General features: G+C 39.5%; 2 protein-coding genes across 5 annotated transcripts in view; one reads left to right on the forward strand and one right to left on the reverse strand.

Moving 5' to 3' along the window:
* Nucleotides 1-21,766, forward strand: part of itga8 (integrin, alpha 8) — a 191,894-nt gene extending 170,128 nt beyond the window's left edge. The window contains exons 24-30 of the mRNA XM_062062941.1: nt 7,369-7,474; nt 9,624-9,782; nt 13,223-13,339; nt 13,416-13,529; nt 13,684-13,785; nt 15,298-15,420; nt 20,653-21,766. Of these exons, the coding sequence (XP_061918925.1) occupies nt 7,369-7,474; nt 9,624-9,782; nt 13,223-13,339; nt 13,416-13,529; nt 13,684-13,785; nt 15,298-15,420; nt 20,653-20,742 (811 nt within the window). The 3' untranslated portion in view covers nt 20,743-21,766. The remainder of the gene's footprint in view (nt 1-7,368; nt 7,475-9,623; nt 9,783-13,222; nt 13,340-13,415; nt 13,530-13,683; nt 13,786-15,297; nt 15,421-20,652) is intronic.
* A 17,746-nt stretch (nt 21,767-39,512) lies between these two features.
* Nucleotides 39,513-60,710, reverse strand: LOC133659980 (ataxin-1-like). 4 transcript variants are annotated; one of them, XM_062062943.1, is made up of 4 exons: nt 60,619-60,710; nt 55,566-55,728; nt 43,196-45,196; nt 39,513-42,397 (listed from the first exon to the last, which is right to left on the reverse strand). In XM_062062943.1, exons 3-4 carry the CDS (start codon nt 44,984-44,986, stop codon nt 41,777-41,779), a joined length of 2,412 nt encoding a protein of 803 aa, XP_061918927.1. In that variant the 5' UTR covers nt 44,987-45,196; nt 55,566-55,728; nt 60,619-60,710; the 3' UTR covers nt 39,513-41,776. The 4 variants fall into 4 exon arrangements, with proteins under 4 accessions (XP_061918927.1, XP_061918926.1, XP_061918929.1 ...); XM_062062942.1 differs by lacking the exon at nt 60,619-60,710 and adding an exon at nt 56,373-56,805; XM_062062945.1 differs by lacking the exon at nt 55,566-55,728 and having other exon boundaries at nt 60,619-60,679.
* Nucleotides 60,711-67,799: the final 7,089 nt, after the last annotated feature.

Consider the following 67,799-nt stretch of genomic DNA (forward strand, 5'->3'; position numbering starts at 1 on the left):
CAAAAGTTTGGGGTCACATTGAAATGTCCTTATTTTTGAAGGAAAAGCACTGTACTTTTCAATGAAGATAACTTTAAACTAGTCTTAACTTTAAAGAAATACACTCTATACATTGCTAATGTGGTAAATGACTATTCTAGCTGCAAATGTCTGGTTTTTGGTGCAATATCTACATAGGTGTATAGAGGCCCATTTCCAGCAACTATCACTCCAGTGTTCTAATGGTACAATGTGTTTGCTCATTGGCTCAGAAGGCTAATTGATGATTAGAAAACCCTTGTGCAATCATGTTCACACATCTGAAAACAGTTTAGCTCGTTACAGAAGCTACAAAACTGACCTTCCTTTGAGCAGATTGACTTTCTGGAGCATCACATTTGTGGGGTCAATTAAACGCTCAAAATGGCCAGAAAAAGAGAACTTTCATCTGAAACTCAACAGTCTATTCTTGTTCTTAGAAATGAAGGCTATTCCACACAATTGTTTGGGTGACCCCAAACTTTTGAACGGTAGTGTATATATATATATATATATATATATATATATATATATATATATATATATATATATATATATATATATATATATATATATATATATATATATACCGTAATTTCCGGACTATAAGCCGCACCTGACTATAAGCCGCACCAGCTAAATTTAGGGGAACATACAGATTGCTCCATATATAAGCCACACCCGACTATAAGCCGCAGGGTTTTGATGTGTAATTACCGTAGTATATAGGGGTTCCTGCTACCACGGAGGGGATTGTCGGGACAGAGATGACTGTTTGGGAACGCAAAGCGTCCCATTTATTAACAATAAATCTTTCAATCATTCAATCAAACTTTCACATCTTTGACATGGCGAACAGCATTCGTGCAGAGTACAAATAATACAACGGTGCAAAGTAATACAAAGTGCTCACCTGTACGTTATCAAAATAACCAGCCTACCGGTATATGAAAAGTCAGTCTTTAATCATTGTGTCATCGTCTTCCTCCTGCGTACTAAAACCACCGAAATCCTCTTCGTCGGTGTCGGAGAAGAACAGGCCGTAAATAAGCCGCACCCTTGTATAAGCCGCAGGGACCAGAACGAGGGGAAAAAGTAGCGGCTTATAGTCCGGAAATTACGGTATATATATATTAAATATATATATATATATATATATATATATATATATATATATATATATACAGTACAGGCCAAAAGTTTGGACACACCTTCTCATTCAATGCGTTTTCTTTATTTTCATGACTATGAGTTGTCACTGAAGGCATCAAAACTATGAATGAACACATGTGGAGTTATGTACTTAACAAAAAAGATGAAATAACTGAAAACATATTTTATATTGTAGTTTCTTCAAAATAGCCACCCTTTGCTCTGATTACTTTTTCGCACTCTCTTGGCATTCTCTCGATGAGCTTCAAGAGGTTGTCACCTGAAATAGTTTTCACTTCACAGGTGTGCTTGAAGCTCATCGAGAGAATGCCAAGACACTAATATACATATATATATATATATATATATATATATATATATATATATATATATATATATATATATATATATATATATATATATATATATATATATATATATATATATACATGTCATCATCAAGCATTTGTTAATACTTGTGCATTGTTACCATTGATTGGTCTTTGCAACGTTTCTGAATATTATTGGCCTATTATGACTATCAGTATTGGTAACTAAATATTCAAAGTTTACTTATATAGCCCTAAATCACGAGTGTCTTAAAGGGCTGCACAAGCCACAACGACATCCTCGGCTCAGATCCCACATCAGGGCTAAGAAAAAACTCAACCCAATGGGATGACAATGAGAAACCTTGAGGTTAAACAAAAGTGAACCGTTGGACCTTTAAGACAGGGGTGTCCAAACTTTACAAACATTTTGGCCATTAAAGTTGCTACAAATCAATCAAATAGGTCAATTTGTATATAGTGTATTTAAACAAAACATTGACATCTTAGCTGTATGTTTTAGTGGCAAAGCAAACGGTTATAACCTGTAATATAATTTCGTTTTTGCAAAATGCTGTGTCACAGTGACGCTTGGTTGCCGTTGTTGTCGTAATCCCAGGATGCAGGGGAGGCAGGCGGTGTGCAAGCAGAAGATCCCTTTACTAGGACCAAGAGGGGTATCAAAAACAAAGAGCACCGATGTGGGACAAGCAGTCAACCACGTGTGAAAATGCAAAAGATGGCAATAAGCAGTAGAAAAAATAGAAAACATGATTTACACAACTATAGTGTGCACTCAACATTGTACAAGCGTTTTCTGACAAGCAGCTCTGGCAAATACATCCCTGATTGTCCACAGGGGAGTCTCTTACTCGCCAAACAGCGACAGGTGTGTTAATCGGAGCTCCAGACAGGCTGTGACGGGACTCAGGATGCAGACAGGAAGTGGGGAAAAGAACAGGGCAGAAGGAGGGCTGACACAGCAAGGGTTGGAATTGGGGGTTAAATCACCAAAAATGATTCCCGGGCGCTGCACCGCTGCTGCCCACTGCTCCCCTCACCTCCCAGGGGGTGAACAAGGGGATGGGTCAAATGCAGAGGACAAATTTCACCACACCTAGTGTGTGTGTGACATTCATTGGTACTTTAACAGAAACAAACACAAAACACAGAAATAATAGTAATAAATAATAATATTAAAAAGTCTGACCTGTCATTGCAGGTCATGGCATGCTTAGGGCTAATAAAAAGCGATTTGCAGGCCAGAATCGGACCTCGGCCTGCACTTTGGTGTAAATAGTCATTAAAATGTCATCTGTAACATAGATCTATTTCTGATATGTTCAAGTTAAAATATATTTTTCCCTACAAAAAAGAATGTACAGTAAATAACAATAAGGAGAATGTGAAAACTTTCCATATCTAAAAGGGGAACTGCATTTTTTTTTAGAATGTTGCCCATCCTTCAAAAATGTATTGTCCTTTTCTGCTCATTTGAATAGTGAAAAACTGCTGGCAAGAGGCCTATATAGCCCTCTAAAAACACCATTTCATACACTTACTGTAGTGTACAGCTCTGGTAATGGGTACATTCGCACCCACCTGCACAAATGTACTTCAAAATGTAACAATCAAAATAAATATGACCTTTTTTTGTTTACTAGGGCATGCATATATAATATGCATTAGTTTGACCATTTAAAATCAACAATAATAAAAAGGAGATGCTTGGAAATAGCATAAAAATGCCCCAAAAACTTGGAAAAACGCGATTCATAGGGTTTTACTTTTTGGTGTAACCATCATGAGCGTTCTGTTCAGGTATTTTTCTTTTATATTTTGATAAATCATCACATTTATGTATTACTAAATTTAAATAGGTATTGATCAATCTTTAAGCTGTGTGTATTTGATTTCAGTTTGCTTTTGACATCTTATTTAGAATTGTAGTTGAAACTTTTACAACCTTGTGTTGCGCTCATGATGGTGTAACCAAACTAGATTTCATTCAATGATCTTATTTTGTATATTTATTCCCTTTTTTACATTAAGTATATTTAAATATTCATTTATAAACATTGAATACATTTCAAATATCAATAAAATGCAATTGCCTTCATCTTATAGGGCAGGGGTCGGCAACCCGCGGCTCCGGAGCCGCATGCGGCTCTTTGACCACTCTGATGCGGCTCAGCTACATGCACGCCGACCCCTTCGATTTTCCCAGGAGACTTATGGATCTCAGTGTCTCTCATAGATTACTCCCAGGGAAAAATAATCCCTTTTAACACTCTAATTACTATATAAAGGGCGTGCCCTAATTGCACTGCAGTAATTGTCCTCTATAGCATTTACTTACAGCGTGCCAGGCCAGCCACATGTTGTATGTTGTTATTACTTGCTCACACAGGAGACAGCAAAGCATAGTTACTCATCAGCCACACAGCTTACACTGACGGTAGCCGTATCAAACAACTTTAACATTGTTACGTTACAAATATGCGCCACACTGTGAACCCACACCAAAAAAGAATGAAAAACACATTTCTGGAGAACATCCCACTGTAACACAACATAAACACAACACAACCATTACCCAGAATCCCATGCAGTCCTAACTCTTCCGGTCTACATTATACACCCCGCTACCACCAAATCCCCCCACACATCAACCCCCCCCCCCCCCCCCCCCTCTTCGTGGTTGGTTGAGCGGAAGAGTTAGGGCTGCATGGGATTCTGGGTATTGGTACCGTCAGTGTAAGATGTGTGGCTGCTGAGTTAGTAGCCTTGCTGTCTCTTACGTGAGCAAGCTAAAGCTGCATTCCACTTGTGGCCGAGCAGGTACACTGATTGGGCAGACTGTAGAGGGCGCCAAATGCAGTGTCATCACACTCTGATATTCGGGAGTCTCCCGGGAAAAATGAGAGGGTTGGCAAGTGTGACGCAAGCGACATTCATCCAAAACTCGCGGGCTGCACTAACATCAAATTCCCACATTAAAGTGCGTGCCGGTGCGTGTGTCTGAGACCCCTGGTTAACATAGCACAAAGCATGTAAGCTTTGTATGCGGTGTTTTTCATTTTAAATTTTAAAAACATTTTTGTGGCTCCCATTACTTTCTTTAATGTGTGAAACTTGCCAAAATGGCTCTTTGAGTGGTAAAGGTTGCCGACCCCTGTTATAGGGTAATGTTTAGTTACACCAAGTCATGAGCGTAACACTAAGCTTCATCACTTTGACTTGTAATATATCTAATTCTGGTGGTGTTTTATGCTTTTTGCTTTTTTGGAACATGTACTATACATATAATACAATAAAGTCCCATATGAAATTATGTTTCTAGCAATACTTTAATTTTGCCTTAGAAAGTAACACTCCAATGTCCATTAGTGGAGCTGTACACTGTAAGCATGTATGTAATGTAGTAACATGCACATTTATGATAACATGTAATAGTCAGTGTTTTACTCATTTTAAGCATTACCAAAACATTTTCCTGGTTACAAGGATTTTCTCAGAGCACCTCACAACAGTAGCGTTCATCACTATGTGCTAAACGTTACAAATAAGAACCTAAAACAGTCGCTTACAGTGTCCGCTCTCACTGGGATACCTACGACCAATATAATGTTTTATCTTTCTAGTTGGCTACTGGCCAGTGTTGATAGGAGCAATGTGAACAAGGCGATGTGTCACGACACTAGCAAAGTAGTTCCTACAATAACAAAGTCACCATAGCTTGGTTAATACGCAGGTCACGGTATGTAAATGGAGCGATGTTGGATGTTTTTTAGTGCGCTTTATAAGCAGAGTAGATGAACCTATTAGCTGTGTTGTTAGCCGCCTCTTACTAGCAGTTTTTTTTTACTATTTAGAAAAACAGGAAAGGGAAAGACATGTGTTCTAACATAGGGATTGTGAATGATGGGCAAAATTACAAAAACAATGCAGTTCTCCTTCGACACATTTACTAAATAGGCTGTAGGGATGAGAAGTATATTTGGTTTGCGTTGAATCCCAGACGTGCGCATGTGAAATAAGAATACATTGGAAGAGCAGCTTTAGATCACTGTGGTTTAGAGGGGAAATTCGTATGGATTTAAATTTGATATGAACAAAAAATACCTTGTTTGCATTTTGAACTTCCTTTTTTGTTGATGCGACAGCAATTGTGGGTACAATCAACAAAAAGGCAAGCATGGTTCAGATTGTAGGCTTATTAACATTAAAAGAAACAACACTTCCACGATGGTTACAGTGAAGCCAAGTGCTACATACGCTTCATTATAGTCGGGTACAGTAAAAAAAGCATGTTCCCCGAGGTCACACACTGACATCGCACCCCTGTGCTATAGATTAACTTCAGGGATATCTGTTATCATTTTTTTCGTTGAGGTTTTTTAATGCCTTTTTTGTCAAATGCCTGTTTTTAATGGCAAAAACACAAAATATGCAATATTTTACCCCCCCCCCCAAAATTGAAAGTGGAATATTTGATGTAAAGTAATTGAAGCCTTACATATGTCAATAAGTCATAACATTGATTTATAATAACAGTAACAGTTTAAAAAAAACATTATAGGGGATCCAAAATGGCCCCACTCATAAAAGTGTTAAAAATGAGTCATACATTTTTCTTTAATTACTTACAGCCCTTAATTCTGTCCATCAACTTCAGATTTATCTGTCAATTGTTTTTTTCTTTATTTAATTTTTTGTTGTTGTTGTAGATAACTTTGTTTTTCCAAGGCAAATACACAAAATATGCAATATTTAACCCCCCCAAAATTCAAAGTGGATGAGGTGGCGGCTTGTCCAGGGTGTTCCCCGCCTTCCGCCCGATTGTAGCTGGGATGGGCTCCAGCGCCCCCCGCGGCCCCGAGGGGAATAAGCGGTGGAGAATGGATGGATGGATGGAATATTTGATGTGAAGTAATTGAAGCCTTACATATGTCAATAAGTCATAACATTGATTTATAATAACAATAACAGTTTTCAAAATGTTTTATTGGGGATCCAATACAGTTTCACTCATAAAAGTGTTAAAAATTAGTCATACATTTTTCTTTAATTACTTACAGCCCTTAATTCTGTCCATCAACTTCAGATTTATCTGTCAATTGTCAATTGTTTTTTTCTTTATTTTATTTTTTGTTGTTGTAGATAACTTGGTTTTTCCAAGGCAAATACACAAAATATGCAATATTTAACCCCCCCAAAATTCAAGGTGGAATATTTGATGTGAAGTAATTGAAGCCTTACATATGTTAATAAGTCATAACATTGATTTATAATAACAATAACAGTTTTCAAAATGTTTTATTGGGGATCCAATACGGTTTCACTCATAAAAGTGTTAAAAATAAGACATACATTTTTCTTAATTTACTTACAGCCCTTAATTCTGTCAATCAACTTCAGATTTATCCCTCAATTGTTTTTTTGTTTTTGTTTTGTTTCTTTGTTTTATTTGTTGTTGTTGTAGAAAATGTTGTTTTTCCAAGGCAACCACACAAAATATGCAATATTTCCCCGCTAAATTATTTCAAAGTAGAATTTTTCATGTGAGGTATTTGGAACCTTGAATAGCTCAGTAATTAATTGCAACATTTTGGTTCATTATTATTTTTTGAGCAACGACAGCTTTGAGAAAAAAAAACAGCCTGCATGGGTAGCCTTTTGTTAATAGTTTCAAAATTGCAAGTTTTTCTTGTTACATTTCAGCTGATTGCTTTTTTATTCCACTTCTTTATGTTTTTTTTTCCACTTTTTAATAGTATTAAATAGGCTGTACAAAACTTAGCTGCTAGCTGGAATGATGCTGCCTTCATAAACCTTCACTGAGTTGTGTGTGTCCTTGTGTCTACAGGGTGTCTCATCCCTCTCAGGTGGTGCTGCCGTTCCCACGGTGGGAGCCCAAAGAGAAACCTGTCAAGGAAGATGATGTGGGTCCGCAGGTGACGCACATCTATGAGGTAAACATCTGCAACCACAAAAAGGAGGGGGAAAGCTTGGAAAGTGGGGCTGTAACAAGGACGGAGCTCATTATCTTGCGTCAACATTACAAATATATAAAAAGCTATGGGATAATAATAGGAACTGACTGATCGGTGGCCTCCAGGTGAGGTGAGGCAATAAAGATGGAGTCAGACTAACGTGATGTCGCTTGGACTGTGTCCAACTTGGTGTAATTAGTGGGGGGAAAAACAAGATGAAAACGAGAGCAACAGAAAGATGCAGGAAGGATGGCAGACACTCTGGCGACAGTTTACAGCAAGGGTGTGTGTGTGTGTGTGTGTGTGTGTGTGTGTGTGTGTGTGTGTGTGTGTGTGTGTGTGTGTGTGTGTGTGTGTGTGTGTGTGTGTGTGTGTGTGTGTGTGTGTGTGTGTGTGTGTGTGTGTGTGTGTGTGTGTGTGTGTGTGTGTGTGTGTGTGTGTGTGTTCTTGTATTTCTACCCTTCTGGAGACATCAAGAAGGAAAAGTACCTTCCATATGAGGACCGGTGAACAAGTTAGGACAGAAATCATGGTCCCAATACGGAAAACCATTGCATCTAATAGAGAGCCAAATACTAAAGTCTGTGAACATTGCTCCAAAGTCAGGATGTTTTGTTGATTTAATGTGCTTACAAAAGTAAACACTGATAGGTGCAAAGGCAGCAATAAATGATAAAACAAGACGGCAGCTAAAGAAGGACTTCCCTATTCATCCCCAAAAAAACCCGCCAGGTGAACAACTGATTTTATGACTTCCGGTGCTGACGTAAGACAACTCACGTCCCATATGTGACTATAGGATGAACAAATACACTACGGTACTAAGACTATAGTGGCCATTAACAGTTAACTTCTACAGATGGCTTGCCCAAAGTGCGGCAAAGGGGCCATCTGAGGTCCGTGACTCGTTTGTCATAGGCCTTAAGCACAATACAACATATGAAATAACAAGTGTGTGTAAAAATTTGAAGTGCTCCCCCTCTGGCCAACATATGTAATAACAAATGTGTGTAATAAATTGAAATGCGCCTCCTTTGGCCAAAATTAATAAAAATAAAAAAAATACAAATGTAAATAGAGACATACTGTAATAACTTGAAATAAATATTAAAGATTAAAAACCAATTACAAACAAAAAATTCCCTCCCCAAAATGTTTTTAAAAACCTTATCTTCTTTATATTTGCAGAGTCTGTATATATTATTAATGTTGTAAATACAAATCTTTATATATCTAGAAAGGGTGGTCCCAAAGAGGTAAGAAATACACGAGAGTGTGTGTGTGTGTGTGTGTGTGTGTGTGTGTGTGTGTGTGTGTGTGTGTGTGTGTGTGTGTGTGTGTGTGTGTGTGTGTGTGTGTGTGCGTGTGCGTGTGCGTGTGCGTGTGCGTGTGCGCGTGCGTGCGTGCGTGCGTGCGTGCGTGCGTGCGTGCGTGCGTGCGTGTGTGTGTTCATGTGCTGTACATGTGATGCCGTCGTGATTTAAAGGGGCCGCTGCGTCATTGAACTAGAGCGCTGCGGCGTCTGGCCTGTCCTGCAGCTGATAATGATTTTCATTGGCGGAACTTTTCCCACTTGGCAGCTGCTTCTACTTAGAGAGGACAGTTGTTTTTTTTCTTGAATTCCTGCCCTGCAGCGCCAAGGATCAAGTCCTGTTTGCCGACTTGCTTCACCGTTAATGACCTTGTGTGTGTGTGTGTGTGTGTCTGTGTGTCTGTGTGTGTGTGTGTGTGTGTGTGTGTGAGTGTGTGTGTGTGTGTGTGTGTGTGTGTGTGTGTGTGTGTGTGTGTGTGTGTGTGTGTGTGTGTGTGTGTGTGTGTGTGTGTGTGTGTGTGTGTGTGTGTGTGTGTGTGTGTGTGTGATTGGAAAGGTGGATTTATTGAATTGATGGTTCATTTAAGCTCCCAATTAATTCCCTACTCGTCTTGAAGTCAAATTAAAGCTGTAGATTCGTCTTGTCTTCTCCCTCAATCCCCACTAAGTGACGGCTTTATTAGCCTCGTCGGCGGCCAAAAGCCAGGTGGTCGGCGTCGTCACGTCACAGTTATGATAACCCAATTACATCCTATAGTCACTTGAAGCCCACGGCAGAAAGACAACTAACTCCTCCACCACTTCTAACGTTCTCAGCTCCACAACTCGGGTCCCAGTAGTATTCGGCAAGCCGAGATTGAGGTGGGCTGGCCTGCCCGTTTCCGTAACGAGAACCTGCTGTATGCCATGGAGATTAGGACTGATGGACCAATTAGCTGCCGGACGAATAGCAGTCTCAACCCACTCGGCCTTCAGGTAAGACGTGAGCCAGCTGCTACATGCATTGTATATTAGTAGTAAATGATGCATAGGAAATATAAATAATAGCGTAATACAGTAGTGCCTCCACTTCCGAGCTCCAATAGTTCTGTGACGGAGCTCTTAACTCAAAACACTTGTATCTCAACTCAGCGTATTTCATCGAATTTTATGCAAGTCAATTTAATCAGTACTTGCCCCCCAAAACCTGCCTTGTAAAAAGAAAAAAAAATACTTTTAGATAAGACGTATTGTATAAAAACAATACAATAGAGCAGTCATTTCCCATCAAACACACCATCAGCAGCTTTTCCATTGTGTTAATGAGTAGATGTCCGCCGTTTGGCTGACGTTGGACTCATTCTGCCTCAGTATGGCGCAGACTAGCAGTGATACGCTCGGTCATGTTTTTAATGATTTATTTATTTAATTCAATGAATAGCATCTGCTCATTCCTCTCAGCACTGTCCTTCACATTCACTTTCTTGCTTCCTTCCCATTGTTAGAAAAGGAAGTTACGTCGATTTCTAGATATAAACTAGTGCTAGTGAGTAAAATCGGATGTATTGGTTGGACCTTACGGCAAGGGTGGGCAAACTTTTTGGCTCAGGGGCCACATTGGCTTTTGAAATTTGACAGTATCTAGTATCAGTTTTGTTGAGGCAATTCTCAAAACAGATCTTTGCTCAATTCTGTTTTAATATTTGGCGGGCCGGATTTAAAGGACCAACGGGCTGGATGTGGCCCGCGGGCCGTAGTTTGCCTATCCCTGTCTTATGCGGTTCACTGTGACATTTGCTACACCAACTAATGGCAAGGATGTAGAAAAGCAGTCAGTATCTGGTGTGACCACCATTTGCCTCAACAGAGCAACACATATCCTTTGCATATAGATCAGGTTGTTGATTGTGGTCTGTGGAATGTTGGTCCACTCCTCTTCAATGGCCGTGCAAAGTTGCTGGATATTGGCAGGAACTGGAACACGCTGTCGTATACACCGATCCACAGCATCCCATGGGTGGCATGTCCAGTGAGTATGCTGGCCATGCAAGAACTGGGATGTTTTCAGCTTCCAGGAATTGGGTACAGATCCTTGCAACATGGGGCCGTGCATTGTCATGTTGCAACATGAGGCGATGGTCTCTGGTGAATGGCACATGAATGGGCCTCAGGATCTGTGCATTCAAAATGCCATCAATAAAATGCACTTGCGTTCGTTGTCCATACCATATGCCTGCCATTCCATAACCCCACCCTCACCACGGGCCACTCCATTCCCAATGTTGACATCAGCAAACTGCTCTCCCACATGACGGCACACATGCCTTCTGCCATCTGCCTTGAACAGTAAAAATTGGGATTCATCTCTGAAGAGAACACCTCTCCAACGTGCTAGACGCCATCAAATGTGAGCATATGGCCACTCAAGTCGGTTACAACGACGAACTGCGGTCAGGTCGAAACTCCGTTGAGGACGACGTACATGCAGATGAGCTTTCGTGAGACTGTTTCTCACAATTTGTGCAGAATTTCTTTGGTTATGCAAACCAATTGTTGCAGCAGCTGTCCGGGTGGCTGGTCTCAGACGATAATGGAGGGGCATCTTCAAGATGTGGAGGTCCTGGGCTGGTGTGGTTACACTTAGTCTGCGGTTGTGAGGCCAAATGATCTAAAACAACTTTGGAGACGGCTTATGGTAGAGAAATTAACATTCAATTCACAGGCAACAGCACTGGTGGACATTCCTGCAGTCAGCATGCCCACTGCGCGCTCCCTCAAAACTTGCCACATCTGTAGCATTGATAAAACTGCACATTTCAGAGGGTCCTTTTATTGTGGGCAGCCTAAGGCACACCTGTGCAATAATCATGCTGTTTAATCAGCATCTTGATAGGCCACACCTCTGAGGTAAGATTGATTGAATGAGTGATTGAAACTTTTATTAGTAGATTGCAAAGGAAGAGAATACATTTTATGAAACACTACAGTTTCCACAGTACAGTACATATTCCGTACAATTGACCACTAAATGGTAACACCCGAATAAGTCTTTCAACTTGTTTAAGTTGGGGTCCACGTTAATCAATTCATGGTACAAATATATACTGTCAGCATAATACAGTCATCATACAAGTTAATCATCAGAACAAGGACACCATAGAAGTGTAGCTCTCAGCTTCTTATGGTATGTACATCAAGCTGTAAACATTGAGAAAGAAGCAAAGAAAGAAAGAGTATATACATTGAATTATTTACAATCCGGGGGGTGGGATGTTGAGGAGGTTGGGGAGCGTATAGCAGTCATCATACAAGTTTATCATCTTGATGGATTATTTTGGCAAAAAATAAATGCTCATTAACACAGATTTGTGAACAATATTGGTTTTTGTGTGTATAGTAAAAGTTTTAGATCTTTGAGTCCAACTCATGAAAAATGATAGCAAAAACAAAAGTGTTGCATTAATATTTTTGTTCACTGTAACCTGAATATGCCATGTGGTGTCACAAGGTGGCTATGCTCTACTAAAACCACGAAAAGCACTAATTCCATATAATTGAATTTTGTTCACAAATACATCAAATTGATGTTGGATCAACTCATATAAGTTTATTTTAAGTTTTTTTGTCTTTATATTTTTGTTCTGTAGTAGCTGCACCTGCACAACTAATTCAATCCACAATATACAGCAAATAGTCTCCCTTCAAAAAGATAATAATGCTAAATTTTGATGGATGCAGAGGTGGTACTGTAAATGTTTATTATTGTTGGTGTACAGCTGTGTGTACAACTCTGATGCATCAAATTGAGAGGGCTTCTTTAACAAAGTAAATCAAAACGCAGCGTCATCGTCTTCGTGGTGCATTAGAAAAATGCCCATTATAAATGATAATAATCACTTAGTATTCATGAAAATGCGTACAATCAAACCTCTAGGCACGAGTACTGGAGAGTATCTGTGCTTCTATTGCTGCAGGATTTTTAGCCGCTCATTTGAGCCCAGGAAAAAAAAGTAGTTGTTTGCCAGCTGGCAAAAAAAGAGATGATTTTGCTTATAAACAGAAATTACCTCTGGGGGTTATTTTCCAATGTGTGATGATAGCATCTGCAATGTTACTCAAAAAGAAAATGTGGATTTATTTGTCTTGTGGTGAAAGGTAATGCCATCTTGTACAGTGGAACATACTTTCTTAACATAGTGTCATTAATATCTACTTACAGATTTACAGTATTGCACAACACATTTCTCAAGAGACGATATTATATAAATGCCACTTTAGAGTAGTCAGTGTGCAGCTTGTATAGCAGTATGGGTTCATTCTGCAAAATGAGTCCACACACATCTATGACTATAACCATAATGATTCAACTATATCCAATGCTATTTTGTAATAATAATGGTGACTGAAATGTAAGAAAGTCTCCTCTTCCTGTTTAGATATCATCCCTCCAAGACACTCCTGAACTTCTGGGCTTTTTGAGGAACACCAGCGCCCCTCCACGCCGCCACAAGCGAGCCGCCAACGCCCCCCACAGTCACAGCGGCAAAACCCTGGTGAGAATAACGCATCCTCATCATATCCAGAACCCTAAACCAGAGAGATTCACAGTTGCGTTTTTTTTTTTTCCAGAACTGCACTAACATCTCCTGTCTGAGGATCACGTGCGTGGTGGGCCGCTTAGATCGGGGCCAGAGCGCGGTGCTTAAGGTCCGCTCCAGACTGTGGGCGCACACATTCCTGCAGGTTAGTATCTGGGTGCACATCTTTTTAGCAGCTGGTTGTGTAACTAAACTACACCTTCATGACCTTTGACATACAAGTGACACTTTAATAAGCTGAGGGTCACTGGATGTTCCTCAGCATAGTTGGTTAAATAACTTGCACATTTGTCCTGCAGCGGCGTAATGACCCCTACATTCTCAACTCCACTGTGTCCTTCATGGTCCTAGCCGTGCCTTATCGGGTGCAGCCCCCCACCCTGCTGCAACGAACCATCTCGGTAAGCAGATGTTGTCTCACGTCAACAAGAAGGTTCCAGGCTGGCATGTTCTCCTTGTGTGGGATCTCCATTATAGCTTCCTGCAACGTGCATGTTAGGTAGAGATGGCTACCCAATTCAGCACTTTTATCGGCCCTAACCGAATTCAGCATTTAGTATTATCGGATATCGATTCACGTAAAATCAAAACGGTTTTTTTATACCTTTGCTGCACATGACCTCACATTGCAGACTAGAGATGTCCGATAATATCGGCCGATAAATGCTTTAAAATGTAATATCGGAAATTATCGGTATCGTTTTTTTAAATGTATTTATTAAATCAACATAAAAAACACAAGATACACTTACAATTAGTGCACCAACCCAAAAAACCTCCCTCCCCCATTTACACTCATTCACACAAAAGGGTTGTTTCTTTCTGTTATTAATATTCTGGTTCCTACATTATATATCAATATATATCAATACAGTCTGCAAGGGATACAGTCCGTAAGCACACATGATTGTGCTTGCTGCTGGTCCACTAATAGTACTAACATTTAAAAGTTAATTTTACTCATTTTCATTAATTACTAGTTTCTATGTAACTGTTTTTGTATTGTTCTACTTTCTTTTTTATTCAAGAAAATGTTTTTAATTTATTTATCTCATTTTATTTTATCCATTTTTTAAAAAAAGGACCTTATCTTCACCATACCTGGTTTTCCAAATTAGGCATAATAATGTGTTAATTCCACGACTGTATATATCGGTATCGGTTGATATCGGGAATCGGTAATTAAGAGTTGGACAATATCGGAATATCGGATATCGGCAAAAAAGCCATTATCGGACATCCCTAGTTCAAACACTTGGCGGAGAAAGACCTCGCCAAACTGACGATTTTCAATGCTAACAAAGAAAACGTGCCTGATAGACAACACTCCAACATACAGTAAGGCTTCACTTTTCAAAACACGCTAACTCAATGCTAATTTACATTGGATTTGCCTAAGACATGCTACTTATTAGCATTAGCAATTTTACATGGCAATTTTAACTCCTCTGAAATTGGTAACGAAAACTACACCAAACAAACAGCTGGTTTGTAATACAGTACAAACGTGTTTTAGGTCTCAACAAAAGACTAGTTGTATCTTATTGGCAAAGACTACTCCCTGACTAGGCAACGCGGTAGCCTATACATTACTGCCATCTAACATCTTGGAAATGCAACTGCATGCAAAGTCTCCTATATAATACTTGCAAATGAGGCTCAGAAGTGTATGAAATCCAGATATAACAACTGGACAGCACATTATCAGAATCAGCTCATTGGTAAATTTGAAATTAAAAAATAAAGGATTTTATTTTTAAACAAATTAACATTTATTAAGACATGAACACACACAGGCGTGCTGAGAATTGGTACCGTATTGATTCCAATGTGACCGGTAACCATCCCTATTGTTAGGTGTGTGGAATATGTCTGTGTGTGGAGCCCCTTTCACACTACATGTGTTCTTACAGATGGGGACACCAGTGATATGGGGGACACCGGATGTGTCCTTTGCCGTGCCACTGTGGGTCATCATCCTGGCTATACTGCTGGGGCTGCTGGTGCTCGCCATGTTGACGCTCGCCATGTGGAAGGTACACTTTGACTTATCCTCAAGTATTTCTCTGGAGCACAGTGGCCATTCTACCTCTCTCAAAATATGCATGTTGTTTTTCAACTTTAAATCTGATAATGCACATATCAAAATGTGTATTGGCCCATTGCAGGTGACTTTATTTTATTTTTGTACAATGGTCCTACAGCGAAAATGACCACCGTAATTTAAGTAGCAGGACTGAAATTAACAGAAGTGAGTTTTTGCATAGATTTAGCAAATACATGAAATATAGCCACGTGGCATGTTGACACTACGCCAGGGGTGTCAAACTCATTTTAAATCAGGGGCCACATGGAGAAAAATCTACTCCCAAGTCGGCCGGACTGGTAAAATCACGGCACTATAACTTAAAATTAAAGACAACTTCAGATTGTTTTCTTTGTTTAAAAATACAACAAGCACATTCTGAAAATGTACAAATCATAATGTTGTTGGGGGGGTTTTTACACTTATATGTTGCGGTTAATAGTATTTTATCTTTATTTGTCGTTATTTATATTTTCTGAATAAATTATGTGATAATGTTCATCAGTCAACTCATTGGTGTTAATTTTCAATCTATCATGATAAAAAAATTACATCACTATCAAATTACAGGATGTTATTTATGTAGTTTGATCATTTTCCTCAACATACATATGTAGCATCATCTACAAAGATATAAAGAATTGCTATTGCGACATCCAGTGGACACATTTAGAACAGCAGTTTCTTTCATTAAAAAATTTCAGGTTAATTTCTATACTTTGCAAACCCATCCATAAAACCTGTTCGCGGGCCTGATCCGGCCCTCGGGCCGTACGTTTGACACCTCTGCACGACGCACATTGCTGTGATTTAAAAAAATTAAACAATTAACACAAAACAAAACATTAGGTAACAGGACTTTGAAGCATGTGACCTGTAGAATATTCTACATTTGTCATAGATTGCAATGTGAGTGTGAATGTTGTCTGTGTATCTGTGTTGGCCCTGTGATGAGGTGGCGACTTGTCCAGGGTGTACCCCGCCTTCCGCCCGAAAGCAGCTGGGATAGGCTCTAGCGCGTGCCCCCCCCCCCCGACCCCGAAAGGGACAAACGGTAGAAATGGATGGATGGATGGATGGATGGATGGGTTATGATTTAGGGCAGGGGTCGGCAACCCAAAAATGTTGAAAGAGCCATATTGGACCAAAAATACAAAAAAAATCTGTCTGGAGCCGCAAAAAATTAAAAGCCATATTATATACAGATAGTGTGTCATGAGATATACATTGAATTAAGATGACTTAAAGGAAACTAAATGACCTCAAATATACCTACAGATGAGGCATAATGATGCAATATGTACATATAGCTAGCCTAAATAGCATGTTAGCATCGATTAGCTTGCAGTCATGCAGTGACCAAATATGTCTGATTAGCACTACACACAAGTCAATAACATCAACAAAACTCACCTTTGTGCATTAATGCACAACGTTAAAAGTCTGGTGGACAAAATGAGACAGAAAAAGAAGTGGCATAAAACACGTCCTAGAAAGTCGGAGAAAGTTATACATGTAAACAAACTACGGTGAGTTTAAGGACCGCCTAAATTAGTAGGACAAAACGGCGGTCGCCAAATACTCGAATCAGTGAAGCATGTTTAATATAAACAGTGTGCTTTATAACAATTAGGGAGGTTTGTGTCATGTTTGTCCTCCTACAGAAACCATATTAAAACAAAAAATATATTTTTTTCCCCTCATCTTTTTCCATTTTTCATACATTTTTGAAAAAGCTCCACAGAGCCACTAGGGCGGTGCTAAAGAGCCGCATGCGGCTCTAGAGCCGCGGGTTGCCGACACCTGATTTAGGGTAACATTACTGAGTGAAAACCCAGGAACACCACTAAAGTGTGAGTTTTTTTTGTGTGTTTTTTTATTTATTTATAAACTTAGTTATAATACATATGACAATCATTGGTACTTTAACTTTAACTTAAGATATACAATATACAGTATATACTGTGTGTATACTGTATATATATACACACAGTGTATATGTGTATATATATATATATATATATATATATATATATATATACAGTATACTGTATATATACAGTATATGCTGTGTATATATATATAAATACAGTATATACTGTATAAATACAGTATACACTGTGTGTGTGTATATATATATATATATATATATGTATATATATATATATATATATATATATATATATATATATATATATATAATTTTTTTATTTTATTTTTTATTTTTTAGGAAACAGGGACAGGCTAAAATTGCTATTTTTCCAGTGTTCAAGGTAGTTTGAATTATGTAGAATAAATAACCAACAAGAGCAATGTGTAGAATAGGACACGTGGTTATGGTTATGGTACAGTCTAGTACATCACGTATTTACAGTTTCGCAATTCAGAATGTCCAAAAAGGAGTAGGAAGAACCAGAGCTTATTTAATCCTACCCCTTTACCATTTTGAAGTGATTGCTAATATATTTATTCACAAGCAAACCTCAATGAAGTTCATATAAATAAATATACTGTACATTAACATTTGTGATTCACATAATTAGCTTGATCAGTTTTGTCTAATTTGTTAATAAGGTTCAAGATGTTTGTCAGGATTCTTCTACTTAGTACTTTGTAAACATTTTTAATTTGAACAGTTTCTTAAAACAGGATCAAATTAGTAGTTTGTTTGACTTTTAAACTAATCCATTCTGTAATTGAACACCGTATTCTAAAGGGTTTTACTTTGCTAGATAAACAAAATGTACAGTTCATTTTATTGTGCTTTTATAGATTTTATTTCCTGGTGACGCAAATGACGCCAATTTGGTGTATTGATCTTTGTCAGGGTGCAACTTAAAATATCAAATACTTATTTTAAAGTACATATTTTTAAACCATTAAGCCCCCCAAGGGTTACTACTCGTACCACCATTAGAGAACCATTGTTCTAATGCAGGGGTGTCAAACTCGTTTTAGCTCAGGCGCCGCATGGAGGAAAATCTATTCCCAAGTGGGCCGGAATGGTAAAATCATGGCATGATAACTTAAAAATAAAGGCAACTTCAGGTTGTTGTTTTTTTGTTTTACTTTGGCCAAAAATAGAACAAGCACATTCTGAAAACGTACAAATCACAAATAATCCTCCGGACACATCCTCCCCAACACTTCAAATTTGTAGTGGGGGGTGTACCGGTATATATTTTCAAGTATTTCTTATACATACATATATATATATATATATATATATATATATATATATATATATATATATATATATATATATATATATATATATATATATATATATATATATATATATATATATATATATATATATATATATATATATATATATATAAATAATCCGATCATGAATGAGTATATCCGTTCGGCCACCGTGTTCAATGGAGAAGTCTGATCTACAAAATGTGCAGGCAGCATACCCCTTCCCCTTCGAGCTGTCCTGGATGAACTGAAATTATTTTTTCCAATCATTTTGGAACTTGCAAGCGTACTTCTTCTTCTTACTCGTCGTCGCCATGTCTCTTCTTCGTTCTTCTGCTTCGTCTCTGTTATGTTTTTGGACATTACTACTTGCCGTGGTTTTGAAGCAATGCATGATGGGAATCCGGATGTTGTGTGTCAGTGTATTAACGTGCCGGCTGGAATAAACACACGCTGAGAAATAGCTCCGTGCCTGCCTACTTTATGGGTTATAGATAAACCTATGGATAACGGAGACATATATAATAGTCTCCTTTTCAGGTGAGAGGCGACGCTAAAGGCAGTGCCTTTAAGGCACGCCCCCAATATTGTAGTCCGGGTGGAAATCGGGAGAAATTCGGGAGAATGGTTGCCCCGGGAGATTTTCGGGAGGGGCACTGAAATTCGGGAGTCTCCGGGGAAAATCGTGAGGGTTGGCAACAACGTTCCCTCTAAGGTGCGCGCCTGCGCAATTGCGCACTGCTCACGCGTCCTCTGCGCACAGCAAATTAATGCCGCACAGAAAATCAAAAATCCCATCTGAACTTTAAACAAAATAAACACATTACAATTTATTCTGTATGATTTTGCAATGCAACTCTGTGAGTGACAGGTGACAACAAGAGTGGCCCCAATGAACAAAACAATCTTTGTCAACACAGTTCAATTATCGTTTGTCGAGACACTTTACGGACAGGAATTCCATCAATCACTTTATTAAGCAAAACTGTTTGTAACCACACCAAAAACATGAGTAAAAAAACCTTTTATCTATAAAAACTGGTAATTTTCTGCCATACAAACCAGGCTTAAACCAACTTTGTCATCTGTCGTATCAACAGAAGCCGCTCGCTCTGTCTCACCTGCACCAACACACCCACTCATGGCACTTAGCCAGTGCTGCGTTTATGGCCACACAAAAAGTCGGACAACCCCAACGCCACACAACGTGTAAATGCCAGGTTGTAATACTCTGACTCCTCAATCAGATGTGTGCTTATTTTACTGCCATTTATTAAGAATGTTAATCTAAAGATATTATTCATGAAATATTGTCACTAGATTTCATAAATGCTAATAAAAAGATGTATTTTACAGACAGAAAGTTACAGAAACTAAATGTAATCTCTGAAAGGGGTAACATTTCTTTTAAAGGCAGGTCCCACAGCCAGACATACAATACTAGCACATAGGTCATGAAAAACATGTTTTTTTGTTATTGTCATTATAAGAGGGCAAAATCACTTATATCAGAAAATTATTTTAATAAAACATTTAAATTGTTATGATGTCAGGTTTGGGACAGGTGTGACGCTGGTGTGGCGACAGTGTGCACGTGTCGGATATTGCTCACATGTGCTTCACTGAATGTTCAGGGAGTTTGTGCGTTTGCTCACACACATGAAAAATTAGAGGGAACATTGGTTGGCAAGTATGGTTCGAAGCAGAAGACATAAAACGGCAGGTTTTAAGTTTCATGTGGGTCGAGGAGGAGGAGCCACAGTCCCCCTTTACTGTGTACCGCTTGCTTGGCCCCGGTATAAACTGTTTGCTTGCCTAACAGAATTGCTATTGTGACATCCAGTGGACACATTTAGAACATCAGTTTCTTTGGTTCCAAAAAAAAAGCAGCTCATTTTTATACTTGGCAAACTCATCATGCGGGCCTGATCCCATTTGACACCCCTGTTCTAATGCCTTCCTCTTTTTGTCCCAGTGTGGTTTCTTCGACCGGGCGAGACCACCAGCCGATGACAACATCTCCGACCAAGAGCAGCTGACGTCTGATCGAACGGGGGACGCCTAAAAAAACCAAAAAAAGACACTAATGACAAATCCTGATAGAAGGACTGGGATTTTGGAGGAACGTGCACCTTCTGACTGAAATAATCAGATCTGAGATCTGGAGTCGTTGGACCTGACATTTTTCCCCTCTTGCCAACAAACTGACCAGGAAAAAGGGCGCCGTAATTCTCTGGATCAGGCGGACGTGAGGCCTCCAAAGACCGATGTTGACCACAGCACACTTTGATGTTTGTCTGTGGGATGAAGGAGCTCACTCCAGTTCTTCACACTTTGCTTGTTGGAGGCTCACAGATTTGAGGGTGAGGTTGAAGCAGCCACAGTATTAGGTACACCTGCACCATACTATCCCAATGCAAAAGCACACAGGAGGATGTTTGTGTCCTGCAGTTACCTTTTTTCAGTTTTTACCCTTACTGGAGCTTTTCTTCCTGTCACTCACACACATACCAGCGACCTGGTGACGCAGAGGTTTGGCAAATTAACAAACAACAAAAAATGGGTTTAGGTATTTAAACGGCTTCTACCAAAGCCAGTCAGAGCTTTTCTTCCTGCCACTTACACACACTAGTGACCGGAGGACGCATAGGTTGGGCAATGAGCAAACAGAAAAGGGGTTTAGAGATTTAAACAGCTTCTCCCAAAGCCAGTCGGCGCTTTTCTTCCTGGCGACACAGAGGTTGAGCAAGTTAGCAAACAACGGAGAAGAGGTGTAAACGACGTTTCCCAAAGCCAGTTGGAACTTTTCTTACTGTCACTCACATACCAGATACCTGCCAATGTAAAGGTTGGACGAGTTAGCAAACAACAGAGATGGGGTCTGGACATTTATATGGTGTCTCCCAAAGCCAGGTGGAGCTTTTCTTCCTCTTACTCACACAAACCGGTGACCTTGCGACACAGAGGTTGGGCGAGTTTGCAAACAACAGAGGATGTTGAGATATTTTAAATAACTATTTCCAAAACCAGTCAGAGTTTTTCTTCCTGTCACACATACCAGTGACCTGGATAGGTTGCTCAAGTTGAAACAACAGATATATATATATATATATACATATATATATATATATATATATATATATATATATATATATATATATATATATATATATATATATATATATATATATATATATATACACATAACAAATACTTGAAAATATATACAACCCCCGCTACTAGGGGTGTGGGAAAAAATCGATTCGAATTCGAATCACGATTCTCACGTTGTGCGATTCAGAATCGATTCTCATTTTTTTAAAATCGATTTTTTTTTTTAATATATATTTTTTTAAATATTTGTATTACCGGTATTATTATTATTATTATTTTTTTTTTTTATTAATCAATCCAACAAAACAATACACAGCAATACCATAACAATGCAATCCAATTCCAAAACCAAACCCGACAAAGCAACACTCAGAACTGCAATAAACAGAGCAATTGAGAGGAGACACAAACACGACACAGAACAAACCAAAATGTCAGCAGACTGGATTATATCCTGCTGAAATCCTATGTATTGAATGAATAGAGAATCGTTTTGAATCGGGAAAAAAATTGTTTTTGAATCGAGAATCATGTTGAATTGAAAAAAAAAATCGATTTTGAATCGAATCGTGACCCCAAGAATCGATATTGAATCGAATCATGAGACACCCAAAGATTCACAGTTTTTATATATATATATATATATATATATATATATATATATATATATATATATATATATATATATATATATATATATATACTGTATGTGTATATATATATACTGTATGTGTATATATACATATGTGTATATATATATATATATATATATATATATATATATATATATATATATATATATATATATATATATATGTATATATATATATATATATATGTATATATATATATATATATATATATATATATATATATATATATATATATATATATATACACATATGTATATATACACATACAGTATATATATATACACATACAGTATATATATATATATATATATGCATGTGTATATATATATATATATATATATATGCACGTGTATATATATACATATATGTATACATATATATATTATATATGTATAACTATACACATTATGCATATACACTACCATTCAAAAGTTTGGGGTCACATTGAAATGTCCTTATTTTTGAAGGAAAAGCACTGTACTTTTCAATGAAGATAACGTTAAACTAGTCTTAACTTTAAAGAAATACACTCTATACATTGCTAATGGGGTAACTGACTATTCTAGCTGCAAATGTCTGGTTTTAGGTGCAATATCTACATAGGTGTATAGAGGCCCATTTCCAGAAATGGAACTTTCATCTGAAACTCGACAGTCTATTCTTGTTCTTAGAAATGAAGGCTATTCCACAAAATTGTTTGGGTGACCCCAAACTTTTGAACGGTAGTGTATGTGTATATATACACATACATATATACATACGTATATATGCATATATACATATATATGCATATATATACATACATATATACTGTATATGTATATACATATATGTATGTATATAAATGTATATATACATATTTATGTATATATATACATATATATATATATATATATATATATATATATATATATATATATATATATATATATATATATATATATATATATATATATATATATATATATGTATATATATATATATATATATATATATATATGATACAGCGCTTTCTGGCAGATAACTAAGGTAACAACACATAAATGTCTATTTATATTTTTGTGAAGACAGACTTTTTAATAGAAGTCAATTATGTTGCCCAGGTGTACCTAATGAAGTGGCTGTTTTGTAAATGTATATACAGTACATAAACGTGTGCAGATACTGTACATACTCTATGTATATATGTGAATGTGTGTCTCACACAAATGGATGCATAACACAAGGCACAAATGTGTATATTTATCAATGTAAGTGCAATATTTGGACATTGCGAGATAACTGAAGCTTGTTTACACTGGCATTATTTTATCAGAGCTTAATTATGTTGATGTATGTACTGTAAGTGATTCATGCGTGTCTGTGATAGTTTTGTTAAACAACAAAAAACTTGTCTGGACTGGTTCATGCTGTACCAAATTACATAAGTTATCAATGCTAACTTCGAGAATTTGCTTTCAATTAGGAACTATTAGAACAGTTAAAATGACAAAGTGTGTCTCATATATGTAAATACTGTATGTCTTAGGAGTTTGAGGCTTGATAGTGTCGTGTGAGAAGCGTCATAGAACCAATCGACAATCTCAGAGGAACGACTTTTGCTCCCTCTGGTGGTGAAAAGAATAAATCATCCTACCATAGCAGTGCAGTATAGCAGCGTCACGCGAGGCTGGATAGCGCCCTCTTGTGTCTACAATCTGAGCCGTAATTCAGAAAGGCATTAAAATTGGAATTATGTTTTGCCTTGATTATTATTTTGCAATTAATCCAACCGCTTTAATTTAGAAAAAAAAAAGATTTGAGACACAAATAATTGTTTTTAATATATTTTAAGGACTTTGAAACATTAGGGGCGGCATGGCGTAGTGGGTAGAGCGCCCGTGTCAGAAACCTGAGGGTTGCAGGTTCGCTCCCTGCCTCTTACCATGCCGCTGTGTCCTTGGGCAGGACACTTCACCCTTGCCCCCGGTGCCACTCACACCAGTGAATGAATGCTGAATGAATGATAGGTGGTGGTCGGAGGGGCCGTAGGCGCAAATTGGCAGCCACGCTTCCGTCAGTCTACCCCAGGGCAGCTGTGGCTACGAAAGTAGCTTACCACCACCAGGTGTGAATGAATGATGGGTTTTTAACATGTAAAGCGACTTTGGGTACTTAGAAAAAAATCCCAGGTATTATTATTATTAGTATTATTATGTATTGGTCGCACTTCATTGGTCAATTTGAATATAATTGTGTTAACTTACATAAAATTTGACTTCTGACTGCAGAACCATGTAAAGAAATTAGTGAAGAAATGAAATTATATTTTTTAGATAATATGAATGTGATAATATAGTAATAATAGTAAAGTAAAAAAAACAATTAAATTAGTAATAAGTAAAGTAATGATTTATTGGTCTATATACAAGTATAATGTGTAAAACCACGTTTATACTTGTGACGCTCGGGTTGCATGACAGCGATTACTGGCATGTTCCCAAGATGCAGAAGGCCAAGGAGGCAACGTGCACGTAGATAACTATTTAATGTAATGACAAAGACAAACAAAATACAGTTAGAAGGGCACTGAAGCATTAACCTGACTCTCGCCAGACCCTTGTAGTTCGCTGAGCTCCACACAAGGATCTGGGATCGAGGGCAATGCAAAGTTCTTCAAGATAGCAAAAAATAATAAACCAATCAGGATCGCCGGGCGGGATTTCATAGATGTGACGAAGTGCCGAAGCGATTGTTTGATTCAAACAACAATGGCGACACGCAGCGAGGAGTCGTGTGCTGACATTGATTCTGCTATTGCAACTGTTTTGTCGATTCTATCGAATATTAATTATTTAAAAGATGAACAGAGAACAGTTTTAAAAGTGAACATAGTGTCTTCGAGTTTCCCTATTAAGCGAAAGCACCGTAAGCATATTCGACACGGTCTCTCCCGAACGTTCAACAATTTCAAACCAAGTTCTGTTGGACGTTCGTTTATGCATTTTTCGTTGGCGACTTTGTGAAATATTTTTTTGCTGTTCCCAATGAAGCCTTTTATTTGCATATTTTCTTTGCACAAATGACATCGATCGTCTACTGACATTGCTGCGTTGTTTCAGTAAAAGTTCTCTAACTTTTCGCTCTGTCGTTATCCAATTTGTCGGCTGTTCTGTTTTGGATTTCCCAGCGTCGCTCTCATCAGCGTCACAAGTTGATTTGGATTTCAGTGGTTGAAGTAGCACGTCATTCAAGATAACGGACAAGTGGTTTATCCAATTACATACATTGATTTTTTTACAAGGCCCCGCCTTCTGAAATACATCTCCTATTGAGAACTCCCAGACCCTTGTGTGGAGCTCAGCAAACTACAAGGATCTGGCGAGAGTCAGGTTACCGAAGCATAGGGAAGGCGATGCAAAAACGAAACTAAAACTGACAGGGGTATAAAAAACAACATAACGGAATGCTGGAACCCAGCAAAAACTCACAGCAGGAGGAAAGAGCGTCCACATGAATGGCTATACATTCTAAACACAGGAAGTAGAAACTAGAAACCCAAACATGACTAAACTGTCAGTAGCAAGACTGACAGTAGCCCCCCTTCCTACAGCGGATACCAGATGTTTTAAGTTTAACAGAAAGTCCAAAACCTAGGATGGGTGGAGGGAGGAATGGCGAAGGGTCGCCAAACTGCGCCCCCGCCTCAAAGGGCCGGCCAACAGTCCAGGCCATGTGCCCCCGCAACCAGCGGGGAAGAGCCAGGTGTCGACGGCTGGTGGAACACCGCCGCATCTGGCGAAAGAGAGAGCACGAGAAGCACACGATGAACACCCCAGCAGTAGCAGTAGTCTATGCCCTGGTCTAGCGTGCTGCTGCTGTCGGCGCAGAGTACATCCATGGACTGGCCACCTTTGCGGCCGACGAGGAGGAGGAAGGTAAACGCCAGACGGTCGCTTCTGCAGCAGGCGAGGACAGTGAGCGCCAGACGGGCGCTTCTGCTGCATGGAAGAGAAAGCTCAGGCGACGACCCCACCGGGAGAGAGTAAGGCGACGGCGGTGTCGCCAGGACAGGACGGAACAGTGGCGGCATCGTGGATGAACTCACTGGAACTGAAGGCCGTGCTGGTAACGATGTCGTTGATGAGGTCATCCCAGCAGGGAGGCATGGGAGACCTCGCTAGAGCAAGAAGTAGCTGTGCAGCTGGGGTTGCACAGCTACTCATAGCCCCCCCTCAAGGGACAGATCCCAGACGTCCCCAGAGAAGCCAACAGACAGGGATGGGTGGGAGGGAGCTTAAAGAGAGGCGGAAGAATGCTTCAAAGTGGCCATCAGTGCCAAAATCTTTTCAAGCCGCTGGGCCATAGAAATCTCTGCAGGGTCACTCACTGGCTGGAATGTTTCTGTCGCAGGACGAGTCGATGGCAGCATAGCCTTTGCAGGAGGAAGCACCGAAAGTGGCGACCTTGATGGACGAAGCTGTGCCTCCCCATTCGCTCAGCTACCAGCACTAGCCCCCCTCTCAGGAAACGGATTCAAGACGTTATCACCCACTGTGGGAGCAACAGTCACGGGTGGGAGGAGGGCTTTTGCTGGTCTAGGCAAGAAAACAGGAACAGGAGGTTGCATAGGAGAGAATGAAGGACATGCAGGAGCCTGAGTCTTAACAAGCTGGGGAGTCAAAGTGGGCGGGGCTTCAGCTTTAGGAAGGTGAAAAGTCCTTGTGAGAGCCAGAGAGGAAAGGTCTGTACAGGGCACATCACCTTGTGGGGGCGTGCCCTGGCTCACAGACCAGGACATGAAAAGTTCAGCGAGGTTGCCATTTGGGCTGCCAAACTCAACCAGTGTAGGGGAGGAGGGCTGCGTGTTTTGACAACCTGATGAAGCCGCAGGGACCAGCTTTCGCATTTGTCGACGATTGGCAGGGGAGGCACTTGGCCAAGACGAGTCTATTGGGACCAGACCACCATCTGGCCCCCACATCAGTGTCTCTAGTACCTCAGGGGGGTACCGCTGAGCCTCTGCCTCCAAATCCACCCAAAAAATCCTCTTAAATTCCTCGTCGGTATGTTGTGACTTTCTGGGGCCTATTGGATCGCATGTCGGCGATTACTGGCGTGTTCCCCAGATGCAAAATAACTATTTAATGTAATGACAAAGACAAACAAAAGACGTTCAGAAGGGCACCGAAGCATATAGGAAGGCAGTACATAAACGTGTGCAGATACTGTACATACTCTATGTCAGGGGTCACCAACCTTTTTGAAACCAAGGGCTACTTCTTGGGTAGTGATTAATGCGAAGGGCTACCAGTTAGATACACACTTAAATAAATTGCCAGAAGTAGCCAATTTGCTCAATTTACCTTTAACTCTGTTATTATTAATAATTAATGATATTTATGTTTGTGGAAACACTGATCATCTTAATAATTTCTCACAATAAATATATATAGAAACAGATAAATATCAATATGCAACACTTTATTTTTATATTTTCTCTAAGTGCACATTTTTCAAATTGAACATTTTCAAATGATCACTTCTAAGACAGTCTTGTGAAATCACAATATCCCATTTTAACTAGCTAGCCACTAACATTTTTTAACAAATCATGAATTACTTTGCACCATGTTTGTACAAATAATAACTCATGTAAAATACAAAAGTAAACTCTCAAATTTTTAAATCATGTCACACTTTGAACTGGACACCAAATCTGTTATCTGTTTCTTTGTCAATTAGTGGGAAGCCTGGCATTGCATGCTGTTAACTAGTGTGTTGTACTCTGGTGTGTAACTTGACACTGCAACTCTGAGTGAGTCTTGCAGATGTGCATCAGTGAGGCGTGTTCTGTGTTTGTTCTTGATGAAGTTCATGTCAGAAAAGGCTGATTCACAAAGATAAGATTTTTCCTCATTGTTTGCGGAACCTTCTTAATCTTTTGGACATATTTTCACAGCAATCTGGCCTTAAGCTTAATTATGATAAATGTAAAATGTTAAGGATCGGAAATCTAAAGGGAACGTCCTTTCGAATGGAATGCAAAGTGCCTGTTTTGTGGACAAATGGACCAGTTAACATACTTGGTGTTGTTGTCCCACAAAATCTGGAAGATCTAGGCTCAGTAAATTATGATAATCGACTAAGAAAGCTGGACAAAATTATGCAATTATGGAAAGGGAAATCCCTAACCTTGTATGGTAAAATGTCTATTGCCAACTCGTTAATTATTCCTCAATTTATTTATTTGTTTTTGTCATTACCAGCTTCATCACAAAACTTTTTTAAGATTTATGAGCGGAGGGTCTTCGATTTTGTCTGGAACGGCAAACCAGAAAAGATTAAAAGAAAGGTTTTGTACAAAGAGTATGAATATGGGGGCCTGAAACTTCTCAACCTTGAAGCTATGTGTCTGTCTTTAAAAGCATCAATTGTTCCAAAGATGTATTTAAACATTGAGTGGTACACAAATGTCCTGTTGGACAAAAAACATGTACTGTATCAAAATAAATTGTATCCTTTTTTACAAGTGATCCCCTCCCAGAGAGTCTGCTGGGAAACATGGCGGGGTTCATAAAGGAAACAATCCACTCATAGTGGTGTTTTCAATTTTATGTGCCAGAAAAAAGAGACGATATTTTGCAGCAGTTAATATGGATGAACTCTAATATTGTAATAGATGGAAAGCCTTTCTTTTGGAAAAATATGTTTGAAAGAGGAATCATTTTTGTCAATGATATTATCAATGAGAATGGTAAAATTATGAAGTATGATGAATTTAGAGCTATGTATGGTGATGCTTGCTCAAGCTTTTCATTTTATCAACTAACTGGAGTAATTGGGAAAAGATGGAAACAAATAATTAATTATGGAACTACTAAATTATTAGTTTGTAAACCTCTAATAAGAAATTCTAGTTGGCAAAAAGGAACTAAAATAAATAGAAAAATATATAATTTTTATTTAATAAAGAAATCTTTGAAGGCTGCCTCATACAACACAAATGGAAAATGGGAGGACTTTTTTGACTGCCCGTTGCCATGGGATGCCATATTCAAACTAATCTATAAAACCACTATCTATGTGCAAAATCATTATTTTCAAATTAAAATTATTTATAACTTCTTACCCACAGGGAAAATGTTAAAATTATGGAATATGACAGAGTCAGATGATTGCCGATTTTGTTGTCAGGAGCCTGAATCCACCCTGCATTTGTTTTGGTATTGTCATATTGTGTCTTTGTTTTGGGTGGAAGTTGAAAAAATGTGTTTAAGGATTGGTTTGTTTATGAAGCTTAATGTGGTTTCTGTTATTTTAGGAGAGTTAATTGACAATCATGATTTAGTCAATTTAATTATAGTACTCGGTAAAATGTTTATTTTTAAGGACAAAAACAGATATTCACTTAGTATTACTTTCTTTAAAACATTTATTCAGTATTTTCTAACTTTAGAAAGTTACATGGTTGAAAACGATAATGATGCCAAAAAACATTAAAAAAAAGATGAGAAGTCCTCAAAGGCTTATTTTGAAAGTATAATTATATTTATAGATTATATGATATCTGTTGTTGTGTTCCCTAATTTGAGTGACCTGGACATAATCTGGACTGTACATAAATGCTTATTTTGAAAATGTAATTTTGTTTATAAATTATATGCAATCTGTTGTGTTCCCTAATTTTTTTCTGTGTACATGAATGAAGGTGTGTGTTGCTGAGTCCGACTTGGACATTATCTGGACTGGGCCTGGTTTAAAAAACCCTTTAAACAAATCTAATTTCATTGACAACTTGGTCTGTTGAAGATAAGGCCCTTTTTAAAAAAATAAAATAAAATAAGATACATTTTTATTTGTAATAATTGTAAAAAAAAAAATACTAATAATTAAAAAAAAATTGTCACCGTGCGGTATTGTGTGTAGAATTTGGAGGACGAAAATGAATGTACTCCATTTTGAAGGCTGTAACGTAAAAAAAATTGAAAAAGTGAAGAGCTGTGAATACTTTCTGGCTGCAACTAAATCAGTGGTTCTTAACCTTGTTGAAGGTACCGAACCCCACCAGTTTCATATGCGCAACCCTTCTTTAGTGAAAAATATATATATATTTTTTCAAATTCATGACAAAGGTGCACAAAATGAACCATGCGCAAACATCACCTTGTTCAAAGAACAAAACCAACACAGTGCATGAACTCAAAACAAATTACACACCTGCAAATCAGTGGGACTTCTGCTGTTGCCGTATCCATAATACACCGATAGGGAGAAGTTTTTATTTACACAATGAGTCGGATGTGTCTCGCCCTCCGCGGCGGAGGGTCCGCCGAGCCCCTGAGGCAGACTCACTCACTCACCGTTCGATCGAACCCAGGTTAAGAACCACTGAACTAAATAAACGAGTAAATTTTTAAAAATGTAATTAAAAATGTACTCGTTTATTTGGTTGTTTTTATTTTGTTTTAATTTTACAGCCAGTTGCAGCAATGTGCTTCTGTATGTAAACACTTGAGAAAAAAGTGACACAAATGAATCTATTGGGTGCAAATTTTCCAATTATTAGAATTGTTGCCATTAAAAGCACTTTTTGTCAATTTTGACTTTTTTTTACATGCATTGAATTCAGAGCATTACAGATCAATATAAGGGATACAAAAATGACTACGTTGCATATTAATATGATATATTAGAGGAAAAAAAGACCCACTGTGTTTGTTTAGACTCTTTATTCCTTTGTATATATTGTTCAAATTTGAAATCAAACATTGTTAAGTAAAGATCGAACAGTTTCTGACTAGCAAATCTCAACACCATCAAAAACAAGGGAAGGGGTCAGGGCGTACATTATTGATATACAATAAACTGCACTGTAGTAGTAGTAGGACATTGAATAAGGGATTATAGCTGAAACAGATCCCCAATTAAAAAATACTTTTACAAAGTATGGATTTGTGTTATTGTTTAAGAAAGAAAGTGCTTCACTGGGTGTTTGAGCAGCTGCAAAACAGAAGCTGTTGTTTGTTTCAGGTAAATAAGCCATGATGCAGTTTGGATATTATTTCTCCATATGCTCAACTCATTGGAAGACGTTCGAGAATTACAAACTAAAAGATGTTTGTGTGCACACACACACACATCACAGAGGTCAAAGTGCAACGCAGTAATTATTATTATTGTTGGGAATCATTTTGTAATTTTTTAAAACACTCGATTGTGTCTTTTTTATTTATTCCAAGGCTGCTTTGAAAGTGGGAGAATACAATAGAGATGAGGCTTCCCTACTAACTGACAAATTGAATTTATGGAGCAGATTGTGTTGAAGTTTCTGCTCACCCCAGATTCTGTTTACTTTCTAACTTTAGGAACTAAAAATAAGTTGCTTTTAACTATAAATGTAAAAAAAATAAATCTTTATTTTTGTTAAGCTGCTGCAGCCAATGCTTTGGAAACCCGCCTATATCCAAGATAAACATTGGTATTTGTAATCTTCAAACATTTGGATAAATTACATATTTGTAAAAATATTCTTGATATTATTAAGCCACAAACCAAATGTTGCCAAGCTACAACACTTAGTGTTTTTGTTTAAATTGCACAAATATACAGTATCTACCTGTGCAAAAACTTCATGGTCGGGGCCCGTCTATTTCCTTCCTCCTATAGGCTAAGTGCTAGGCCTTAAGCTCCTGGTGAGCAACTTCTGTATAAAACTTTCTTTTAGATTCGATTGATGGTTAAATCATTCCGTGTGTACACTTTAAAGATCTCCTGGGAGTAAATGTTGTAGATTTGTTTGCATTAGGACTTGAATGCTAAGTTAAACCAGCTAGCGACAATATAGTAGTAGCAGTCATACGCTAGCTAATTTGACCTATACTATGACCAAAGAGCAGATAAAATTGTCCAAAAAATATTTACTTTAGGGGGGGCTACCTCTTAAACAAGCTATTTTAGCCCTAAAAGGTACAATATACTTTGTTCTTTGTGTATGGCTTCCTTTTTACTGTCACCACTATTTGTTTGGGCACCCTTTTGTTGATTTGGCTGCGTATTAGAGCAACACTGAAAAGACAAAAATAATAATTATACTTCTAAAATTAAGTGGGGATGTTAGAAGTTGTCATTGTCTGGAGAGAAAAGTCATAGTTTTGCAATAGAACATGTTTTTTGATCATATTTATTGAAGGTCAAATGGGACAAAATTAAATAAATAAATAAAAACATCTTTAAATTATTGATCAAATATGTCATTAATTGATAATAATTGGAAATAAATACATAAACGTGTTATTAAATGCATCAATAATGTATTTAATGTAAAAGTGCATTTAATTTTTTCATCAATTATTTAAATATTTACTTATTTAAACATTTAATCAATCATGTAAATTATTGATTCGATTATTTATTTACTAAATCAATGGCTCTTCCACTTTTCTGTGGACCTTCGACTGGTCGCAATCATTGAATAACTCCGACATCTTGAAAAAATTCCTCTACTTTATCTATCGTTCGCAATCCTTATGAGAGACAAGACGACAAAAGTTATTTTTTTTTTTTTTTTGCATTCTAACATGTAAAAATGGGCTTGTTCTAGGGCAGGGGTGTCCAAAGTGCGGCCCGCAGCTAATTGTTTACCGGCCCGCCACACATTCTGGAAATACTATTGTAAAAATAAAAAAGAACATTAAAAAAAGTGGAATGAGGTGAAATCTAACGAGAAAAAGTTGCAATATTGACACAAAAGCTGCCATGCGGGCTGTTTTTTTTTCTTTTGTCTTTCTTCATTTTTCTCTTTTTGCCAATGCTCAAAAAAAATAAAATAATGACAAACAATCCATGTTATAATGAATTATTTTCAGGGCTCCAATTACTTCAAATATTTCACTTTAAAATGTTTTATGTGGTAAATATTGCATATATTGTGTAGTAGCCATATAAAAACATCAAAGTTTTCTTTGACAAAAGAGCATAAAACGAACAAAATAATAGTTCCAGCATAAAATCAACAGATATATCTGAAGTTGATCTCGTAACTTAAGTGTTGAAAGTAAAAGAAAAACCTAATAAACATGTATCACTTTATGAGTGGGGAACCTTTTGGATCCCAAATATATTTAGTGATTTTTTATTTATCTTTTCACTGTGATTACTCAAAAATATGAAATAATTCAAATCAATGGTGTCCTGCATTATTGATCTTTTAGGGCTCTAATTACTAAATACTGCATATTTCAGTTGTACTATAAAATAAAACTAAGTTGTTTTTGACAGAAAAGCCATAAAACATTTTTTTAAATTTGTATTACTTTATATCAACTTGAAGTTGATATAGGGATTTACTGTAAGCGCAAAATAATTTAAAAAAAATAATAATCTGACTTATTTTCAACATTTAATGACTGAGACCCTTTATGGTCCCCGGGACCCCTAAAGGTAAAATAAATAAAAAATGCATATATTTTGTTATGGTTTGAAAATGAAAAATATCAAAATGGCCCCCACATGCTTTAATTTTTCCGTGTGCTGCCCTCAGTGGAAAAAGTTTGGACACCCCTGTTCTAGAGGAATCAATTCTACCTCTAAATCACTTTAAAAATGCATTCAAAAACCATCAACAATACTTCATTTATGTTCCGTAACCTGTACAAAAACCAAACTGTAGCAACATTGTTATTGTAAGCGCGAACACTGAGGAAGTCTTTTTCTAGCGTACTAACACATCGGCGTGCTACAGTGTTAGCAGTAAAAGCTAGCCACGAAAAGAGATAAGCTAGCTTCTACGTCAGCACGAAACGCGTTTGAGTTTATAATGCACAACACTGCGATAGGACACCAATCTGCACTGGCTGAAAAACATGAACAATCATATTACAGTATCTGTAAAGTATTAACCCACATTTCATGTTTTGTTTGTACACAGCTAGCCAGACAGCGTAAGTAATGTAGTGTTAATAACGCGCATGACGTTCTGCATGTATCATGATCGATATAAAGTGTGACTCACTCGATGGACAGTTGTCTGTTTGGTCCAGCTGGCCGGGACGTTTTTTCACAAATTATTTGGGGGTAATCGAAATAGCTTGTCCACAAACTCCACATTTGCAGCTTTGCGTCACGCCGACCACACTCTCTCGGCTTCCGTCTGCGCCAACGTTTCACCCTCTTCTCCGTGCTCGCTTCTATAACCAGTAGTTCATCCTCCGTATATTCAGCTTCAAAAAGATAAAGTTGTGAATCCTCATTAGTCCAAAAATAGTCATCTTTGTTGTCTGTTACCAAGTCTACCATGATTAGTACACACTAGTGTTTGTTTCTGGACGTAGGAACACACATTTGTTGCCAAAAGTCAGTTGCTATGGAAACGGAAATAAATGCACCGAAGAATTTGTTCCGGCAATGATTAAAATGACAAAAATACAGTAAATATTAAATGTTGTTATAAACATGTCTGTTATTACATTATATATAGACTTGCAGTGTGTAGATAAAACACTGATGGAGGGTTTTAAAGTTGTTCTAGAGGGCTTTAAAGGTACAGCGGCGACTGCCATCAGCCGTGTCTTCCAAGCGTTTTTTATCATCTTTAAAATCCTAAAAAGAAAAAGCTGTGTGTTCTTGTCTCTCATAAAATTGTGAACGATAAGCAAAAAAAAATGTTTAAGTGCCGTTCCCCGTTAACTTCTACATGCTCTGGATCGGCAGGTTTTGCTTCCACATCTTCCGCAAGGTATCAAATATCTACAGTACCTCCAACTCCCGAAAAAGTATGAGTTTATCCTCCTCAGCCGCAATGTTTGGAAAGACTTCGAAGTTCCAGGCTTCAACAGCTAAAATAGATTCATGAAGCACAGAGGTTCATGAAACATTTTGTATAAATGATTTATTCATAAAATATTTATATCATGAAATACAAAAAATATATAATGATTAAACACACTTTTACATTAAATAGTATTTAATTCCAATTATAATTTTTTAATGACACATGTAAGTCCTTATTCAAAGATATACATTTTTGTTTCTTTTTTTTCCATTTTCATTTGACCCTCCATAATATAGAGCAGGGGTCCCCAAACTTTTCGACTCGGGGGCCGCATTGGGTTAAAACAATTTGGCCGGGGTCTGGGCTGTATATAATATATATATATATATATATATATATATATATATATATATATATATATATATATATATATATATATATATATATATATATATATATATATATATATATATATATATATATATATATATATATAATATAATACTATATATATATATAATATATATATGTATATATATATATATATATATATATATATATATATATATATATATATATATATATATATATATATATATATATATATATATATGTATATATATATATTAGATATACATACTGTATATATATTAGATAAATATATATATATATAAATATACATATATATATATATATATTAGATATATATACAGTATATTATATGTATATTATATATATATATATATATATATATATATATATATTTATTAGATATATATAGCGCACTTTCAGCGCGCGCGATGATGTCACATTATCGATGAGAAAATGCATTTTTAGACAATATGATTTGCCTGAGTGGCTAGGAGACACCGTGAGTAGCAAGCCGTACAAAGTAGATAAGAAAATAAATAATAATAAGAAAATAAATAAATTAAAAATGTTTTTTTTTTTTTTTTATACTTGGGACTTCCCGCGGGCCTGATTTTGGACGCTGCCGGGCCGGATTTGGCCCGCGGGTCGTAGTTTGGGGACCCCTGATATAGAGGTTCATGAAATAATCAAATAAATTATTAAAATAATGAAATAATTAATTAAATATTAAAATCATGAACTCAATAATTAATTAAATGATAAAATAATTAAATGTACTTTTGCATTAAATAAATTAATGACACTTTTATTACGAATTTATGTGTTTAATTCCAAGTATAATTAATTAATGACACATTTAACTCATTTATTTATTTTTTCTTATTTGTTCCTCAATGATTATCATACTTTTCACTCGTAAGACTGTGTCTTTATTGTTTTTTTTTTAAAATAACCATGTTTTCTCATAAAAATCAGACTTTGTCTCGTGAATGTTCTTTTCAGTGTGACCCTAACATCCCTCCCCCTACATTTTCAATTAGGAAGATAAAGTAAACATAGTGGCAGAATAAACGCAAAACAAACCTTCCGTTTTATCCTGTAAATAAATGAAACATGAAAGAAATCCAAGCGGAACCCGTATTGTGTCGGCGTGGCGGTACATTGAGGTGAAGAGCGTGGGTCGGGAGAACAGTCAGCGGGCAGTGTTTAGCCTGAGCAGAACACAAACAGAACAGTCTGGGTTTGTTTGTCTTTTTTTTGGGTTTACAGGGAGAAAAAAACACCTCACAGGAGTTAGAAAAGGTCACCGGCTGTCACGATGAATGGGGATTTGAACGCTGTGCGAGGACAAGGAGGCCATGTTGAAAAGACGGCGTCACATTCATGAGCGGGGGCCACTTGGACAGGTGCGTCAATGGAATGATTGAAGAAAGGGGGCGCCGTGGCACATACAGTACATAGGTTACATAGGGGGTAGAATAGCTATACACACACTGTACACTCGCTAGGATACACTTTACTGTACAAATCAACACTGGCCGGCTCTCAGTACGTCTTTCTCTAAATAGTAGCTCTATCCATCATCAAAAATAAATGTGAGATAGTTTGTCCCGTAAGTGTTTACATTCCCTGCCATCGTTACACGTGTAGGACAGGATGAAAAACAGTCCGCTGATTAACCCCGTGGGGTGTCCTACACCCGCCGGGTGCTTCTCCAAAAGTGCTGCTGCTCAGAATGTACACAAACACATGTGATCGTCCATTTACATTTACACACACACACACACACACACACACCCACACACACACACACACACACACACACACACACACACACACACACACACCCTTCCTGAGTATGAACTGTAGGTTTTGGCTCTATTCTTACAAGGAAATACTAGATAGTAGCAGGTGTAGAAAGAACTTCATAGAGGAAAATAAGTTGGCCTTGTTTTTAATGGTCGGCCAACATGGTTTTGTAACATCTCTAACAACACAATGATTACCTGACATATCAGACACTTTCGGCACTATTGACCGTGCTTTTTTGTCAATGTGGATGTATAGTTTATTTTGTGCTTTACGCCTTCAGCACAGGTAGTTGTTTTTGATATCACATTTTGCTGGACGATACATTGTCACATAAAAGATTTCCTACAGACAATACTATTGTCAGACCAAATGAAAGTACTAATGTAATCATAATATATAACAATGATGAAAGTAACCCTTTCCAACACAATAAACTTTAATTTCTCATTGGTATTTTTCTACCAATGTAATTGGATGGTCAATAACTTTTCATTATCTTAAATAAGTGAACAAACAGAATTATAAAATGGACTCTCAAACTTTTCAATAAACATTGACCATCTTGCATTGCATTTCTTGCATTGCATTCTTTATTTGTTGCCGTCACTTTCCAAAAGATTTTGGCATATTGGTTCGTTCGTTGGAGAGTATGACTTAGAGCAGGGCTACTTCACTCAAGTGTTCTCCCGGGACACGTATTCAGACAGCTAAGGTGCTATCATTTGAAAATCCATCCATCCATCCATTTTCTACCGCTTATTCATTGGAAATTGTCCATTCAAATGTTGACCTCACCAACTGAGGTCACACATACAGTCAGAAATGAAGCCTTAAAATAAAACTGAATGCTGGTCAAAGATCCTCCTCTATGACAGGAACACTGAGCTGTTTTTCAGAAATTTGCTGCCACAATTTTGGTCGCTACAATGTTGTGAACGGAACTGGCGTGCATGTATGATGTCATTTACGGGCTAAATTTGGCCAGTTAAATAGCCCTGACCTAAAACTCCAAAATGACAAAAGAAATAAACAAGCTGAGATGAAAAAAGTATTTGGGGAACATTCGAACTGATTGGGCTCTTAGGGTCACAGAACATTAGGCCCCTTTTCTAGTACCTGGTTAGCCGGAGTTCCTAGTGTGCCAAGACGATACCGTATAGGTCAGGAGTGTCAAACTCTATCGCACAGGGGGCCAAAATTCAAATCACACTTCAGATTGCAGGCCGAAGAGGATTAGTTCCTGCTTGAAGAGTTCTATTACAGCACAGTCTGAGTGTCCGTAAATGCATCATGACTGGTGAGCGGACTAAGCGCGGAGGAAACAGAGGGTGAGATACATATGGGAGAGAACCAATTCCTGTGCATTCTGAGACAGCTGTGGTTGCTTGTTTTAATGAAGTGATTGTTGTTGTCATCATTTTAACATACGGGCAAAAGCTACAGTATTTTATATGTACACAAAAACATCAGAATCCGGGAGGTTTGTGACTTCAGTCGGGAATCGGGATGTCAGTAGACAAGGTCAATTTCCGGTAGTCTTCCGCTCAATCAAGAAGAGTTGGCAAGTCTGAGAAGCAAGTGTTTGCCAGCATACCTTCTTGTTGTTATAATTAGCATTTTCAACTGTGTTTGTAATGTATTATTTTGTACGGACAGGTTAAAGTAAAGTGGTATCGTTTTTAATTGTGTACAATTCAATGATTTTTACCTCTATTGTAATATGACACCGTAAGTGAGAATGGTTAGCACACTTTATCTTCTTAATACCACTGTGGCCCATGAAGGAGTGTCAAGTCTGATTTACTCCGTGGGCCACATCATAGTCATGGCTGCCCTCTATTAGTAACTAGTGATACAACAATGATGTGTAATGGCCAAATGATATTACTATATAATTATTATCTTGTTGTATGCCAACAAAATGATGGAAAACTGTTTTTGCAATCAGTGAAAAGGACAACCACAAATTAAAGTTCAGCTATTGTAGAATTTTAAATAAATGCCTGGAATAGCTTTTTGCATCAAATAATACTGAGTAAGGAAGAATTCTTTTTTTTTTCTGTCAAAATTGAAACATGTTTAGCAAAAATGACGTAATGCCCTATTGACACATGTGTCGATGTTTTTGCAGGCCACATAAAATGATGTGGCGGGCTAGATCTAGCCCCCCTGGCCTTGAGTTTGACACCTGTGGCCAGCGGTGTTATTTATTTGACATAAAATGTATACTGTATGTAGTGGTGACACTGGAGTAAGTTTAAGTTCTTATTTGATGGAATTCGCCATGCAGGCCTTATGTACCGTAATTTCCGGACTATAAGCCGCTACTTTTTCCCCTCGTTCTGGTCCCTGCGGCTTATACAACGGTGCGGCTTATTTACGGCCTGTTCTTCTCCGACACCAACGAAGAGGATTTTGGTGGTTTTAGTACGCAGGAGGAAGACGATGACACAATGATTAAAGACTGACTTTTCATATACCGGTAGGCTGGTTATTTTGATAACATACAGGCGAGCACATTGTATTACTTTGCACCGTTGTATTATTTGTACTCTGCACGAATGCTGTTCGCCATGTCAAAGATGTGAAAGTTTGATTGAATGATTGAAAGATTTATAGTTAATAAATGGGACGCTTTGCGTTCCCAAACAGTCATCTCTGTCCTGACAATCCCCTCCGTGGTAGCAGGAACCCCTATATACTACGGTATTTACACATCAAAACCCTGCGGCTTATAGTCGGGTGCGGCTTATATATGGAGCAATCTGTATTTTCCCCTAAATTTAGCTGGTGCGGCTTATAGTCAGGTGCGGCTTATAGTCCGGAAATTACGGTATATTATTTTGGCCTGTGGGCCAGAAGTTTGACACCTGTGGTATAGGAAATCCATTGCTGGTTGCTCATCAGTCGGGCAGAATTTTTCATTAACATTGTAGTATTTGAGGATTCACAAAGATAAACAAAGGTAATGTTTGCTTGCTGTGCTTTAGATGTGGACACAGTGCAGTATCATACTCCACAGTCTCCACTTTGCTGCAGTTGCCCTCAATCTCCACGTGGCTACTTTTTTTACCGGACACCTAATATACTGATGCGTTCAATGTGGAGAGGTTTTCGCAGTTTGCTTTTTAAAAGTGGAAAACCGACTACTCCGTGGTGAAGTAGAGCCAGTACTGATCAGCGAAGAAGTGGCATTTAGTTTGTCGTTAGGGTGCAAATGGAGAATGCAGATGGTGATGTAGCAAACTGGAAGATCACATATTTTTCTGGCGAACCAGACTGGAGAAAAAAATTCAATCTGGCTGGCTATTTTACGACAAAAGCAGGTTGAGGTTGCGTTCTGTCTGATGCCGATGCATAATAAGGCAATAGTTTGCGGGCACGTCAGCCATGTTTAAAAATTCAGTGCTGCTTTGTTGCTGTGCAGCTTTAAAGTGGCCCAGGATTGATGCAGTGGACTTGCCTGCTCTTGTTCATATTCCAATCTAAATCCATACAATATACACCAATGCACCACACAGCGCCTACAGTATGTAAAGGTATACATGTGTTCTGAAGTTGTAAAAGTCAAGTACCAAAGGTACAAAAGGGCTTCAATGACATGCTTGTTTTGACACTTGCTATGCACATATGAGGATATAGTACATCGCTGGCCGTGTCTCGATTCCCTTTATCATAGAAATGCTGCATAACAGCGAGGTTTGACGACACCTGAACATTGCCGCTGCACAATCTCTTTAGTATAGTTGTATAAGGAATGTGTGTATGTGCGACCACTGTCACACACATATTGCAAACACATCAAATATCAAACTCACGCAACGCTGGTGCAGCAAAGAACACATCTGTGATTTTACAATATGAGGACAAAAAGTGGTTTACATTCAAACCCGACCCCATGTGCTCTGTGTGCCCACGAACACACCAACACACACACTCACTGCGGTGTGAAAGCTTGGACGATAGTAAAGATTCAACAGATGTGTGACGCGTCGAAAAGCTCTGCTATGATTATTACCAAATTAATATTGGCAATTATTAATTCAAAGTGGTCATTTTTCCCTCTTAATTGTACTTGTGACGTAACTACTACCCAAAAAAACTGATGACCCGCCTTCTCCACATGGGCATCTGTTCTGCCATGCTAATAGGAATCTTAGCAACACACGCTCCACATTCACACTGCATTCATTTTTGCTTCCAGCATTGATTGCACTGATTGCACTGAGTGTGCGACCTCTCACTGCACTCGGCGTCCGACAAATGGCAGAAATAAAATGGTGGTCCTGTGTCAACTCTGCAATGTTATTATAGTAGTCTCAGTAGAGAGAACACAACAGGGCGCGAACACAATGCCAATAAATTTCGTTTTTAGCCCCCCCGGCCCCCCAGACAGTCTACGGTTTGTTCAAGCATCTTTCTCTGCCGCTGCTTGAGTGGCCCTCTATGCTGATTTTTACCTCCTGAGGGATGATGGAGGGCAGAGTTGACGGAGGCTCCCCCTCTGCTCTCTCAGTCTGGTCCCGCTCTGGAGCGGACCATCTTCTCTTTCGAACAGAGGTTCTTTCTGGATTTCTGCACTGGATTTTGGACGGTGTGGCCATGTCTATTTTCACATCTGCAATTCCAGAGATCCCTTCCACTGATCTCGGATTTAGTCCCATTTGGGTTGGTTGCCCTCGTCCTGACGCAGGTGCAGATGTCTGCACTCTCTCTACACCAGAGGCCTTCATAAGAAGACCGCTGTTACTGGATGCAGTGTTTGGCCTCTGATTCATCAGCTCTGTGTTGTTACAGGGGTCCGACATTCGGGCCGTCTTCAGCCTGGCCCCCAAAGCTTCGGTGTCTTGTAGCGAACCATTCCTCAGCCCGCGAAGTGTCAGAGACACGCAGACGTCCCCCACGCACAGCTTAGCACAGGACAGCTCAAAGAGCTGAGTGGTCCGGTCAGGACAACAGGAGGACCAGCCCTGACCAAAAACGAAGAAGGGATATTCCACCAGAACCTCCACGCACACCTACAGAAACACATTCGTGGACGGTTAGCCCTCTGCAAAAATGTGGATGTAACTACAAGAGATAGTAAATCATGTCATGATGCAATGGATATTTTAGAAATTTGGGGCAGGTGGAAGTTGCCCCAGCAGATGTAACAGATGCTGCGGTGCTGAAAAAAATGTGTAACCTTTTCTTAAAGAATAGTGACCCTAACTTATACGGTATTGACCCAAAAATAAGACAAAATGTGTTATCCATAAAAAAAAAGTATTGAAAAGGTGTGCTCTCTTATATTCAAGGTGTGAACCTTAATTTTCGTCACACGATTAACACACTATAGCTACAGTATCTATCAAAATGTGGCACCAAACAAGCGATTTAGAGCTTTTCTTTCTGTCACTCACACACACACCAGAAAAAACGTGCCTCAACGGGTCAATATGGTAATTCTGTTAATTGTGTCTTTACAGTAGTATTCTTATTATATGACTGTATGCCCTGTCCTTCATTATTATATTTTACCTACTAAAAAGAACACGAGCTTAATATATCTTACTTTATTTGCACAGCAGAAAGCTCATCAGCTAGAGTGAGGAACCAGCCTGCATATTAAAAATAGCTGCACTGATACATTTTTTTGAATTTTATTATCTCCAAGAAACAATATACCAAAGGTGCTGGCTCCCTATTAATATGTTATGAGTTTTCCGCCATTTTTATTCTACTGCTGGGAACCCGAGAATACATTTTATAGCATGGCTTTTGATATGGATAGTATTGATTTGTCATACAAGAAGAATGAATCATGTTTATCTCACCTGGGCTTTGAGCTCCCCCACAGAAAACTGTATGACCACAGCGTTAGGAGTCTGGCCACAATCGATACGCTCAACGGTACTGGAGTCGATCTTCAGTTCACTGCTGATCTCCGCGCTTTGAATGAAGTCCTCGGTTTTGAGATCCTCCACACGCTTCAGCTCCCCATCGGCAAGCTGAATGATGGAACCTCTCATGAAGAATGGAGGTAGGGCCACGGGGGAGGAAGGAGAGGAGATGGTGGGAGAAGTTTGGATGGAAGTGGAGACTGGAGCATTGACAGAAACAGGGACTGGGGCTGGGACTAGAGAGGGAGCTGTCACCACTGCAGGGGCTGGGTTTGAGGGAAAGGTAGGGTGTGCTGGGGCTACAGCACGGGGTACTTGATTTCCATCTGTGCCAATTGGCTCACATTTGGACAGGGCTGTGGCGAGATAGGCATGAGGCATGGCAGTGGATATCTGGGGTGTTGTGGTAGCAGTCAGGGAGCTAACAGCACGGCTAACCTCTGTTTCTGTGCCATTGTTGGCGCTGCTGACTGGGATGAGCAAGGACTGACCACTAGGAATGACCAAGTGCTGAGGCAGTGCTGTGTGATAACTAACTGCATGCTGGTTGGCGCTGGTGATATAGCCGATGATTGGAGCTTGTGTGGAGGAATAAAGACTGACAGGTATTTCTTCAGGGGGAAGAGTGGCCTGCATGACTGAATGGGGGGCGACAGTTTTCACCACCTCTGACGATGAGAGGGAGGAGAAAGAAGAAGATCTAGACATCGGTTTACCCAAACAGATGCTGCCCTTCTCGGTCTGAAGTAAGGAAATCTTATTGGTGCCCTGTTCCTGATCAGCTCCATGGTTTGGCTGGGCTACAAGTACCAATGAGGTCTGAAGTCCGGATGGGTTCTGGCCATACTCTGCAGGCACAAGAATGTGTCTAGCCTCATAGCTCTGGACTTGATGATGATTTACCATTTGAGTGGGAGCTTTAATCTGTTTGACCACTTCAAGCTCGCCATTCAGCATACCTTTGGCATGCACCTCTGGTTTCTTTCCCACAAAACCATCTGAATACTGAACCAACAGCTGCGAGGGAGCAAGGGTGAGTGTTTGAGGGAGGACAGCAGAGTGAGGGTGGAGCTGGAGGTGGGCTCCAGATGATGAGACGGCGGTTCCACTGACGGTCAGAGGTGTTCTGTTATCGAGATGGATGTACTGGTTGGTTACTTGTGGAGCACTTGGAAGGGTAACCGGGGCAAGCTCTGTTGGAGGGACGCCAATTTGGAACTGCTGCTCTCCTTTGGTGTTAGGTGATATCAGGGCGGTGGTGTAACCATCCAGCTGGGAGCGCTGTCCCACGGAGCTGGTATTTGCAGGGATCACATGAGAAGAGATGTAGCCAGCGTAGGGCCCAGAACTGATGAACTGAACATTAGGTCCTAGCTGTGCAAACTGGATGGTTCCCGTGTGCTGAGGAATGGTTGTCGAGTAGACTGCAGGTAGGGAGCCAAGCGTCACTGCAGACAGAGGAGTAGATGACGTTGGGATGGAAGCGGGAGGAGAAGAGGAGGAAGTGGAGGAGTTGGGACGTCTTGGGCTCTCTGAGTCTCTGGACCTGCAGCGTTCACTGGCTACATTTGCCAGCCATGCTAGGTTCTCAGTGTGAGGAGTGGGATCATGATGGATCACAGGAGGAGTTGCTGCAGCTACTACCACTGGCCTCTGCTCCAGTGCCAGGATCTCTCGCTTTTTAGGCGGCAGGCATCCATTACTCCGCTCCTGATTGGATTTCATTGTGCCTGATATGTTTTGAATGTAGTTGTTGACACTTCCACAGTCTCTCTTTCTGAGTGTTAATGTTTTTCCCCTTTGCTAGGATGGCCACTAGCATACAGCTCCAGGTCTCAATCCAGAGAAGATGCAGCCGCTCCAGCTCATAAATTGAGCTCCATAAACTTCATGTGGTATCATCTCTGATGGATCTTCCACGATGTTGGTGGAAATCTGACAACAGAGAGACAACTTGGGTAAGCACATTTTTGTTTTTTGTTTTTTTCATTAGCTCTGCATGGTTAGCGCAAAACACAGTTTATCTTTACTAAACATGCTAAATGTAAGAATCTGCGAAGATCTGAATGAATGCAAAACATTTTGTCAAGCTGTAGTAGGCTAAGATTAAGAGTTAATTTTGTATCTCCTTTGCCTAAAGGAGCCATATGTAATACCGGTAATTTCATGTCGAGTCATCATTAAATGGCCCTGATATGTCAAAAGACATTAATAAATCATGTTATTTTTCAATACCTCTATAACTAATAACAGTAGTTCAGCCAGGTTATGCTCATTTCAAAATTAGATTTACAGCCCCAAAATCGTTTTATTGTTTTAATTTAGATGTCCCGCCTTCTACCGTTTGACCAATTAGAAAGTCTGTGAGTGTGTCACATCCAGGTTGCCAGTTACGCACCGCCCTCTCCGTCTAACCACTGCCACTGGTAAATTTACTAAACATGTCAGACCTTAGTAAATCTAAAAGGCCTCATTACGATTCTCAACTTATTCATGACAAAGCCAGGAACAAAACGAAGATTTGTATCGGAGACGCCTTTGAAAGATGGAGACGATTGAAGGCGGAGAATATTTTTTCATTTGACGCCACACTTGCTAATTTCCTCCTTGATAGGTAAGTCAGGCATTAACGTTTTTTTATGACTTGTAATAAATGGAAATGGACATGTCGTATGTAAACTATATTGTCAAATACAGTCTATGATCTTGTCTAACAAAGCTAGTATGTTCGTGCAACGAATGCTTAGTGGGATGGTGCTTCGCTCCTAGTGTAATGCTTAGCATGCTAGCCCGGGCAATAACACATCGACATTCAGGGGGAAATATATGGTCGTTAGCCTGTATGTCGATGTGTCATCGAACTGACAGGGCAAAATATATTTTCGACAAATAAAACCTATGTGGATATGGATAGTATCAGTGCCTATTTCCTTCTAAATATGCTGATACGCTGAGGAAATGGGTTCCAACATTAGCACGGGTGTCATCATGGCAATGTGAAACGTATGGAGACAAGCCAAACCACATGATAAAATAATTCCTCATTCGTGTAGCTTATAGGCATACCTTGGTAAAATGTCTCCTCTTTAGTTTTGGGCGTATATTAGGCTGCTAAGCCTGCTCTACTTATTTTCACCAGTATAACCATCTCTAGCGTTGGTTGTAGTTTGTTTTAGTCTTTGTTTTCTGATAGTACTGACAATAACCATATGATTGCCATTTGTTGTAATATTGAACGCAGGCGTGTCGTACTTCTTCCTGAAAATAGCCTAATTCTGTGTAAAATGTGTTGGTTACAGATTTGTTATTGACAAAACGCTGGTCAGTTGAATTTCAAACTTCCAGTGGACGTTTGTAGTACCTTGGAGTAGCCCAGTCGATTGAGCTGGATTCGGCTGCGTATCTGGCAACCAACGTTCCCTCTAAGGTGCGCGCCTGGGCAATTGCGCACTGCTCACAGCAAATTAATGCCGCGCAGAAAATCAAAAATCCCATCTGAACTTTAAACAAAATAAACACATTACAATTTATTCTGTATGATTTTGCAATGCAACTCTGTGAGTGACAGGTGACAACAAGAGTGGCCCCAATGAATAAAACAATCTTTGTCAACACAGTTCAATTATCGTCTGTCGAGACACTTTACGGACAGGAATTCCATCAATCACTTTATTGAGCAAAACTGTTTGTAACCACGCCAAAAACATGAGTAAAAAAAACTTTTATCTATAAAAACTGGTATTTTTCTGCCATACAAACCAGGCTTAAACGGTATAGCGGGGCGGTATAGCTCGGTTGGTAGAGCGGCAGTGCCAGCAATTTCAGGGTTGCAGGTTCAATCCCCACTTCCGCCAACCTAGTCACTGCCGTTGTGTCCTTGGGCAAGACACTTTACCCACCTGCTCCCAGTGCCACCCACACTGGTTTCAAAATGTATCTTAGATATTGGGTTTCACAATGTAAAGCGCTTTGAGTCACTTGAGAAAAGCGCTATATAAATATAATTCACTTCACTTCACTGAAACCAACGTTATCATCCGTCATATCAACAGAAGCCGCTCGCTCTGTCTCACCTGCACCAACACACACACTCATGGCACTTAGCCAGTGCTGCGTTTATGGCCACACAAAAAGTCGGACAACCCCAACGCCAAACAATGTGTAAATGCTAGGTTGTAACACTCTGACTTCTCAATCAGATGTGTGCTTATTTAACTGCCATTTATTAAGAATGTTAATCTAAGGATATTATTCATGAAATATTGTCACTAGATTTCATAAATGCTAATAAAAAGATGTATTTTACAGACAGAAAGTTACAGGAACTAAATGTAATCTCTGAAAGGGGTAACATATCTTTTAAAGGCAGGTCCCACAGCCAGACATACAATACTAGCACGTAGGTCATGAAAAACACGTTTTTTTGTTATTGTCATTGTAAGAGGGCAAAATCACTTATATCAGAAAATTATTTTAATAAAATATTTAAATTGTTATTTAGTCAGGTTTGGGACAGGTGTGCTGCTGGTGTGGCCACTGTGTGTACGTCTGATGTTGCTCACATGTGCTCCACTGAATGCGTTTGCTCACACACATGAAACATTAGAGGGAACTTTGCTGGCAACCTCAGTCAGGGAGAGAGGGAGGGGACTACAGTATTTTGACCATGACTGCAGTTCCATTTCTGACCAAATTATTACATATGGATGCTTTAACTTTTTTTTGTTTTAGTTCTGTTTATATTAAAGATTAAAGATTAAAGTACCAATGATTGTCACACACACACTAGATGTGGTGAAATTTGTCCTCTGCATTTGACCCATCCCCTTGGGGAGCAGTGGGCAGCAGCGGCGCCGCGCCCGGGAATCCTTTTGGTGATTTAACCCCCAACTCCAACCCTTGATGCTGAGTGCCAAGCAGGGAGGTAATGGGTCCCATTTTTATAGTCTTTGGTATGACTCGGCTGGGATTTGAACTTGTATTGGAATATTCCGAATATGCAACATTATTTCATTTGCATTTCTATTGAAAATCCAACTTTGAATTGTTATGAGTGTGCTAGTTATTAAAATCATGTGTTAGCTAAAATAGTTCAAAATTCACTGTGTTACATGTTTGTCATGGTGTTGTGCCCATTTTCGCCACTAGGTGGTATAAATACTTCCACTTGATGGATGTTTTGCAGGGGAAGGCTAGTATGTACATACTTCCTTGAGAGGGGTATTTATTTTTATCATACCAATTTATAGCTATAATTGACGACATTTTCCATGACTATATTGAGAAAGGAGTATAGAGTAGGTTTCCTGGACAACAGTTGGTGGTAATGTGTCTACGTGCATTGCTGCCTGTCTCAAGAATGTACAGTATAGCAAGCAGGCCAGACTGGAAGGACAAAAATACAGAGTAACATTCTCAGAACAGTTTAGTTTTCTTTTCTTTTTTTCCCCCTCAACACTTCAAGACCTTGAGTTGAGTGAGAACAACTGCAAATATAACTTTCACCTCCAGTGAAAGACTCTGGGTAAGGGAGTGCATTCAGGACAAAAGTAGGGCCATTCTACAAGATGTAACAATTACATCGCTGACTTCTAATGCTTTTGTTACATTGAACCGGTTTGTATTGATGGATAAATAAGAAACGTATAAGGTCACTCAAAATATGTGCATGTGCATGATGTGTCCTCAATGTATTTGTGTGTGTAAGCTAACTCTTCTACTTCGGAACCGCTGCAGACAAAAGGGTGAACATTTGGCAGGACGTGCACCCTTACTGTGCTACTTGTGATATGTTTTTTTTATCTGGAAAATAAACAATACGATGGTTGCTATAAAAACCAAAGATTAGGTTGGCTTGGCTAGAAATGTCTCACACATCTCAAAGCACTCTACAAAACACCCACTGTATCTGGTGTAGGGTTGTAGGGTATACCGGTATTAGTATAGTACCGCAAAACTATTGAATCATATTCGGTACTATACCGCCTCTAAAAAGTACCGGTCCCCCACCCTCCGTCGTCGTCACGTCGTGTTGGTTTAACGAGCAGACGAGCATGTTCGGCAGGGCACAATCACAGAGTACTTACAAGCAGACACAGTGTGTAGACAGAAAAGGGAGAACGAACGCATTTTGGCTTAAAAATTAACGATAAAGGTGAAGTTATAACACTGAAATGCCCTCAGGAAGAGGTGCTTTTAGATATGGCTAGCTAGTTAGCGGCTACAGTCCAGCCGCAGTCGGCAGTGTTTTAGCTACTTCTAAATCACTAATCCTCGCCTCCATGGCAACAAATAAAGTACGTGTCTTACAAGTATCATCCCTGCAGGACAAGGAATAGCTAATAATGCTTAACTACACACCGTAGGTCACCGGCGTCACCGCTAATGACACCGTTCTTGAATGTAAACAAACGCCATTGGTGGATCTACACCTAACATCCACTGTAATGATACCAAGTACAGGGGTGTATCTAGTCGATACTACTAGGATTACATCGATATTTTTTAGCATCACAAAATCTTTTCTCGTTTTTTTTATTTATCTATTTATATTATGTTTATAAACTAAGGAAATATGTCTCTGGACACATGAGGACTTTGAATATGACCAATGTATGATCCTGTAACGATTTGATACCTAAATTTGTGGTATCATCCAAAACTAATGTAAAGCATCCAAACAACAGAAGAATAAGTGATTATTACATTTTAACAGAAGTGTAGATAGAACATGTTAAAAGAGAAAGTAAGCAGATATTAACAGTAAATGAACAAGTAGATTAATAATCCATTTTCTACCACTTGTCCCTCATAATCTTGACAAAATAATAGAATGGAAAATGACACAATATGTTACTGCATAGGTCAGCAGCTAAATTAGGAGCCTTTGTTTGTTTACTTACTACTAAAAGACAAGTTGTCTTGTATGTCCACTATTTTATTTAAGGACAAAATTGCAATAACAAACATATGTTTAATGTACCCTAAGATTTTTTGTTAAAATAAAGCCAATAATGCAATTTTTGTGGTCCCCTTTATTTAGAAAAGTATGGAAAAGTATTGAAATACATTTTACCGGTACCAAAATATTGGTAATCTTGACAACACTAATCTGGTGTTTAAGCGAATCAGCTCTTAGGTACTGATAAGCAGTAAAGTTTGAGCAAGATTGTTTGAAAAACATGGCCTCCATCAGTCCAAACATCAATCATCAGGGACATGACTTAGCGACTCATTGTCCAAAAGTCATTGACCGTTTGTCAAATGATTATACGACGTTGAGGATATCTCTATTACATGTATGCATTGCACTGCAAATGTCATTTACAGTTCGGGCACCCCTTTAACACCTCGTTTTCTCATGACTGTACAAAGTTATTCTGTATGTGTAACTATGTCAACAAGCCCATTCAGCACAGGAACACTGTCAATGTTTGACTGCAGGGATAAATCAACATATTCTATAGCTGCATAAAGTAAACTTGTGCACACATAACCTTGTCGCAGTTGTTTACTAAGCAGCCTTGAAGTCTTCATACGACAAGTCCACGTCATTGCACCTTCCTGTACTGTTCTTTCCTGCAGGGTTATTTATGTGTCACTGCACGAGGCACAACTACTATACATTGCCAGAGGCAGTGTAGACATTGACATACACATGTTTATCTATCCGCACGTCACTCTGACAATATTACATATGAGCTTTAACAACTGTCCTACACAAAAAGCTGAGTAGCACAACCAACAGTTTGAAGTGCATGCAAAGCAGATACAGCTACTGGATGCTGAATACTCATCATGACACAACAAGTGCAACTACTGTTTTGGATTCATTTGGGTGTTCAATTCAATTAATTTGAATACATTGAATTTGTTGTGAAGATGTTGTGATGCCAAAATATATCGATCTAATCATAGTAGTATCGACTAGATATGCTCCTGTCCTTGGTATCATTACAGTGGATGTTAGCTGTAGATCCACCAATGGCGTTTGTTTACATTGTTACGCCGGTGAGCTACGGTGTATAGTGAAGAATGTTTAGTAGAGATGTCCGATAATGGCTTTTTTGCCGATATCCGATATTCCGATATTGTCCAACTCTTAATTACCGATTCCGATATCAACCGATACCGATATATACAGTCGTGGAATTAACACATTTTTATGCCTAATTTTGTTGTGATGCCCCGCTGGATGCATTAAACAATGTAACTTTACCATGAATTGATTAACGTGGACCCTGACTTAAACAAGCTGAAACACTTATTCGGGTGTTACCATTTAGTGGTCAATTGTACGGAATATGTACTGTATTGTGCAATCTACTAATATAAGTTTCAATCAATCAATCAAAAACAAGGTTTTCCAAAATAAGAGAACAACTTCAACTCCAGCTATGGAAAAAAATGCCAACATGGCACTGCCATATTTATTATTGAAGTCACAAAGTGCATTATTTTTTTTTAACATGCCTCAAAACAGCAGCTTGGAATTTGGGACATGCTCTCCCTGAGATGATCCTAATACCCACTACAACTATGTGAAATACTATACTTTGACTTTCACATAGTGCATTATTTATTTTAAACATGCCTCAAAACAACAGCTACAAAAACAATGAAGGCACACAGCTTCAGTCCAGAGTATACTAGAGCATACTTGCCAACCTTGAGACCTCCGAATTCGGGGGGGTGTATATTGTAGCGTCCCGGAAGAGTTAGTGCTGCAAGGGGTTCTGGGTATTTGTTCTGTTGTGTTTATGTTGTGTTACGGTGCGAATGTTCTCCCGAAATGTGTTTGTCATTCTTCTTTGGTGTGGGTTCACAGTGTGGCGCATATTTGTAACAGTGTTAAAGTTGTTTATATGGCTACCCTCAGTGTGACCTGTATGGCTGTTGATCAAGTATGCTTGCATTCACTTATGTGTGTGCAAGGATTAGTGATTTAGATCCACTATGGACTGGACTCTCACACTAGTATGCTAGATCCACTCGACGTCCATTGCACCGGTCGCCCAGGGGCGGGGTCCCCACATCTGCGGTCCCCTCCAAGGTTTCTCATTGTCATCCCATTGGGTTGAGTTTTTTCTTGCCCTGATGTGGGATCTGAGCCGAGGATGTCGTTGTGGCTTGTGCAGCCCTTTGAGACACTCGTGATTTAGGGCTGTATAAGTAAACTTTGATTGATGATTGATTTAGAAGTAGCTACAACACTGCAGACTGTGGATGGACTTTAGCCGCTAGCTAGCTAGCCATGTCTTAAAGCCACTCTTCCTGAGGGCGTTTCAGTGTTATAACTTCAACTTTATCGTTAGTTTTTAAGCCAAAATGTGTCCGTTCTCCCTTTTCGGTCTACACACTGTGTCTGCTTGTAAGTACTCCGTGATTGTGCGCCGCCGAACATGCTCGTCTGCTCGTAGACAAGCAATGTCACGACATGACAACGACGGGGGAGCGGGGGGGTGGGGGCCTGTTACTTTTTAGAAGCGGTATGTTACCGAATGTGATTCATTAATGTTGCGGTACTATACTAATAACGGTACACCGTACAACCCTAGTGTCCATACACAGTGTGGAGCCGCACCCCTAAATTAATTATATTCTCTATTACAGCAAAAAAACTAAATTTCCTAGTTTCTTAAGTATCATTATCAAGTCTATATCCCTGAGTGAGCCAGGAGCAGGCATACATATAGCTAAGCTAACCAATCCAATCCAATTCAATCCACTTTATTTATATAGCACATTTAAACAACAAAAAGTTTCCAAAGTGCTGCACAACAATATTAAAAACAATATTAAAATATTGTGTTGTTTATAGTGTTGTTTCAAGCTAAACTAGCTTGAAACAACACTAAGTTTATTAAGTTTAAGAAGTGTAGCTGGAACCGTGTTGCAGAAGAAAATAAGCAGATATTAACAGAAAATTAACAAGTAGATTAATAAGAGCTAGAGAGAGTATAATATATAGCAGTTCTGTTTATGTGTTAGCATTGTCACAGTCAGTAAACAACACGTAAAAGGAGGATCGGATCCATTGGTGGTGTCGCAACAAGAGGTAGTATCAGTATGTGATCAATACAAGAGTAATTAGATAAACACTTTTATCTTCTTGATAATTGTGTTGTCGTCTTTGTTAATGTTTACAAACTCAGGGAATAATTCCTTGGACGCAGGAGGACTAGGAAGACAAAAACGAAATGAGTAATATAGATGGGCTTTTGTTTGTTTATTGAGTAATATTGACTTTGTTTTGCTCAAACAATTGTATGTAATAAAAGAGAAAGATGAATTAGTTGAAATGTTGTGGCGATATTGTTAAACTGTCAATAGCACTCATCAGTCACCATAGATAAATGAAAATGGAAACATTTAAAGTTAACACATGTGATCGGTATTGGTATTGGTATCAGCTGATCACACTCATGAATGATCGGTATCGGAATCGGCAGCATTAAACCCTGATCTAATAAGTAAAACACTCATATATGGCAGTGGTTCTCAAATGGGGGTACGCGTACCCCTGGGGATACTTGAAGGTATGCCAAGGGGTACGTGAGATTTTTTTTAAATATTCTAAAAATAGCAACAATTCAAAAATCCTTTATAAATATATTTATTGAATAATACTTCAACAAAATATGAATGTAAGTTCATAAACTGAACATCAAATCAAGTAGGCTATTCCATTCATTAACATAATCCCTGAATATTGCAACAATGCAATATTCAGTGTTGACAGCTAGATTTTTTGTGGACATGTTCCATAAATATTTAATATTTATATGTTAAAGATTTATTTTTTTGTGAAGAAATGTTTAGAATGAAGTTCATGAATCCAGATGGATCTCTATTACAATCCCCAAAGAGGGCACTTTAAGTTGATGATTACTTCTATGTGTAGAAATCTTTGTTTATAATTGAACCACTTGTTTATTTTTCAACAAGTTTTTAGTTATTTTTACATCTTTTTTTCCAAATAGTTCATGAAAGACCACTACAAATGAGCAATATTTTGCACTGTTATACAATTTAATAAATCAGAAACTGATGACATAGTGCTGAATTTTACTTCTTTATCTCTTTTTTGCAACCAAAAATGATTTGCTCTAATTAGAGGGTACTTGAATTAAAAAAATGTTCACAGGGGGTACATCACTGAAAAAAGGTTGAGAACCACTGATATATGGGATGTACTGAAAAGCAGGAGTCTTCAACATTTCCCAGGTCCAAATGGATGGAGGGATGGAGCATCTTGTATAAAATTGAACTGGTGCTATACTCCATCCATCCATTTTCTACCGCTTGTCCCTTATGGTGTCGCGGGGGGGGTGCTGGAGCCTATCTCCGCTGCATTCGGGCGGTAGGCAGGGTACACCCTGGACAAGTCGCCACCTCATCGCATACTAAGATATAAAATTATCTAGTGTAGTGACGCTAATCGCTAGCTGACAACTGCTGAGCTAATCGCTACCTGACAAATGCCACACTAATTGCTAGCTAGCAGCTGACGCAGTAATCGCTGGCAGGCATTTGCGTACCTCTGCGGACACCCTGAGGGTCAAGGTCCCCCTTTTGAAGACCTTTGCTGTGAAGCGGAATTCTGGAATAGAGCAACTGGAAAATAGTGAAATTTCAAGTCTACTTCCTGTTTGCAACAACATCGCCAATTAAATTGGGAATGGTGTACGAGCCTGCAACAGATGCAACAATGGGGATGCGTATGGAGAAAGAGTGAGGGGGAGGAGAGGGAGGACGGCAAATAAAGCGGTGTGGATGGAAGAAAGGCAGAGGATAGGATACGGAGTAAATTTGCGAGGGGGTGGGGAGGGGGTGGGGGGTGACGACGACATAGTGCCGCTTCTCCTGACCCACATTGAGCAGCGCCTGCAGCATCAGCCCCCGCCTTGTGATGGATGACACCACACACACACATGCAGCATCACTCTGTGGCAGCAACCCTACCTCAGCAACACCTGTAATGACATCATCATCACCCAAGCAAGAAAAGACTGGCAGACACAAATAAGCAGCAAAACAACACTGCGTCCTTCCCGCTAAATGAGCGTGAGCACAACACATGGTCACACATGCAGCGCCTCTCTTGATCCTGCAGCCTATTATTAGATGAGTGACTCCAGCAAACACATGTGTGTTAGTTACTATGGAGAACAAAGGCGCGCTTTCAAGAAACAAATGTCACAGACGCGTGGAAGCTCCGTATCCAGCCCTGCTGCACTGTCACCTCTAAAAAAAAGACACGCATGATGGAGGCATGACATCAGAGGGGAGGGCGCGTACTCACAAAAACCCCCAGAGGGGGGTGGGTTTGTGTGGCCATTGTGTTGACTTCAGGTGAACGGCGCAGATACGCAGCGGCACAATCCCCTCACAGCTTCATAGCACTACCATCTTTCTGCAGCAGGGTGAGGGAGAAGCGATGCCAATACAGTGTCCGGACGATGGAGCTGGAATCCCACAGAGTGGCATATATGTTGTCAATAGTTTGAAACCTCACCTGCTAGACCAGACATAGATGCAGCAGTGGCTATATTTAGATAACAAAAACATCATCGTTATCAATCTGAGCATGCATGAAACAGCGGGGGGGGAACTACTGTGCGAGGCGTGCATGCGGGATTCTCTGCGTATAAATAGACCGTCGTCTAAATCCCTGCACAAAGCAGATCAATACCGTCCAATGCTTTTTTCCCCCCTCCAAATATCCCAAAAGAGACATTTTACTGCCTGCTTTTCTAATGTGTGTGTGTGTGTGTCCCTTTAAGAGGCGGACCGGACCGTGTGCTTGACTACAGACAAAAAAAACAGGCACTGGGTTCAAGCTGTTTGTCTCCATAATGACTCCGGAGTTCTGTATCAGCGCCGGACATGCAGGCACACACACACACACACACACACACACACACACACACACACCCTTGCATAGTGAGCGCCTTGAATGCATCTCCTGGCAGGATGCTGATGGCAGCAGCCTCCCTGTTTTTTTGTCGTAATATAGTAGCAGGACAGAAAATACTACTATGCCACAAATCAAAACGATGCAACCCCTCCCACCCCCTTTCTGCTGATTAGAGTACTAAGAATAGCTCACCGGTCCTTCCACTGCCACTGCTTGCAGAGCTTACAGAGCATGTGCAATGATTCCACTGTGGACCCGCGAGACGTGCTTCCTTGCAGCGTCCTCTTCCCGGTCCTCTCCTTTGTGCTACAGCCCCTCTTGTGAGGACTCTGTTCAGGAGTTACCCCTCCGCTTGCCCCTTGCAATCGGCCCGATGGCAGAGGAGGTCCCCCCCATCCCTCAGGCCGCCCCCCCCCCCTTTTCCTGTGTGCAAAAAAAAACAAAAAAAACAAGCCCACACCAGGTCTTGCGTGCAAGGCTTCTCCGACGCGTGTTATGCAAGGCCACCAGACCGCCTCACTCTCCTCTGTCTGCCTGGCTGCCTCTCTTCCCTCTGTGCTTCTCCCTCCCCTTCCTCCCTGCCTCGCTCCCTCAGTACTCCAACTGACACGGCTCCTCCCCCTCCGCCAGCCCCATCAGCCATCAGGTATTCATTCAAAAAAAAAAAAAATACACACACACACTCTACTTGGCTGGGTGCCCAGACTACGTTCACACAGGAGGGAGGGAGCAACAGTGGGTCGGAGAAGGAGGCAGAACTGGAGAGTCAGTTCTGCACAGACAGACATGGATGTGCACGGATGCAAAGAACTCTCCGTGCGGAAATATTGGCACATATGCATGCGCACTAAACTGACTGTGGATTAAATTGTGGAGTGTGTTAGCACTCATATGCATTTCCCCTCTATCTAATCTGCCCTGCAATGATTGAGCCTCTCTTCAGCTGGAAAATGACTCAGAGTAAGCAACAACCTCCTTGTCCTTCCCCCCAGATATATTTCCCCTCTATAAACACACACACACTACACTGATAAACACCCACGCCGCACCCACACCCACACTTGGCCCTCTTCAGTCCACTTTCCCCCTGCTGGGCCTGTCGCAGAGAAAGAGCCAGGCTGCGGGCAACCAGTTTTGTGCCAGGCCAGCTTGCTATCTGCTCCTCTGCAGGCGCCGCTCGCAAGGTGGCCTGTCTGACATGACAGCACACTGAGGAGGAGGTCGACAGCACAACAGCTGAGCTATAGTAGTCAGGACTTCTATGTGCATTCTCCAGGCAGGTCGAGCGAGTTATGCTACATTCCAGACAGCTGGGCGGTAGGAAATATCCACACTTGGAACTTGTAACGGTCCCAGTAAAAAGTAACATAAATCAACCAGTCTTCTGCAAGTCTATAGTGGGCTACACACGTGCTGGGGTCTCCAATTAGCGCAGGTCAAAAATGATTGTCAGCTGTGGCTGTGGGCAACTACAGGCAATTACAAGACTGCAAAGTGCTACCAGATCTACCACCCGAGCAATGTCAAAAGGCAACTGTTGCGTTCCATTTCGTCGGACATCTTTTGCCCAGACTGCCTTTTCAATAAAAGGACCACAACTATGGAACTCTCTACCTGACACTTTGAAAAGTATACCTGCACTTGTCACTTTCAAAAAACAAACAAAATTATGGCTAGTTGAGCAACAATCGTGTTCCCATGTTTGGTTTTTACTCATTTTTACTAATTGGTTTTTATCTAGTCTGCATTTTGTCTGTGTTATTATTATTGGCTTTTATCTAGTTTGCACTTTGTCTGTATTATTTCTATTATCATTATTATCGACTTTGTTGTTGGGGACAAGTGTTGTAAATTAGCTTTGGCTACAAACACTATGATGCCTACATTGGATAACTGTCTCAGATGTCTATGTTTTTGTATCTGTCCCTATTTCAATAAACCTCTATAATAATAAAAAAAAAAACCTCCTGAAGTAGTTTTTATTAACTCCATAGGAGATGCATTTGAAGCATGATAAGTGGTCAGCTTGTGCAACTGATCATCAGTTTGCACCTTACTTGACTTACTTGACTACTTTTAGATTGTTTTGTGTCATGTTTGTGTGTCCTCTCAATTGCTCTGTTGATTGCTAGTCTGAATGTTGCTAGACCGGGTTTGGTTTTGAAATTGGAATTGTATTATTATGGTATAATTGTATGGCAGCACGATCGGACAGGGGTTAGTGCATGTGCCTCACAATACGAAGGTCCTGAGTAGTCCTGAGTTCAATCCCGAGCTCGGGATCTTTCTGTGTGGAGTTTGCATGTTCTCCCCGTGACTGCGTGGGTTCCCTCCGGGTACTCCGGCTTCCTCCCACCTCCAAAGACATGCACCTGGGGATAGGTTGATTGGCAACACTAAATTGGCCCTAGTGTGTGAATGTGAGTGTGAATGTTGTCTGTCTATCTGTGTTGGCCCTGCGATGATTTGTTGGATTGATTAATTTAAAAAAATACAAAAATCGAAAAAAATCAAATAAAATACAAATAAAATTTTTAAAAAATTTAAAAAAGTTTGCACCTTACTGCAATGTTTCGCAATGTAACAAAAACATGGCTGACAACATTGATTATACATACAAGCCCTTTAAAATTGACTTCCAAACAACTTTGCAAAATAGTTGTATTTGTAAATTGAGACAACGTTGATGTCTAATGTTGTATCCACATTGTTGGTTGGGAAATGACCAATTGTCAAAAGGTCAAATCAAACGTCACAACCTGACATGGGATAAACATTGTCAAAAAGCATGTTGTTTCAACGTTGTATTTGTGTTGTGAAATATTGGTTGGATAATGACCACAATTCAATGGTCAAAGCAACATCAGAACCCCACATTGATTAAATGTCAAAAAGCCAACGTTAGGTTTGAGTTGCTCAACGTCAGCACCTAATTCAACCAGTTCTCAACGTTGTTTCAATGTCTTGTGCCTGCTGGGACAGAGGAGATGTACTATTAAGCTCATCTTTTGAGTTGAATTGAGTTTGTGTTTATTTCGAACATACAACATGATACGTCACAATTTCCAGTTTCTCTATTCAACACGACTTGTGGGTCACATCTTACATTCTACCAAATTACATGTAGCAATACCTCATATTTCATCATCACATCAATCTACCTCTAATGTTCAAATGATTTGTTAATATATTTGATATATTACTTTCAGTGTTAGGAAAAACAGTGTTACACCATAACGGCGTAATAACACATTTATATAATGAGTTACTTTTAAGTACAAAACAACAAAGTCACCGATGTAACGTGGCACACTACAGCGGCAAAAGCACAGCAAGTTCAATGCAGGAAGTCCTTTCTTACTAATGCGAGCAAAACCCAGCGCCACACTAAAATGAACTTGATATCAAATAGAGGCAGGCCACGTGACACAGCCAACAACATGTAGGCTAAGTACACACACACGTACACACACTTCTACTTCTACTACTGCGGAGTAAATCGGTGATTGAAGTGGAAAGCTTGCAATTCTACAATACCCTGTTTATGGACGAGGAGAAAAGACAGCCATCGAAAGCACATTTAATCTCTTTATTATTTTATACTAGCGCTTATATAATCCAGTGAAAAGATTCACTGGAGGCAAACTGCCACTGCTAAGCTAACAAACACAGCTTGGCTAAAATGCTGCTCTGAATGCTCTCTCGCTGACGTCACACATCACATCACACACACACTCTACTCTCATGAAACGTCTCTCAAATGCACAATTGACTGTGTTTTTTTAAGTCACGGACAAATTACTTCAACTAGTAATTAATCACATACCGTTAGTAATTCAATTACTTTTAGGTAAATTAATGAGTACGTTGAGTAACTATAATTCATTACTTTTTAAAAGTAATTTTCCGAACACTGATTACCTTATCCGTGCCTTAAATAGTCAAACTCTACTGAGTACTACAGAATCCAAATAAATGCCAACCACGCTGCAATTTTGTAGTGCAGCATTATAACACAGTAGTAGCAGTAGTAACAGTAGTAACACAGTAGTAACACAGTAACACACAGTAGTAACACAGTAGTAACAGCAGTAGTAACAGCATCGGTAGTAGTAGTACTAGTGCATATTGAGAGTGCTACTACCACCTTAAAACATCTTCTCTTTGCTTTATCTTTACATTCCTGTATTATTAAACACATATATAATACCTCTCTATGCACCACACACCCCTCCATGTACTGTAAGTCTGTAACAGGGCAGCGTACAGCAGAAAATTGCACAAAACCTCAGGCTTCTTCCGGCTATACGATATACCGTTAGCCTGGGGACTTCTCTGCACTTCAAGTTCCAATTCAACTTATGCAAGAAATAACTTTGAACATAACACACACACACACACACCCAAGCCTTGAATGGTCAGAAATTATTCAGGTTACCTTGAAAGTGGGTATGGGTGTCCAAAATAAGTGTCACCCCTGGCCTGTGGCTGCTCTGCTTCCACACCACACTGTGTTCCTATGAGATCCACCTATAGTGTGTAGCAGACATGTCCAGACATGCAGCACTGATCCACACACACACTCAGGCACACACAAGACAAGCATTAAAACATGATGCCAAGAAGAAAAACATGATCAGGATGGGGTTTTTTTTTCTATTGTTATTTTAGCAAATTCATGTAGATGACATCTCAACTCTGACCTCCCACTGCACTCCATGTTGCATATTTCAGTGTGTTGTATGGAGGAGTGACAACAAATCTGCTAGTAGCAGATCTCATTCACACAACCATTAAGTAGGGTGTGTTTATGTTTTCTTGCAGAGGAGCAGTATGTAGGCTATGTTCTCAGTAGACATGTGTGAGTCATGCACGAGTTGTTCAAAGCTCACAAGACTTTCACTGAATCATGGGTACTTATCTCTGTTAAGTAAATGCGGGACAAGAGAGCTGCAGAAAATGTATTGTTGGGACTAGTGCACCTGTGCGCCGCTTTGTAGCGAGTGACTCGAGTACCAGATTCAAAATTCGTGGCACGTGTAATACTTTTTGTGCATACGCTCTGTGACAAGTGACTCAAGTGAATCAAGGACCCGATTCTGTGTGGACAGCTTTGTGACGAGTGAATGGAGTTGGCGATTCACCCAAGTTTTTGCACATAAGCTCAGTGAGGAGTGAATCGAGTACCCGATTCACGCAGGCATCTGCGCATGAGCTCTGTGACAACTGCCCGGATTGATTCGAATACCCGATTCATAACTTGTGGAGCATATGTGAGTTCCTGTGTGTATCATTTTTGACGAGTGATTTGAGTACCCAATTCACTTGAGCGATTGACTCATAAGAACGTGAGTCGGTAAAAGGTATATCGAGTTTCCCATCACTTGGTTCATTAGCTTGTTCAATCAAACTGGGGTTCAGCAACCCGCGGCTCTCTAGTGACGCCCTAGTGGCTCCCTGGAGCATTTTTAAAAAAGGATTGAAAATGGAAAAAGATGGGAGAAATTAATTTTTTTGTTTTAGTATGTTTTTTGTTTGAGGACAAAAATGACACAAACCTTCCTAATTGTTAGAAAGCCCACTGTTTATTATGTTTGTGTTTATGCTTCACTGATGAGAGCATTTGGTAAACATTGTTTTGTCCTACTAATTTCGGCGGCTCTTGAACTCACCATAGTGTGGACTGTGACGCAACAGTTTGCTTACATGTAAAATCTTCCACTCCTTCTTTGTCTCATTTTGTCCACCAAAGGTTTCATGCTGTGTGTGAATGCACAAATGTGTGCTTTGTTGATGTTATTGACTTGTTTGGAGTGCTAATCAGGCATATTTGGTCAGTGCATGACTGCAAGCTAATCAATACTAATATGCTATTTAGGCTAACTGTATGTACATATTTCATCAAAGTGCCTCATTTGTGGGTATATTTGAGCTCATTTAATATCCTTTACTTTCATCCGCTTTGTATATAATTTAGTTTTGCATTATCTGTATGTAATATTGGCTGCATTTCGGATAGTTGTTTGTGTGCCATGTTGTTCCAGACCACAGCAAACATTACCTAGCTTGCCAAAGATTGTAATAAATCTATTAAAAGAATACGCCTGCTGTTTCCTTTAACTTGGACACACACATCTATACCTTTGGCCATTAAAAGCCAGTAATAATCAGGAGTTATCTCACCTTCTGAGTAGCCTCTGATTTACAAATGGTTTCTAATGTTGTAAAAATGTGTAGAATAAATGTTAAATTTCAACATTTCTGTCAACAAAGACTTGCTTCAGCCTGCGACACATAGTCATTTTGATGGTAGGCTATTATAGCTAATATAGACACTTACGTCATGTGTTGCCTTCATTATGACACTTATATACAGCTTTTCAGTTATTGCGGCTCCAGACAGATTTGTGTTTTGTATTTTTGGTCCAATATGGCTCTTTCAACATTTTGGGTTGCCGACCCTTGAATTAAACAAATGTTGCCAGATGGGAAATTACACATTTTCCTCTGACAATATTAAAATTATGGTATTTTGATGGAAATTATCGTACATACCCGATTTGATGTTGCCTATCTTTTACGGAAAACCCTTACTACAGACTGTGTGTAGTATTGTTTATAATGCAGTGTCGCTGGACATCAAGTGCTTGCTATTGTTTGTTATTGATCGTATGTCGCACGGAGTATGCAATTATTGAGGTGTCCCAATCTGATATTGATATCGCATATTTGCATCATTTTTGCCTGCATCAAAAGCGATATAAGCGCTCAGATACGAGCAGTCCTGCAGCATGTTTACTTGTACAAAGTTGGACAACCAGGTACCATCTCCTGTCCTTGTCTTGTATTTTAGTGAAATAATTTACAAACAACAACAGCTAAGCACACAATAGCACACAAGCTGAAAATATGTAATAAGTGTCCTTTATTGAATACTATTGCATCCAAAAACACAACATTTGTTAATATAAACAAGTATCCAATTGATATAGTTGCATATTTGTTGCAAATAGATAGATAGATAGATAGATAGATAGATAGATAGATAGATAGATAGATAGATAGATAGATAGATAGATAGATAGATAGATAGATAGATAGATAGATAGATAGATAGATAGATAGATAGATAGATAGATAGATAGATAGATAGATAGATAGATAGATAGATAGATAGATAGATAGATGGATAGTACTTTATTGATTCCTTCAGTAGAGTTCCCTCAGGAAAATTTTAATATACATACAACACATACAAAGTCTACAAAGAAGAAGTGTATTTGAAAGTATCCAGTAACAAACGTGTCCATATCATTCAACTTACCGCATCCTTTGCTTAGCTAATGAATTAATGTGACCACCAGGTGTCACTAAAGTCAAATTAACACCCCACTTCAAAGCATAAATCTGTCATAAGGTTAATGTTTTTCACATCTACCATTGGCATTTGATCCGACTTTCCTCACACCAAAACTATAAGAGTATACAGTATATCATGATTGGCGCTGATATCGTATCAGATTGATACAGTATCCGCAATACTCAAGACTCCGATATCGGTATATTGTATCGGAAGTGAAAAAGTTGTATCGGGACACCCTTAGAAATTATCGTACAAATGCGAAAACTATCGTAAATTCGGCAACGCTTGGTTTAACTGTTTGTACTCCTTGCCAACTCCTCAGTAAAGACAGTAGCCATTGAATGTTCTTAAAGTAACTAGAAGTCGCTAAATCACGTCATTATTTAATCTGCCTTTTCTTGTGTGTATATACGATGAGTGGAAATATTACAGTATAAGGTGCAGAGGAGGAGGGGGAAGTTGCCCCTGGGAAATATTGTGCAAAAGTAAAAAAGAGCATGGAAGATGTTGAGTGAGTGGGTGGGCTGTAGCATAATGGCAGCATACAATGTTAGTGGAGTGGGAGATAAAAACCCACCCTGGTGAGTACCTGTCTGAGAGCAGACCCTTCCTCTGCCTATGTGGCGGGAGTTCTCTGCCTCCGCATTAGGAACACGAATGCTTAGACGTGATGCAGGAAGAATGTGAAAGTGCCTGCTGCCATGGCAACAAGGAAGTTCCACAGTCTCCGGTCCCCATTAAGAAAGATGGCTGTGGTATCAACGTGGTGGCGGCTCAATGGCGGGGAAGCGTGACACGCTGAAAGAGCCTATTGAAATGGAGAGCCAGTTCATGGCCGGAGTACAAGATTAACAATCTACATGAACTCTTTCTTTGGAAATAATACATCTCATCCCTTTCTCTGCTGTACCTCAGGGTCACAGGTTGCACACTGGCATTTATTCTAGTATACTTAGTACCCACTGCTATCATTTCATTGGGATTAAAGTAACATTATGTAAGAATTTGGCCATAAACTATAAGCTTGTAATACAGATAATAACTTTTACTGTATGTCATTGCCATGGCGACTTGAGATGACCTAGTGTAGTGGCTTGGTGGACCAGCCAGGACACCTCTCAGGTTTTGTTAGCAATAGCATTGAATTTTGTAATAAAACTGATACATTCTCCTCATGTTTAAATTAATTAGTCTGATTATTGGATATCAAACACATGTTTGCTTCTAAGTAGTTTACAGAACAATGTAGCTAACTTATTTCAGAGATAATCTACTGTTTGTTTATGTTCAACACAGTTCAGAAGTTGAGCCCGAAGCAAAATAATATCTTACTGATGCTTTAAATATGTACAAATAGTAGAACTGGAAACAAAAAGTATGCAATTACATAGCCTATTCAATCACATTGAATATCATAAAACATTATAACTTGGAGCAGTGGGAAAAAACAATGCAGCTGAGGGAGAGAGAGTACACAATTGCTACTCAAACTTTAGCTCTCTGTGATTGACAGCTATGGACCCAAAATCATTGCATTTCGCTGTCAAAATCGGGGCCCCTGATTGTCAGCTCGGGTAAGCCCATACATTAAGGCAGCCAGCGGTAGGATGGGATAGGATAGGATAGGATAACATAAGATAAGGTAGAGAGGGGTTGGATAGAATAGGATAGGTTAGGTTAGGTTAGGATACATAACCTAACCTATCCTATTCTATCCTACCCCTCCATATCTTAAAGGAGAGGTAGGATAGGTTATGTTAGGTTAGGTTAGCTTAGCTTAGTTTAGGAGAGGTAACATAACCTATCCTATTCTATCCTACTCCTCCTTATGTTAGAGGATAGGTTAGATTAGATTAGGTTAGTTTAGGTTAGGTTAGGTTAGGTTAGGTTAGGTTAGGTTAGGTTAGGTTAGGTTAGGTTAGGATAGGATATGATAGGATAACATATGGAGGGATAGGTTAGGTTAGGTTCGGTTAGGATAGGATAGGATAACATAGGAAATGATAGAATCGGACAGGGAGGGGTAGGATAGAATAGGATAGGTTAGGTTAAAATAGGTTAGGTTAGGTTAGGATAGGATAGGATAGGATGGGATGGGATAGGATAGGATAGGATGGGATAGGATAGGATAGGATAGGATGGGATAGGATAGGATAGGTTAGGATATGCTAGGATAGACTTAGACTTAGACATTTGACTTAGACAAACTTTAATGATCCACAAGGGAAATTGTTCCACACAGTAGCTCAATTACAATGATGGAAGGTATAAGGATGGAAAGGACAATGCAGGTATAAATAAACTAAATATAGCGATATAAAATATAACATATATACGTAATATTTACATATTATATGTACAGTATATTATATATACTGATATATTATATTATGTCTATATCATATATACAATATATAACAATTACTACTCAGTGGCCTAGTGGTTAGAGTGTCCGCCCTGAGATCAGTAGGTTGTGAGTTCAAACCCCGGCCGAGTCATACCAAAGACTATAAAAATGGGACCCATTACCTCCCTGCTTGGCACTCAGCATCAAGGGTTGGAATTGGGGGTTAAATCACCAAAAATGATTCGCGGGTGCGGCACCGCTGCTGCCCACTGCTCCCCTCACCTCCCAGGGGGTGAACAAGGGGATGGGTCAAATGCAGAGGACAAATTTCACCACACCTAGTGTGTGTGTGACAATCATTGGTACTTTAACTTTAACTTAATTACCATGTACAATATTACAGTATATGTGACAGCTGCAGCATAAAATAGAGAGTAAATCCAGCAGAAAATAGAAAATAGACATTAAAAACAAAGAGAATTAGCTAACATAGAAGGTGTCAGGTAATAGACAGATATCATCTATTGCTGTATGGTGAGTGATTATACAGCTGGATGGAGTGCGGAATTAAGGAGTTCTTGAATCGAACACTGTGGGAACGAAGCTGAAGGTGCCTATAGGAGTATGAACTCAGCTGTCCCTCAATTGTCTGGTGGAGTGGATGGGCAGGATTGTCCATGATGGCCAGCAGTTTGTCCAGTGACCTCCTGTCCCTCACTGATACAAACGCCTCCAACTGCGTGCCAATAGTTTGGCCGGCTTTCCGGATCAGTTTGTCAATCCGGTTTGAGTCCCTTTTGCTGGTGCTGCTCCCCCAACAAACCACTGCAAAGTACAGGGCACTGGCCACAACAGACTGATAAAAGAGCTCCAACAGCTTGCTGCACACATTAAAGGACCTAAGCTTCCTCAGGAAAAAGAGTCTGCTCATGCCCTTCTTGTAAACAGCTTTGCAGTTGTCCTTCCAGTCCAGTCTGCTGTTCAAGTGGACTCCCAGGTACTTGTACTGCCCCACTACTGCCACCTCCTGGCCCTAGATCTTGATGGGCTCCACCGGGGTCATTCTCTTCCTGAAGTCGATGACCAGCTCCTTGGTCTTGTCCACATTAAGGACCAGATGGTTCGCCTGAGACCACTCCACAAAGTCAGCGATCAGTGTCCTGTACTCCAATTCCTGTTCCTCTCTGATACACCCGACCACAGCAGAATCGTCAGAGTATTTCTGCAGGTGGCAGGACCTGGAACTATACTGGAAGTCTGAGGTGTACAGGGTGAACGGAAAGGACACAGGATGGTCCCCTGTGGAGCGCCGACACCACTGACCACAGTATCCGACAGGGAGCTCCCCAGTCACACAAACTGGGGCCTGTCAGACAAGTAATCAGTGATCCAGGAGAGAATGGATGAACTGACACCCATCCTGAGCAACTTGTCACTCATCAGAATTGGCTGAATGGTGTTAAAGGCACTGGAGAATACTTCTCACAATGCCCTTCCCACCATCCAGGTGAGAGTGAGCATGATGCAACAGGTAGATAACAGCATCCTCCACTCCTACATGGGGCTGATATGCAAACTGTAGAGGATCCAGGGAAGGAGCCACCAGGGATCTCAGCTGATCCAGCACAAGTCTCTCAAGGACCTTCATAACATGGGATGTCAGGGCAACAGGTCTGAAGTCATTCAAGCCCGATGGGATGGGCTTCTTGGGCACCGGCACTATGCAGGATGTTTTCCATAGTGCTGGTATCCGTTGTAACTTCAGACTCCGGTTGAAGATGAAGTGCAGGATCTCAGTTAACTGAGCAGCACAAGTCTTCAGGACCCAGGGGTTGACTCGGTCAGGGCCTGCTGACTTGGCTGGATTGACTCTCTCCAGCTGTCGTCTCACATGTCCAGGTGTCAGACA

Source organism: Entelurus aequoreus, linkage group LG11 (genome assembly GCF_033978785.1).
Source record: "Entelurus aequoreus isolate RoL-2023_Sb linkage group LG11, RoL_Eaeq_v1.1, whole genome shotgun sequence".
In the NCBI taxonomy this organism is placed as follows: Eukaryota; Metazoa; Chordata; class Actinopteri; order Syngnathiformes; family Syngnathidae; genus Entelurus; species Entelurus aequoreus.

Coding starts and splice junctions, on each gene's coding strand:
- LOC133659980 (XM_062062943.1), bottom strand. CDS start 44,986: ATGAAATCCAATCAGGAGCGGAGTAATGGATGCCTGCCGCCTAAAAAG. Junction 42,398..43,195: donor TGGGGGAGCTCAAAGCCCAG/GTGAGATAAACA, acceptor GTGTTTCTGTAG/GTGTGCGTGGAGGTTCTGGT.